Source organism: Sarcophilus harrisii, chromosome 4 (assembly GCF_902635505.1).
Source record: "Sarcophilus harrisii chromosome 4, mSarHar1.11, whole genome shotgun sequence".
Classification (NCBI taxonomy): Eukaryota; Metazoa; Chordata; class Mammalia; order Dasyuromorphia; family Dasyuridae; genus Sarcophilus; species Sarcophilus harrisii.
In genome coordinates, this window is record NC_045429.1 from 278,582,562 (window position 1) to 278,654,650 (window position 72,089).

At 38.6% G+C, this 72,089-nt stretch overlaps 1 protein-coding gene across 2 annotated transcripts; it reads right to left on the reverse strand.

Moving 5' to 3' along the window:
* Positions 1 to 24,195: 24,195 nt before the first annotated feature.
* Positions 24,196 to 29,859, reverse strand: PIM1 (Pim-1 proto-oncogene, serine/threonine kinase). Of its 2 annotated transcripts, none has more exons than XM_031964947.1 (6): positions 29,368 to 29,859; positions 29,134 to 29,240; positions 28,870 to 28,920; positions 28,385 to 28,751; positions 26,163 to 26,339; positions 24,196 to 25,243 (listed from the first exon to the last, which is right to left on the reverse strand). In XM_031964947.1, exons 1-6 carry the CDS (start codon positions 29,594 to 29,596, stop codon positions 25,086 to 25,088), a joined length of 1,089 nt encoding a protein of 362 aa, XP_031820807.1. In that variant the 5' UTR covers positions 29,597 to 29,859; the 3' UTR covers positions 24,196 to 25,085. The 2 variants fall into 2 exon arrangements, with proteins under 2 accessions (XP_031820807.1, XP_031820808.1); XM_031964948.1 differs by having other exon boundaries at positions 29,515 to 29,858.
* Between the last annotated feature and the right edge of the window lie 42,230 nt (positions 29,860 to 72,089).

The window sequence follows — 72,089 nt, forward strand, 5'->3', positions numbered from 1 at the left end:
AATAAAGAGAGGAAAATGTCAGAAATAATTCAGTTATGAGCATGGATACTGTAGGCAATATTTATGGTATTTATTACCATAAATTATGGTACTTATTATAAGATTAAATGAGATAATACATAGATGGCACCTGGGGTCCCTCATATACTCCTCCATACACATACAAACTATATCCCCCCAAATTTAAACTCAAAACCATAACTTCTAGCTGACCTGAGGACACAGGCAATGGTAAGAGAAGCAGTAACTAAGCATTAATCTTACCTTAAAGGCAGGGTGATACACACCATACCCCCCCACACACACACCATTTAGGAGAAGAGTAGACACTGGGGAGTCACGTGTAAGTGGCCCACATGTCGGGAGCATAGGCTTGGAAAAGCAACTCACACCTCTGATATTGAAGGTCACTGAAGTTTTCTACTGCTATTTATTGGTCTGCTGGTGGTTGCTGTATATTGTCCTTCACTACCATCTTCTGTCTTGCATCACTTTGGGGCTATCTAAAAGGCATCTAGATGGTACAGTATAGATAGTGCTGTTCCTGGAGTCAAAAAGAGTCATCTTTGTGAGTTCAAATCCAGCCTGAGACAATAATTCTGAGACCTTGGCCAAGTCACTTCATTCCATTTGCCTCAGTTTCCTCATCTGTCAAATAAACTGGAGAAGCAAATGCAAACCCCTCCAGTATCCTCAAATGTAGTCAAGAAAGATTTTGACACCACTGCGATGATTCAGCAACACTAGTTATTTCAATACCAATCTGCTAGGGTAGTATAACTACTACGAACATTTATACAGCACTTACTGTGTGCCAGATACTAACCGAGGAAGCCTTTTCCTGATAAGGACAAGTTAATTGCTCCTTGTTCATAGCTGCCATACCCTTCTGACAAAAGCCACAGAACACAACCCCAAATTAAATTGTTTCGTCTTTTCCTTTTATCTGGAACTGATATGATCCTTTTTCACTGACAACTATCTAACTTAAGGTTAACCCCCTTCCCCAACATCCTCTCTAGCTTGCCATGAAAATGACTTTGAGCCCATACAGTTCAATCAGTTAATAAACATTCAGAATCTATTATGATCCAGACACTGTGCTAAGTACAGGGAGTGCAAAGAAAGGCGAAATACAGTCGATGCTCTCAAGAAGCTCATACCTTCAATGTATGACAGTACAGTTTACCTCAGGATTTATCATTAATTGGTTCCAGAAGGCTCAGTGAGTGCAAAAACAGTGAGTACTAAATGAATTCTGCCCATGAGGAGAACATCTCCAACCCAAAGTCTATTCCTCTCCATCCAATTCCCCCAAAGGGCTTCTAGCTGTGGAGAAACAAGCCCACCTAGCCTAGCCGAGCTCCTCCCTTCTTGACCCCATTCACTTTTTGAGAGGAACTTCAGCCTTTATATTCTTCCCCCAGCCCCATTCCACACAAGCTTCCTGGGCAGGAGGACGGGAGGGGTGCTAGATGTGGAAGCAGAGGCTCTGGTCCCACCCTCTGCTGCCCAGCGCTCAGGACTGCCAGGAGTCCGGGTCTGCCTCTACTCCCACCATCACCACTGCTTCTGCCCCTGACGCTTCTCCTGCTGAGCCCACCGGCAGCTGCTGCTATTTGGGGGGCTGCCCCCCGACCTGCCACCAGAGGCACACAGCCTCAGCATCCACATTCTAACCTGACAGCCCTCCACCAGCTGCCTTTTCTGAGGAGGGGCTGCCCATGGCCAACCTCGCCAAGTTCAATAAGTGCTGAACTAGCTGACTAGTAGTCTTGACTAGTACTTGACTAGTAGTACTTGACTAGTAGTCAAGTGCTGAAGCATATTTTTTTTCTCATTGAAATGCATCTAATATTGAATTTGACATGTTTCAATGCAGGCAAGGGCAGAGGTACCATTATATAGAGTAGCTCTAAAGCAGTTATAGAGTGAGGGAAAGAGGAGGCAAGGATCCCAGCATGGAAGCATGATAGAGTCCAGAGGAGCGCAGCCAGGTGCAAAGCCAAGTAGAGAAATGGAAGAGTGGGAATGAGTGAGTCTTGACAACTGAGGGAGCCTTTGGAAAGGCACCTCTTCCTCAGGCAAAGGAGGAGGAAAAGAGGTTGGGAGGAAGACTCTTGAAAGGTTTTGAAGTGAGAAGGATGAAGGGTAGAGAGAATTCCTCTTCAGAGCAGCCACCTTCCTTTCCAAAGAATGATATAGGTTGACAGGGACATCAACTGAGACCATGGCAAGTGTCCAGAAAATGCTAGTCATTCAGGAACATTTACTAAAGCGATATAATTGTACAACTCTCTCTGTGTCGCTCTGTTTCTCTCTGTTTCTGTCTCTCTGTCTCTGTCTGTCTCTGTCTCTTTCTCTGTCTCTCTCTGTCTCTTTGTCTCTCTCTGTCTCTTTCTCTCTGTCTTTCTCTCTCTCTCTCTCTCTCTCTCTCTCTCTCTCTCTCTCTCTGTCTCTGTCTCTGTCTCTCTCTCTCTCTGTATATATATATATATATATATATATATATATATATATATATATATATTTATACACACACACACTTTTACTGGAAGAATTGTTCAGGATAGACTAACAAAATTTTCCTTCCTTAGTTGGCTCCTATTTAGAAATGGAAAGAAAGAGGGAGAAAATGGAATGGGATTAAATCAGTGGAAAGTTGTCCTTCTGCCCTGTTATATGTCCTTACTCAACCATTCCTAATTATAGCAAAAGTTTGCTCCCAGTGACATTGATTGTGCTTCCAAACAATGCCCCTGTAGATAAGTGGACCCAGCTCCTTGTGGCTGAGCCAGATGAAGGGGAAGCTTCAAAGGAGTTAGAGGTAACCATCCATTCCAACATCCTCATTCAACAATTGAAGAAGTGGAGGGCAGACAGGTAAGTGACTTGTCAATGGCACTTCAGTAGTGTCAGCAATAGGATCTGACTCCAAAGTCAGGTATCTTTCCACTATTCTCACACTCATTATCAATTTTAGCCATTGCTAAGAACAATAAGCAAAAAACAAAACCAAAAACAAAACATGGAGTTTGTATCCACTAGTTTTTGAATAGGCAATGGAATAAGAGGTAAAGTCATTAGAGTACCAGGTTTGGAATCAGAAAGATACATCTTCCTGATTTCAATCTGGCCTCAGACACTCACCAGCTGTATAACTATGGGCAAGTTATTTCTTCTGTTTCCCTCATCTGTAATATGAATGGGAGAAGGAAGTGGCAGACCAACCTAGTATTTTTACCAAGAAAACCTAAAATAGAATCACAAAGAGTCAGACACCATTAAAATGAAGGAACAGAAACAAAATGGAATATCACTAAAGGTTTTTGAACAAAGAAATGAGTAGGATGGGCTACAAAGATAGATGAGACATAAGTCATACTCATAATGGGCTAGAGAACTAATAGAGAAGTAGCTGCTGATCTTCCTGGTCTTCTTTCTAAATCTTCCCCTTTCAGTCTGTTCTTAAGACCCTACTAACTGAGTACTCTATTCATGCTTGGCTCTCACCGAATCATTCTTTTATTCAAAAACCTTCAGTGATACCCCATTGCCTACCCCCTAAAAATCTCCTAAAGCTGACATATAAGGTCCTCCACAATCTGATTCCAAAGTATCTGCCCACTTCCATTCACATATTCTATGTTCCATTCAAACTAATACTGTTCATCCTATTCTCATTTTGTTCTATCCTTGTATCCTTTGTATCTAGCCTTTATTCACTCCTTCCCTTACTCTGGAATGTTATACTACTCCAACAATGTCAACCTAGCAAGTTTCTCCTTGACTTCAACTCTGATGCTCTTTTTTCTTTCTTTGAGAAGGATCCTTTTTTAAAATAGTATTTTATTTTTCCAAATACATATACTTTTCAACATACATTTTTATAAAACTTTGTGTTCTATTTTTCTCTCTTCTTTTACCTTTCCCCTTAAATATATGCAATCCTTTTAAACATATTTCCATATTTGTCATGTTATATAAGAAAAATCAGACTAAAAAGAAAAAAAAGAAAAGAAAAACCACGAGAAGGAAAAAAAAAGAAACAAAAAGGTGAAAATACTCCATATTTCTCTCTCTGGATGTGATTGGCATTTTCCATCCCAAGTCTATTGGAATTACCTTGGATCACCTCATTGTTGAAAAGAGCCAAGTCCATCACAGTTGATAATCTTGTTACTGTGTACTATGTTCTCCTGGTTCTGCTCTTAACAAGTCAGAAAACTCCCCTAACATCCAGCTTTCTCTTGTGCCAGTGATGTTTCTTCCTTAATTATTTGTTTCAGAGTTCTTTGCCAGGACCTCTTCTTTATGTTAATCTCTCTGGAGGTAATCCCCAACTTGCCTTCATACATTGGGTTGAATGCTCATTTGGTAGTTGTTATTCTCAAATTCAAAGGATTACTATATAGTTACAATTCTAGAGTCAGGAAGACTCACCTTCCTGAATTCAAATCTGTCCCCAGACACTTATTAACTGTGTGGCCCTGACCAAGTCACGTAACTCTGTTTCAGTTTCTTCATCTGTTGAATGAGTTGAAGAAGGAAATAACAAACCATTCCAGTGACTTTGCCAAGAAAACCCCAAATAGGGTCACAAGGAGTCAGACATGATTGAAAATACCCAGTTCTACACAGAAAGCGGCAGAATCAGGTCTTTTTGCTTCAAATCCAACATTGCCTCCTCATCCAGGATCTGAAACATTTATGATATTAACCCCATAGTGGTTTATCCTGGAAATTCTACTCTGTCTTTTCAAAGGTCATTGGGAGGCAGAGGATGAGGAAATTGAAGTTTAGAAAATCATTTTCCCAAGGTCACACAGATAGGAAGTAGAAATCTTACCAGGTTTCTTAGCTATTGTTTTAAGGTCCTACCATAAATGTTTAATTAGGAAAGAGAAGGAATTGGAGGGAGGTGCACTTTTCTTAATGGACACAAGGTGGCAGTCCAAGAATGGGATTTTTCTCCATCTTCATTTTTCCTCCCTCCCTTTTTATAGGGACCATTTCATCTTAAAGAGTTGGAGGTTTGGGAGGGTGAAAGAATAATAAAAAGGGATAATAGACACAAAAGAGGCAGAGGACATGCAAGAAAAGCATTCAGTGAGAAAATAATCTTTGATAATTTCTGATTTCAAATTTCAAAAACTTCGTAACAAATATGCATTACAAAATAAAATTCTTTCATTGGCTGTGTCTGAAAACGTGTCTTTTTCTGCATTTTTGAGTCCATCACTACTTTGTCAGAGATGGATCCTCCATCAGTCCCCCTTAGAACTGTGGTTGGTCACCATACTGATTAAAGTTCTCATCTTTCAAAGTTTTTTTTTTAATTATTGTATATATATATATTTCCTATTTTGTTCAGTTTACTCTGCTTCAATGCATAGAGGTCTTCCCAAATTTCTTAGAAATTGTCTTAGTCATTTCCTTTATTGAAATATTGTTCTATTATATTCATAAAGCATCATCTATTTAGATATTCTCTACAGGTACACACCCCTTACTTTAGAGGGGGTTTTTTTGTTTTCTGTTTTTTTTTTTTTAATACTTTTGTTACCAAAAAAAAAAAAAAAAAATCAAACCAGAAACAAACCAAACCAAACCAAACCAACACCCCTTAATTATTTAGCACCTGACAGGCGGGAGATTCTGTTTATGTGGTCAAACAATGACTCTTTGGGTTCACGTGTTCTGCAAAAAGACTATTTTTTTCGTGAAACAACTAAAATTGAAACTAAGTGCTATTATCAGTGATACAAATCTAAAATCAGGATTAAAAAGGGACTTTTGGAGAGTTCACAGACTGAACTTTTCCATTGTTAGTAAGAAAAAATTCAGCTGGACTAAATACATATAGGAATTTCTAATAATGTGTTCCTTTGATGAAAACTCTTGAATAGTGAAAATGCTAAAATGTCATAGGGTGGGGTACAAAAATGTTATTCAATTGTTTCAGCTGTGTCTTATGCCATTTGGGGTTTTCTTGGCAGAGTTACTGGAGTGGTTTCCATATCTTCTGATCATTTTACAGGTGAGAAAACTGAAACAAACAATGACTTGCCCAAGATCACATAGATAGTGAGTATCTGTGACCAAATTTGAACTGGTGAGATGACTCTTTCACATCTAGATCCAGCATTCTATCCACTCCTCCACTTAGCTGCTCATGGTATAGAGACCTACATATGAATGTAGGCTGTAAGGCATTTTGAGGGTTTGGGTCTTGAGCTCCACAGATCCAATCTCAATTTATTTAAATAACAATGTTTTGTTGTTTTGATTTCATTAAGTGTGGAGTACCTCTGTGTTTGGAAACTTTCTCCAAGAATGCAGAGGGGCAACTCCTCAGTCAACTTAAGATCTTAAATTGTTACCTGGGGGCAATAAGGAGATAAGGGACTTACTAATGGGTACTAATCTCAAAAGAAGCAATCTTATGGTACAGAATAGAGAATGCTGGGTCTGAGTCAGGAATACCTGAGATTTTTTAAAAAATTAATTTGTTTATTTTTAATACACATTGTTTTATGGATCATGTTGGGAGAGAAAGATCAGAACAAAAGGGAAAAACCATTGGAGAGGGGAAAAAAAACAGAAAGAAGTGAATAGAGCATGTGCTGATTTATATTCAATCTTCATACTTCTTTTTCTGGATGCAGATGGTATTTTCTCTCCAAAGTCTATTGGGTTTGCCTTGGAGAATACCTGAATTAAAAAAAACTTACTTGTTCAGAGTTACTATGTGACTCTGGACAAATCATAACCTCTTTGTGCCTCAGTTTCTCCAACAATGAACTGGGAATAATAATAGCATCAATCTTGCAGGCCTGTTATGAAGGTCAAATGAGATTTTTTTTTGTTTGGGGTTTGTTTTTTTTTAAGTCTATTTTATTTATTTATTTATTTTCCCCAGTTATATTCAAAACCAAAAAAAATTTACATTTGTTTTCAAATGAGATATTTGTACAAAAATACAGATGCTATGTGAGTACTTATTTCCTTTCCTCTGCTAAACTTAATAGTATGTATTAAAAATAAAATTTGAATTTGGGCTTTCCTGATTCCCTCTATTTGAAATCACCTCCTCTCTTTAATTCTTCAGAAATTGTAGCATAAAATTGATCTGCTGAACATATACACCTCATACGAAGAGTATCAATGGTTAGAAGTTGGGCCTTTGTTTCAGAAAAACATCTGAAGTCATGAAAAGCACTTACACAATTTCTCAAAGATAAATTAATTTTCTTTGCTTCTCTTCAAATTTGATTCCAGTATGCAAAAGACCATAATTTAGACACAAATTTAGATCCAGGAGGAACTTTTACTTTGCAATCCAATCCTTTATTTTTTTAATTGAGAAAACTGAGGCTTTTAAGTGATTTTCTAGGATCACATAGATAGTAAATGGCAGAGAAAACATTTGAATCCAAGCCAAATATAACATTGTTTCCACCATGCCATATTGTTAATTAAGTTCAAGGGAGAAATTACACTTTTTTGGGGGGGGGTCGGCAATTAAGGTTAAGTGATTTGTGATGATCACATATCTAGTTAAGTGTCTGAAGACAGAATTGGATTCAGGTCCTCCTGATTTCAAGGCTAGTACTCTATCCACTGCACCACCTATTTGCCCCTCATTATCTCATTTTAACCGCATGACAATTCTAAGACATTTTCTGAGAAGGAACTAGATTCAGGAAAGCTTGTAGGATCTAGAATTGTCAGGGACCTTGAGATAATAATAGTGAAACCTCATTTTACAGAGGCCTTACAGAGTCAATGACTTGCTAAAGGTCCCCTAGGTAGTGACAGAGACAAAATTTGAACCAAGTTCTCTGATTCCAAATCCAATACTCTCGTCTCTGTTTCCTGGATCTGGTGACACGCCTCCAGTAATGAGCAACAATATGGACTCAGTCTAGGTCTTCACATGTTAAGAAAAATGTGATTCATCTCATATTACAACATATCATACCACACTAACTCTTGCTGGTTGGAGTTAAGGATCAAGGAGATTCTGAAGTCCTTGGACACCTTCCTTACATATGGGCTGTGGAATAATAGGCAAGGAGCTAATTTCTGTGATCCTTAGTTTCCTAGATACAGGTAGGATTTTATAGCTTCTAAGATCCCTTCCAGGTCTAAATGTATGATCGTATGACTTTATGAACCCTCTGGACAGGACAGGCCAGTCAGATAGCCAACAGTCACTTATGGAGTTGGACTCCAGAGTAGGCTCACCTCCATCTCCCACCTCCTACCTCCCACACCTCTGGAAAAAAAAAAATCTTCATCTATCCCATGGTGATTGTTATTTCATGTTATGGGCTAAACTATTCCTCTGTTGTAGGTTAGACAATGAGCTCTCTCTCTCTCTCTCTCTCTCTCTCTCTCTGTCTCTTTCTGTTTTTTGTCTCTGTCTCTACTTTCTATCTTTCTGTCACTCTGTCTCTCTCCTTCCCTTCCTTCTCCTTTTCTGTCTGCCTCTCTATCTCTGTCTCTGTTCCCTTTTCCGTCTCCTTTTCCCTGTCTATGTATATGTGCTTCTCTCCCTTCCTTTCTCTTTCTTTCTGCCTCTATCTCCCTCTGTCTATCTCTGTTTCTCCTCTTTCTTTCTCTGTCTCTCTCCTTCCTTCCTTCTTTTCTGTTTGTATGTATCTGTTTCTCTTCCTCCTCTTCTCTTCTTTGTCTCTTTCTCTCTGTCTGCCTCTGCCTATTTCATTGGAAAGGGCTTCAGTAGTTAGAAGGCTGATCTTTGGATCTTGACCCTTCATTTCAAGTTGGGTTTCTATAGTTGATCCTTATTAATTTGTTTGATATGAGTTTTGAGAGCTTCAACACACACACACACACACACACACACACACACACACACACCAGACAACCCTATAATGACTACTCAAGAAACATCTTTCCCCTTCCTCAACACTTATAGTACTTACAGTCTATGACATGCCTGCTAACCCTTAGGATTATATAGACTTAAGAGTTGGAAGGAACTTCTTATCATGTTAGAATTCTTACGAGGTGCTAAGTGAGTGGAATTGATAGAGATAATGGTTTTTTAGCAAGATGCTTAACAGTTCTCTAGATGTACTTAGTAATTATTACAGTTCTACAAGATTCACACCTTTAAGAAAGCATATATAAGGAGGAGCCCACAAAGACACAAGCCCACTCTCGGAGGCAGAGTCAGATTCATTCCATTTTTCAACTTTGTGCTGGCTGGAGACTCAGAGGGAGCTAAAGGCAGAAGCTGGCAGAGGCAAAGGACTAGCGGCAGAAACCAAGGAGAGAGATAGGCCTCTAAGAAAGCTAACTGGACCCAAGGAAGGAGACAAGACTTAAAAGGAACAATAAAGGATTTGGATTTTAACTCCTGGCTGCATTTGAGGTGATTATTACACTGAACTGAAACTGAGGCTGCCTTCAGAAGCCCCCCAAGAAACCTGCTCCCAGAGAACATTACATTTTAGAGAAGAACATTATATTGTCATATTCATAGAATTATAGATTTAGATCTAGTGCGTACTTCAGAAGTCATCTAATCTACTTCATTCCATAGCTAAAGAATGTGATTAGAGAATGATTTGTCCAAAAACACCAAGTCAGCAATATGCAGAATCAGATTTTTAATTCAGGCTTTCTGGCTCCAAATCCATCTTAGAGGTCAGTTGATTATTTTCATCTTGACATTTTAATGATATTCTTTTAAAAACACTATATGCATATGTATTTATAGAGATATATCTATATACATGATTACATATACATATAGATTCAATTAATAGGCATTTATTTTATCTTCTCTGTCATTGGGGGAAAATACAAACAAAATCCTTTTAAACAAATATTCATTGTCAAGCAAAACAAATTCTCACATTGGCTTTGTTTAAAATGTATATCTCATTCTGTATATTTAGTGCAGAAGAAGTATAAGATTCTTCCTTAAAGATCCTCTAGAACCATGATTACTTTGATCAGTGTTCTTAAGTCTTTCAAAGTTTTCATTTTTATTTTTTATAGTGTTATTAAGGGAGAAATTATTTTCTTGGTTCTACTTATTTCACTCTATATATCAATTTATAAAAAATATTCCTAGGTTTCTCTAAAATTGTTCCTTTCCTCACTTCTTATGACACAGTTGTATTCCATTGCATTCAAAAACTATAATTTGTTCAGCCATTCCCCAACTAATGGGTCACCCCTTTAGTTTCCATTTATTTACTATCATGAAAAGAATTCTGCCCTTTTACTCATCCTGTCTGTATAAATTTTATCTCCCCAAAGACTCTGAGCTTCTTGATAATAAAGACTGTCATGTTCTCTTTTATCCCTTCATAGGACTTTCCATAGTGTTGGACACACAACAGGTAATAATTAAATAGCTGTTGGACTGAAAAAGGAAATGCAAAATTCAAGTATAAATTGTTATTATCATCTATCATTTTAGATTATTTCTAATTTCTGCACCCTACATTAGTATGAGTAATTGAGAGGTAAGTATATATTAAATCCTACTTTGTAATTGACTTTTATGATAAAACCCAAGATGCTTTTTCCTGGTGGAAAACAAAATAAAAACTCTGGGTAACACCTAAGGATAAAAAAAGCTTTGAAAATCAGATTTTTTTAAAAAATGAATTTTAATGGATTATTAATTATTATGCTAAAAATAGACCACAAAATTCAATTACAAATTACTTAGAATTACATTTGCACTTGACACAATGGTTTAAAAGCCTAAAGAAAAAAAAACAGTAGTGCTTATCTGAAGAAACCACATTGGGATGAGAAGTAACTTAGCTTCTAACAAAGTTCTTACCCAGGAACCCTCATCAGGATTCAAAATGAACAAGCATTTGTTAAACGTGGTGCTGTAGAGAGGAGGTAGAAACCAGACAACCTGGTTTCAAATCCTGACTTAAATGCTACCTGCTCTGGCACAGACCATCTCCTTTTCTTCCTCCATAAAATATAGGGGTTGAATTAGATTCTTCAAGAGTTGTTTCCTTTTTTTTTTTTTTTATGCTTTTTAAAAATTATGCTAAATATGTATTATATTCATAGAATTCTACTAGATACCATGGAGATACTAAAAGAATTAAAAAAAAAAAAAAGGTGGTGCTCTGGCTAAAAAGCAAAAGGAATCAAGATAGGAAAGCCTGGGTTCAAATCTCACCTTTTAAACCAGCTGTATGATCTGAAGCCAGTCATTTAATCTCTAAGGGCCTCAGACCACTCCTTAGGAATCTTCCACTGAACCACAGATAATTTTAAGCTGCTTCAGCAGCGATAGCTCCCAATACTAGGAAGTCTCTACCTTGGCAAATAATACATTTCTTGTATTCATGGAGTCTATACTATTTTATGCTATAGTACATTACACTGTATTAAATACCGTAATATAATATTAAAATATTATTGTATTGACAATACAACATAATATAGTGGCTAAAGGACTTGGTCTCAGAATCAGGAAGATATTTGTTCATACACATACTAGCTATTCCTAGTTAAGATCACTTAAGTAGAAGCAATTCTCTAAGATCATAAGTTTCAGAGAAGGGGTTAACTTCATTAATAGAAGAAGTCATAGAACTCTCCATACAGATGAAATCATGAGACTATTAAAAAAAAAAAGGTGTAGTGGGTATGCTCTGGCCCCACTTTCTTAGAGCCAGACCACTATAGCAATTTCTCTAGAAACTTTTCTAATAGCATGAGCTTGAGGCTCCATCAGTTGTGTTCCCCTGTGGGCGAAATTAGTGATTAGCAACCTAGTTCCATTTAACAATTTAATTTTGGATTAGCTTTTACAAAATGATTTTACTTCAAAGATGTATCAAAAATAAACATGCAAATATTTTCTCCTCTTCCAATTCCTTGGGAACATGTTCTTGCTTATTCTCTGAAGGTAATGTACTTGAAATTTAGCTCAGTTCCTCCATAATATTGGTCCCATCAAGTTCACAACCAAAGGGATGGATCCTTCCATTGAGTCTCCATTGAGTCAAAATGGTCACTCCAAAATACTCTTTGCTCCTCAAAGAATAAGCACTATGTTGGCCATAAAACATGATCTAGATCCTGACTCCCCAAGTCTTGTGGCTTGTTCTCTCAAGATTGGAGTCCCATCCAAAATTTCCTCAAATTAAATGAGGCAAAAAAACAATAGCTGGAAGTGACAGATCCTTTTGAATGTCTCTGAAGTCAGTCAAAAAGCCTCTATTCAAAACATGGTTAGCACACCATAATCAGTTATGTAATGCCCATACATATTTCACTATCACTCCAAGGTACTTCCCCTTACAAAATCCTTACTAGTTATGTGACCCTGAATAATTTATCTTTTTTTATTTTACTTTTTCTCACTTGTAAAAAAGATAAGAATAGCATCTACCTCATAGGGTAGTTATGAGGATCAAATAAGATCATGTATGTAATATTTTGCTAGCCTTAAAATAACATAGAAATGCCAACTATTAGTATGATTATATAATATATAATATGGGATGACATGATACAATATGGTGATATATGTTACATACCATACAATGATCTACAAATGCTCAAGAATGACAAAGAAGGAAGTGATCATGGAAAGTGTTGTGGTTATTTTTGTTATTTTTTTTTGACATGGTGAATCTTGAATTGATTACTAAAGGACATGGCTTGGTAGAAAGCTACTTCAGGTAGACAAGAAGAACAAATAGTGGTAGTAAAGGTGAAGTACTGGAGGGATATAGTAAAGGGACTGATCTATCTGGAGAAGAATTGCAAAGTGATGGTTACCAGAAGCCTGGATGTCCCAGACCACACTGTATGCACACCTGTGACCCTAAGATGCAAATGGACAATTAAGATGATGCTGATCCATGGAGGGCGTCCAAAGTTAATTTATAGAAGTTGGAATTAAAGGTATATCAGATGATGGAAAGTCATGTGTGTTTTTGAATAGAGGTGTGATGGTGAAAATGATGCTTGAAAATACCTCCTGACTGAATGGGCTTGGGCTCAAGGTGCAGAGAGAGATCTACATTTCTGGATATGGCAAATATGTTGGCTTGTTCTGCGTGATTCCGCTTATTGTTTTTCATTATTTTTTTTTAGAAGGGAAAAAGGAGCTAGTGATAGTATTTCTCCCCTTCCCCCAAAAAAGAAAGTAAAAAAGAGAGTAATTTAAGAATTTAAAAAAAAAAAAAGATATTGAAGGGGGCAGCTAAGTGTCGAAGTGGATAGAGCACCAGCCCTGAAGTCAGGAGGACCCGAGTTCAAATGTGGTCTCAGACACTTAACACTTTCTAGCTGTGTGACCCTGGGCAAGTCACTTAACCCCAATTGCCTGAGGAGGGGAGAAAAAAAAGAATAGAGTTATGCTACATCTTTAAAAAAGATACTGAAAAAAAAACCAAAAGTAAGTTTGGAAGAAAACAGAAAAAAGTAGAATGATTTTGAAAGTAGCATGTTGAATTTATTATATATTTTTCAAAAACACCTATTACTGTACATGGTAGGTGCTCCTTACTCCAGGCCCCATCCACTGCACCACCTATCTGCCCTCCTCCCAATTTAAAGGATTTTTTAATTGATTAAAGGGCTGTTGTGTAGAAAAAGGATTAGGCTTGACCTCAGAGGAAGAAAATTGAAAGCAACAGGTGAAAGCTGGAGAGGTGGAGTGGGAATCCATAGAAGAAAAAACTTTCTATATTGGGCTGTGAACCCAGCAACAATGTGTGATGATCAAGTTGTCTTAGTTCTTCTCAGCAGTACAATGATGTAAGGCAACTCCAAAAGACTCATGATGGAAAATGTTATGAAAGAACAGTGGATCTGAAAGCTTATCTAAGCATACTATTTTCACTTTTTTAGAGATTGTTTTTTCTTTCTCATAGTTTTTCTCTTTCGTTCTGATTCTTCTTTCACAGCATGACTAATGTGGAAATGATTGTACATGTATAACCCATATCAGATTGCTTGCTGTCTTGAGGAGGGGAGAAAGGAGAGAGAGAAAAAAAATTGCAACTTAAAATCTTATTAAAGTGAATTTTTACATGTAATTGAAATAAATACTATTAAGTGTGGAGGGAAATACTGTTGTCTGTGAATATTGAAAACTATCTTTAATGTTTAATTGGAAAAAATAAAATACTCTTAATTGGGAGGGAAGAAAAAGAAAAAAAAAACTAATTAGGGCAGATCAAAAAAAGAATGGGTTCCCCAGAAAGCAATGACTTGTTTATTGTGGAAGAGGTTTTTTTTGTTTGTTTGTTTGTTTTTTGGTCAAGGCAATGGAGCTAAGTGACTTGCCCAGGTCACATAGCTAGTGTCAAGAGTCTGAGGTTAATTCAAATGCAGGTCCTCCTGACTCCAGGACTGATGGTCTATTCAACATCAACCTGCCCTGGTCACTGGAGGTCTTACGGAAAGGATGGAGGAGTACCTGACAGGGAAGTTATAAAGGGGACTCCTTCTCAGATATCAATTATATTAAAGCTGAAATTCTCTAATTCAAGATGGAAGCAATTCATGGCTCTGGAGGAGAGAATAAAGATGTTGTACTGGATGAAGATGAAGTTTACAATGCTTCAAAAATGAAAAGAAAGCGGAAAGGGGATAGCAACACAATAAATAGAAAGCCAGCATGATCTGCATTTGGTCCCTCTTCTAACACAGATTGACTGACTAATCCTAGGCACATCATTAAAATACTCCTTGCTCCAGACAACTCTCTCAATTGCAGAGAAGGTGATGAACCTGCAATGGTTGGAAGAGTTTCCTCCCCTGGGAGTTCCCTATGTCAATGAAATCTCAGATCTAGTTCCTACTCTACCCTTTAGAATGGAAATTAATAAGGATCCCATGTAAATACAGAGACAAATAGAATGTTTCTTCTTGGGGAGACCAAATGAAATGTTTTCTCCTTATTTGTCTTCCAAAACTTACCAGCCCCTTTCTCTCAACCCAAGAATTGATGTCGAAGGTTTACAAAGTCACAATTCACAAGGTCCTCCTTATTAACTTATTAAGCTTATTAACAGTGTATCAAAGATCCAAGATTAACAGTAGATCTCATGTACATATATGAGTATATCCTTTTCTTTCTCAATGAGTGGGCAGAGGATAGAGGAAGGGAGAGAATTTGGAACTTACAATTTAAAAAAAAATAAATGTTAAGGGGCAGCTATGTGATTGCAGTGGATAGAGTGCCAGCCTGGAGTCAGCTGGACCTGAGCTCAAGTCCTGCCTGGGACACTTGATACTCACTAGTTATGTAACCTTGAGCAAGTAATTTAATCCTGATTGTCTCACATATTTAAAAAAAAATCGTGTGTGTGTGTGTGTGTGTGTGTGTGTGTAAGTAAGTAAATTGGTGTGAATGTAAATTGTGCTTAGGTAAGAGAAGCTACTCTAAACTCTAAAGTTACCTTAGGGAGAACCATATAGAAATCAAAATATATACATTCCCAGAGATGGTGGTAAGTAATAGAGGGGAACATGGTTCCTTGTGAGATCCTTATGAATTAGGGAAACTAAGAAAAGAGATTTCTCTACATCCAGAAAGAAAACTGTGGGGACTGAATGTGAATCACAATATAATATTTGCACTTTTTTTGGTGTTTGCTTTTTTTTTTTTTCATTTTTTCCCTTTTTGATCTGATTATTCCTGTTCAGCATGATAAATATGAAAATAGGTGCAGAAGAACTGCACATGTTTAATATAAAAAAAAAAAAAGATTTCCCTTAAGGTCTATCCTCTACTCTTCCTTCCCTCCTCAATCTGTGGACACACACATGCCCCACATCCACTCTTTTTCTTAGTTGTAACCAATTCATTTGGAGCTATTAGTGCCAGGATAATTTCTTCAGGGATACAGAAAGGAATTTTCTAAGCTTCCAGTCATGAATAACTGTTATAATGAGAGCGTTAGGATTCAAACCAGGCTTTTGATTATATATATATATATATATATATATATATATATATATATATAGTTAACAGTTTCTGGAATCAAACTTTTTATTTCAACTGATATTTCTTGGAGACCCACTTATTTAGGAAACCCCTAAGTTTCCAAACTTAGCTCCCATTAATCATCTGAGTCCCCCATTCCAGCAAGAATTAGTTATTTAACTTGTGGTTCTTCAGTCTTCTTCAATTACATAACAAGTCTTGTTCCTTTCTTGAGCGAGTCAAACTTTTTCTTTCAACTGATACTTTTTGAAGAATGACTTGTAGATCTGTCTGAGCCCCCCATTTCAGAAAGAATTAGTTATTTAATTTGTAGTTCTTCAGTCTTCTTCAGTTGTCTCCAACTCTTCATGGCCCTGCTTGGGGTCTTCTTGGCAGAGATACTGGAGTGGTTTGCCATTTCCTTCTCTAGCTCACTTGACAGATGAGAAAACTGAGGCAAACATAAGTGATTTATCCAGAGTCACACAACTAGTAAGTATCTGAGATTAAATTTGAACTCAAGGTGAGTTGCCACTTTATTTAATTACCCATTTATTCACCCAACAGGTTTTTTGTTTTCTTTTCTGTTCTGTCTCTTTTGAAAAAGGATTTTGATGTGATAAACTTGGCTTTTCTCAACAGTGCAGGGATTCAAGAAAATTCCAATAGACTTGTGATGGAAAGAGCTGTCCACATCCACAGAGAGAACTATGGATACTGAATGTGGATGAGAACATAGTATTTTCACCTTTTAATTTGTTTTCTTTTTCATGCTTTTTTCCCCCTTTTGGTCTGATTTTTCTTGTAAAACATGGCAAATATGGAAATATATTTAAAAGAATTGCACATATTTCATCCATCTTAGATTACTTGTCTTGGGGAGGGAGAAAGTAAGGAAGAGAAAGAGAAAAATTTGGAACAAAGTCTTTCAAAAATGAATGTTGAAAACTACCTTTACATATATTTGGGGAAATATTGAAAAATTTTAAAAAAGGATGTTAACAAACTGGATTACATGCAATGGGGAATGATCAGATTGCTAAGGGCATTCCAGACACTGCCATTTGAGGATTAGTTGACTTTATAATAGTTTCCTTATAGTCTTCACCATGCTTTATGATTTCTTCCTACTTTACCTTTGTTCCCTGTCTGCTCCTATCCTACCTTTTCCACAAAACTTCCCCTGGCCACTCTATCCCACTGTAGTCTTTCCTTTCTCTGCATCTAGGAATATTTATTGTCCTTACTTCTCTCACTAAGAAAGAGAGGAGGCAAGCAAATGATTAGAAGACACAGCATAGGCTGGAAAAAGAGCACTCAGAAATGCTCAGAAGACCTCAATTTTAGACTTGGCTTTGCCACTTATTAGAGAGGGGGACGCTGGGAAAATTACTTCATCTCTCTTAGCCTCAGTTTCTTCATTCATAAACTGATGGTTTAAAAAAAAAAAAACTAGAGTTGTTGTAAGGATCAGGTGAGAGAATGTAGTACTTTACAAACGTAAAAAATGGTCAGCAAGTCAAACATTTATTAAGCACCAATATTCCAAGCACTGTGCAAATCTCTGAGCATACAAAAAAAGGCAAGCAGCCCCTGCTCTCAAGGAGCTGGCAGTTTGATCTGTGTGTATGTGTGTGGGAACTAGATGCTAACAATTATGTACAAACAAGTCATTCACAGGATAAACTGGAGGTATTCAACAGAGGTGGGGTGCTAGAATTAAGAGGGATCAGTTACAGCTTCTCATAAAAGATGGGATTTTTATCTATACTTGAAGAAAGCCAGGGAAAACTGGAGATGGAGATAAGGAGGGGAGGATGCCTTGAAAGGAGGAAAAGTCAGTGAAAATACCTGGACATAAAGATGAAACTTCTTATTCAGGAAACAGCAAAGATCACTGGATTCAGAATCGAATTACCAACTTTTTTTTTGGAGGCATTTGGGGTAAGTGACTTGTCAGGGTCACACAGCTAGTAAGTGTTTGAGGTTGGATTTGAATTCAGGTCCTCCTGACTTCAGGACTCTAGGTAATGCACAACCTTAGCTGCCCTTTATCAGTATTTATAAAAGGGAGGTGGGGGGGGGGGGCGCAGCTACATGGTGCAGTGGTTAGAGTTCCAGCCCTAAAGTCAGGAGGACCCGAGTTCAAATTTGCCCTCAGACACTTAACACTTCCTAGCTATGTGATCCTGGGCATATATATATATATATATATGGTATATATATATATATATACATCTTATATTTACCTAGTTATTTGCATGTCTCCTCCTTTAAGATGGATAGTCCTTGAGAAAGTCTTTTGCCTTTTTCTGTATCCCCATAGTGCCTTCAGATACACAGTAGGTGTTTAATAAATGCTTGTTGACATCTCAGAGGGTTGCTGTGAGAATCAAGTGACCTAATGTATATAAAAAGCAATATGCCATACTGGGTACAGATCAGCAGGATGAGTTTAGAAAAGCCTGGAGAGACTGACATGAACTGATGCTAAGTGAAATGAGCAGAACTACAAGAACACTGTACACAGTAAAAACAAGATCATATGAGGAGCAACTATGATGGATGTGGTTCTTTTTAACAATGAGGTGATTCCAGTCTATCACAATAGACTTGTGATGGCGACTGCCATCTACATCCAGAGAAAGATCTGTGGGAACTGAATGTGGATGACAATATGGTATTTTCATCTTTTTGTTGTTCACTTGCCTTTTTTTCTTATTTTTTTCCTTTTTGATCTGATTTTTCTTGTGCAGCATTTGAAATGTGGAACCATGTATAAAAGAACTGCACTTGTTTAACCTATTGGATTACTTGCTGTCTAGAGGAGAAGGGTAGGGCAAAAAGAGGTAGAAAAATTTGAATACAAGATTTTGCAAAGGTGAATGTTGAAAACTATCTTTGCATGTATTTTGAAAATAAAAAGCTATTATTTGAAAAATAATTTTAAAATTAGGGAAAAAAGACAACTACCTTAGTTTCTTCTGTAATAAGAGGGGGTTGGACTTGAGGGTCTCAAAATTTGGGCAGCTAGGTGATACAGTGGATAGCAGTGCCAGATCAGGAGTTAGGAAGACTACCTTCCTGAATTCAAATCTGGCCTCACTTACAGTAACCCTGAACGTGTCATTTCATCCTGTTTGCCTCAGTTTCCTCAACTATACAATGAGCTGGAGAAAGAAATGGCAAACCAATGCAATATCTCTGCCAAGAAAACCCCAAATAGAATCACAAAAAGCCAGACTCGATTGAAAAATTACTGAACTAAAGCTCTCTTGCAGCTCTAAATCTATGCTTCTATGAGCCCAGGAGCCTGTTTCTTTGTCTATAAAATTAGGATAATCTTCCCTGAGTCCCTTCCTTATAGAGTTGCTGTGGGACTTAACTAAATAAATTAAGCATAAATTAAACAATACATTAAATAAAGCATTTTACTAAAATGAAAACATTATATAGATGTAAGCCATTCTTTAGTACTCATAAACTGATCGAGGGCTTCTTAGGAAGCTGGGATGGGTGAGGAAACAGAAACTCTGGCTAGGGTCAGCTGAGAGGCTGAAGACCCAGGGACAGGTAGGTATTGCCTGTACTAGCCCACACATGGTGCTTTAGCTCTCCCCCAATTCTCTGGTCTTTCTGCCTTTTTCTTTGTTTTGCCATTTGCAGAATCCTGCATTCCAGAGAGGGCTCTGGCCAGTGGTGTTCACTCTTAGAGAAATAAAATCTCTCCCTCTTTCCTTTTCTAGATTGCCCTTCCTTCTCTTTCCCTGCAGAAATGAGGTTTGAGGAACCCGGCCCAAGCCTTGCTCTGGGAGTCCTAGGTAACTGACTGGGAGGAGAACCCCTCCTCCCGGCCCAGGGGACTCTGCTCAGCTTTAGTTCCTTGCATTCATTTCCTTTAGGGCTCAGAGGAGCTAGGGGGCCAGTGCAGCCTTTGCTTTTACAAGTTTCAGCAGGAAATGAATTGGGGAGATGAGGCCCTATCTGCTCTAACACTCTGGTCTCGATAGGTCCTTTGTGGTGGGGCTTTCCAAGAACTAGAGGAGCAGTTGAAATAGATGAGCAACATTTACAAGAAATGCTCCCCCTCTCTCCCCGCCCCCTTCCTCTCCCTCGGTCCCTCCTTCACCCTTTGGGGAACCAAGTTAAGCCGGAATCTAACAAGATAAATGACTCCAAGGAAATGCAACCTGTCTTCATTTATCCCACCCGCCCGCTAGGACAGTTACCCCTGCCACGACTTCCTATATTGAGCTAGAGCTGGAAGGAAATTCTGGAAGCTATGTAGAAAAACCTTTTTGTTTTACGGAAGAAAAAAATAAAACCCAGAAAAGCTGAATTACTCAAGTTTGTTGGTCAGTGACATGTGACTCTTTGTGATATTTTACAGATGAGGAATGAAGTGACTTGTCCAGAGTCACATAGCTATAAGTACCTGAGGCTGGATTTGAAGTCAGAAAGACACATTTTGCTTATTCGAGGTACGGTGCTCTACCCACTGTACCACATAGCCAACCCTCCCCAAGGGGACACAGATCCACCCAGAAAACATTTGAAGAGGCAGAAATTAACTTCAGAGACTCTGACTCCACGACTAGGGGTCTCTACATCAAGCCAGGGTCCTCAAGAGAACATTGAATCTAAACTTCTCATTTTATAATTAAGAAAATAGTAGGGGCATCTAGATGATGCACTGGCCCTGGAGCCAGAGAATCTGAATTCAATTCCAGACTTAGACACTTAACCCTAACTGCCTCATGAAAGGAAAAAAAAACCCAAAACACAAAGAAATAGAGAAGGAAAAAAGAAAGAAAACAAATAGAAGTCATTTAAAATTCAGATCAAGAATAAATAATTTAGGGACAGCTGGAGTTAAGATCTGAGTTTAAATCTAACCTTAGTTTAGTTACTAGCTATGTAACACTGGGCAAGTCACTTAATCCCATTGCCTCAAAAAACAAATAAACAAAATTAAATATGTAGTTTAAGATCAGAGTTCAAATCTAACCTTAGCCACTAATTAGCTGTGTGACAATGGGCAAGTGATTTAATCCCATTGCCTCAAAAAAACAAAAAAAAAAAACCCAAAAAACCCCAAATGTTAAGTATGTTCTTTTTCATGGAATCTTTGCTGATTAACTCAACACTAAACAGGATTAAACAGGACCCTTTGTTACAGACTCTCCGTATTTGGGTAATGGTTTTCTACCATTAAATTACAAAAAGATTTTGGGGATCTGTTCATTTTTCTTTTAAAGCCCCAAGGGCTATTATCTCATGCATGATTTTAGGGGTTGCTTGTGGCTCAAAACTGTTTCAGCTGGTGGCTAACCCAAAGATGAGAAACTCTTCTACTTACCTAAACTGGTCCTTGAAAAGTAAGTGCAATCTATTACAGGGATCTAACAAAAGCCTAAAGCAAATTAGTACTCTGTGTTGTGGAATACTAGAACCCTCTCCTTCACTGATCTTAATCATGGGCTGTAGTGATATTTGCAAAGGGTTCAAGAATCCACAGGCCAAAGCATAGATAAGCAAACGAGCCATCTCTAGATTGTCTTACACACACAGGTACATATACTGTTCTGCTTATATGATCCTGGGCAAATTATTTAAGCTATTCATTCTGCCTGTAGTAGCTTGCTTGTTTGCATATTGTCTTCTCCATTAGATTGTGAGCTCCTTGAGAGCAGAAATTGTCTCATTTGTTTCTTTGTATCCCCTATCATTTAGCAATGTCTGACACATGGAAGGTGCTTAATAAATGCTTATTCACTGCCTGAATTAACCTCTTAGTGCCCTGGGAGTTTAAGACTTTTAAGTGAAAAAGCATCTTTGGTAATAGGATTTTTTCATCAAGAGCTCCATGCACTGATGACATCACAGATCTAGTAAAAAATAACAAAAAAGTTGAAGCTAACGTGATTAACAAAATATAAATCAATTTAAAAGTATTACTGAATTTAGTCAACTTTTGTACTGTATTTTTTTTAACTCCACAAATATTAATATAGTACGGCTGACACTAGGTGGTGCAGTATTTAGAGCACCAAGGCCTGAGTCTGGAAGATTTGAGTTCAAATTTAGCCTACAGCAAAGCAACCAGTTGATTAACATTTATTAAGTGTCAGGTACTGTTTTTGGAGATTGACGAAAATGAGATTGTTCCTGTTTACATTCTGCTCAGGACACAAGGTACCTGTTCAGAGAAGCGAATAAAGGATAGAAACAAAATAAAAACAGTAATTAGGAGGGAATGAATAAAACAATTGGGGGAATCAGGAAAGGCCTCTAGAAAAAGGTGGCAGTTGAGCTGAGCCTAGAAGTTAAGAGCTAGTTCTGATATGGGGCTGTTGTTCATCCTTTGTTTACAGATCAGGAAAGGGATAGGCTTTGCATTAGGCATGAAACTGGGAAGCAAGAGCTGGTAGGTGGGTCAGTTTGGCTAGAATATAGTGGACTGAAGGGGAGTCACGGTTAAATTGTATGGAACTAGAATTAGGTGCCATATTGTTGAGCTTTAAATGCTAAGCCATCTTGTATTTTTTTCTAAAAGTAACGGAGAACGCCAGTATTAGATCTTTGCTTTCAGACTATCAACATGGCCACTGAATGAGGTGGCTAGTGCCTCAATGACTAGATCTTTGGACTTGAAAATGGATCAGGTGGACATCAAAGGTAGAAACTTGCCCTGTAAAGACAGCCATCACCCCAGAATTACTAGCCTTCCCAGCATGCACCCTCCACTGAATCCACTACACTACATGGCTGCCTACCCCACTGTTACGCATTGAAAAGACAAGCAGGTCAAATGGATTTTTTTAAAAGCCTTGAGGTGAATGAGTGCCCCCAAATACCTCCCACCTGAAGGTGTGAATCTATTCCATCACCTAGAACAGAGAACATGTCCCTCTGGGAGACAGGAAAAAGGGAGAACTTCTGAAAACCGACCCCTTTGAGAAGCTCCAAGACTCCTGAACCCAAAGGACCAAGAAACTAGGGAAGAAGTGGTACAGAATCCCAAATTAATTCTTCCTCTCCCAAAACCACATTAAGGAGCAGAGTTGCTGGACAGTAACCCAAGGTTTCAGATCAACAAAATCTATAATAAAAAAGGGGGAGATATGAATCTCAGGACATGCTGGGCTGGATCCCTAAGCAACCTAACAAGAGGGTGTCTAGAACAAGGGGTAAGTTAGGGAACATCCTAAATCCTTTTTAAGATCTCTGATCTGACAATACACACAATGTGTGGTTTAAATGAGCTCATGAATTTTGTCAAACTCCCATCTAACCTACCAGGAGTGATAAACCACTCTGGATTAAGTTTTTACTCTCTGGAAACAATCCCCAAAGGGGTAGAGAGTAGAGCATAGCTGCCATTGCGCCTTCTCATCACCTTCAGTCCCACTGTCTTCCCTTTGCCCAGCTGCCAAGATCCTACTGCGTTTCAAAATAAATGTTTAAATTAAGTTTGCTCATCTGTGTGTAGAAACATCCTTCAGTCCTAGGAACTAGTCCAGCATCACTCAATGAACTGTTTGGGTACAGAATGGTTCAATGGTGAGAGCCACAGGTTAAGACAAAAGGATTTTTATTTAAAAACAGCATGTATAAAAAAAAAAAATAAGATCTTCTTTAATCCCCCTGTACAGTATTACACTTGATAAAACCAGCAGGCTACGTGCTGTTTTCAAACAGCCCCAGAATCTGGAAGGCGAGCACGCGCACACACACCACATACACCACCATCCAGAAGGGTTATATACACAAAGCAAAATGCCCCTCCCCCATTACCCATGGAAACTAGACACATGTGTGCAGGTGAGGGGAACAAAGGCAGTCCGTCCAGAAGCTGCAGACAGCTGTCTGGCCCAGGTCCTGCGACTCCATGCAGCGCCGAGGCACAGACAGAGCAAGGACTGGCGGCCCCCCCCTTCCCGTCCCCCACACATACACACCAATCCCCACCCCGAGAAGGTCCCCAAGTTGGAGGAGAGAAAAGGAGGAAAAGAAAACCAGGACGGGCAGCTGTGGAAAGCTGGGGGGGAGGGGGGAAGGTAGGGAGAGAAAAGGGGGTGACAAGCTGGGAACCAAATAAATAAATAAATAAATACATAACATTGACCTCCAGGTTAGGATGCGTTTTTTTTTTTAAACAAAGAGGGAGAAAGAGAGAGAGAGGGGAAAAAAAAGAAATAACTTAAAAAGGCAAAAATTCAACAAAAAAATTCCAAACAACTACAATCTTTTTTACACTAATGTGCCAAATGTACACACACATTTACAGTTTTTTCTTTTCCTGCTGAGTTGCATTGTCTGTGCGTTTTTTTTTTTTTTTTTTCTCTTGAGGTCTTGGCTTTGAAACATTTAAGTTAACAACCAAGGAGGAAGACCAGTTCTAAAGTTTTCCTACAGGAGGCAGAAATTGGGCAGGTGAGGTGGCTCAGTGTTTGGCCCACAGCTTCTTCCATGGCACCTTTCTTACGGATTGAGAAGGGAGGGGGGGAATTTGGGGAGGTGAAAAAGAGAGAAGAGGGAACCCAACCCAAGCAGATTTTTTTTTGGAGAAGCAGCAGGTAGAGGGCAAATTCCAGTATTTCTCCCAGCATAGCCGGAGTCACCACAGAAGGCACTCTGAAGAGTTGGAAGGGGCGACAGTGACGAAATACAATGTTATTCAATTCAGTCCTATCCTATTTTCCCCTCCTTTCCAACCCTTCCCCCCACCCCCACCCTTTTTTTCCTCCAACCCTCCCAGCATTCAGTAGAACTCTATAGGTTAGGAAATCAGTCTCAGCCCAGGGCTGAAGCCTCCAGGTTTCTGTAGTGTTGGGAAACACTAGTAACCTGAGGAAAGTGGTAAGGGGAAAATCCTTAGAAGTTGAGGCCCAGGCCACCTGGGACGGAGTTGTTTCTCCTAGTTAGGAGGCAGCCTCCAGGGAGCTTGGGTCTGGAATGAGCTATGAATTGTTGTTCCTGTAACAAGCAAGGCCCTGCTTGATTCCAAGAGTCATTGGTACTTGGGAAGTGGGAGAAGGGAGGAAGCTTCCCCTGCCTCTCTGCCCCTTGAACATCAGTGAGGAGGTGGAGGGGTGGGGAGGAGCCTGAAGAGAGGCTATTATTTGCTGGACTCTGGCATCAGGCTGTGTAGGTGGATCTCTGCCGTCTCCTGGGGCATGAGCACATCTTGCATCCATGGATGGCTCTGGATCTCTTCAAAGGATGGTCGATCTGATGGTCTCAGAGCCAAGCACCACTTAATGAGATGCTGACATTCTGCATAAGGCAAAGGAGACAGGTGGTGATTAATAGGAGGAGTGACAACTTGGCTTAGCAATGCAGTCTGCCCAGCTTTGTTATAAGAGGACAGGTATAAAAAGCCAAATCTGGGTGTGGTGACCCCTTCAGCTCTACTGAGGCTCCCCTTACTGGAAGATCAACCCTGTTTGTTCTTTACTTAAAAGGTATTAATTAATACCTGCATCCTTCAGATAGATGCCTTAGTGGGGGAAGGGGGAAAGAAGCATCTTTCCTTAATCATTTCCAAATTTTTATTGGTATTGTTAATCAAAAGATCATGTAGCCCACAATTCCACTCCCACCAGAAACAGAAAGAACTTAAGATAAAATGAAATTAGTCATTCATGGCAGAAATATTACTATATTATAAACAGTTAATAATTTCAAAAGACCAACTGGACCACTTTTAAAGAATCTATAACTGCCTTTAAGTTCCTTTATTCCAGCACTGTATCAAGAATAAAAAATATTAGGCCTATATTTAAATATAAGAACTTAAAACTTTCAAGTAATCTAGGGTGTTGCTTGTTTTTTTTTAATAAGATGACTCACTCGTGCTAATGAACAAACCACATGGTTTTAGTTACAAAAGAAAGCAAAATAGACTAGTTTTTTCCTGGGTCCAGGTATGAAGTATGAATCACCAGTCTAGTGCTACACCATCCCTGAGGTCGTAGGCCTGTTTTCAATCATCTATACATGGAGTTAGACAATATACACAGGCAGGATGCAGGTGCTGATTTGTCTAGAGAGCCATTTATACTAGATTCCCCCAGTTTAAAAGGCAACAAATTTTTTTTAATACCCATCCACAGATAAGATATATATCTATGTGTTTGTATATGTGTATATATTGTCTAAACAAAGTTGGATTTTCCCCTTATTTTTCAGTTACCTGAAGAGATTCTTTGCCTGAAGAACACCTGGCCCCGGATTATTTCCTCATCATGTTCAAAGGGAATATCGCCACAGACCATATCATACAACAAGATCCCCAGGGACCACACTGCTGCAGACCTGCCATGGTATCGGTGGTAACGGATCCACTCTGGTGGGCTGTACACCCGGGTGCCTACAAAGACACCATGGAAAATCAGTAGGGGGAAAAATGCTATTCAAAGAGAAATAAGAATGGTACACATAGTTGCTCTAACCCAAACATTTCATACCAGATACTGTGGGTGCTAAGTGTTTGTTAAGGATTAATAAGAGTAGGTGGTTCATGGTATTTCCCGGATGTCTAACAATAAACTGAAGTTCTTTAAAAATTTGCTGAATTTGGAACTTACTTTTTTTTTTTTTAAATAAATACTACAAATAATTAAAAAAAAAAACACTAAGACTTTTTTAAAGTTCCTTTCCTCTCTGGCACCACATCAAGAACTGAAAACATGTATTTAAACATAAGAATTTAAACTTTCAAATAATTTAGGATGTTATATTATTTCATATTTCAATATTTTTTTTAAAAAAATCTTGTATTGAAGGAGAAATAAAACCTTTTTGTAGACAGGGAAACTGAGGCTCAGAAAGGTTACATAATTTGACCAGAGAATTGGTAAATTCCGGGCCTAAATTCCTCTTGGGGTAAAACTAGATTTGGGCTAGATATCTCTAAAGCCCCTCTTTCCAATCTAAGTGGCAAGATTTCCACTCCTGGAAGGGGAGACCACCCATAAAAATCGTGGTAAGGAAATCAGACCTATTTACAACCCAACTATTCCTAAAACTAAATGCAAACGTTGCCAAGACTCGACTCTCACCCAAATTGGTACACTTCCATGACATCAGAAATTGGGTTCCTATGCCCTTGTAAATGCTTTTATGCCCAGAGCATGTGCTTAAGCTAAGCCCACGCCCTCTTCTGTTACCTCCTCCTCCTCTCCTCCCCAGGCAGGAAGAGTAGGCTGAGGTCAGAGCTGTAGGGCCGGTTTCTAGGCCACGTGATTCCTGTTTACAAACTTTGGATAGTAAAAAAAAAAAAAAAAGAAAAAAGAAAAAAAAAAGCACACCCCAGCTTCTTGCTCACCAGGGGGCAGCAGAGGCTTGGAAAGGTGGGAGGGTCCTGCCAGCCATTAACTGTGAAATACAAAAAATGCAGCCCAGGCCCAGCATCTTCCAAGGGCAAATAAACACAAACCGCAAGACCGAGTCACAGGTTTTGAAAGTCAGCAGTTTGTTAGCTTAAGCCTCTCAGATCATTACCCACCCTCCTATTCTTTGATGTCAAGTGTGTAGGGAAGCTCCCACATTCTTCCCTGCTGCAGAAAGGACCAGCCCCAAAACCCCTCCCCTTACCCTAATGCCTCTATTTGGCACGGAGAGGGGAGAGTTGTAAGATCAAGTGAGAAGGGGTGGAGGCGGGGGTAAGAATGAACTCATTTTAAAATCTACAGATCTTATTTCACAACATTCATCCCTGGACCGAAAAACAAAAACAAACTGCCGCCTTTACCAGCAAAATGAATAATTTAGTGAAATGACAAGAGAACAGTTTCTCCTTCCAGATTGACTCTACTAAATCAAAAGGAAAAATAAAGGGAGACCACCCACAAGAAACTACCAATAAGTTCCTCTTTTCGAATGCTCTTCTCTTTCCCTAGGCACTCGTCCTTAACACCCCTCAATGTTTGGGAAACTGGGTCAGGATTTTAAAATCTGGGCTATGACAAGTCAGGTTTGGTTGAACTCTGTCTCTTATCCACAGAAAAGAGACTTGAGACCCAGTGGACTGGAAAGGTTAGGGGAGGAACATCACTACTGAGATTCTTGCTGGAAACATTACAGGTTCAACAGAGGTAAAACTCACTCCTTTCTGATAGCTTGCAAAGCCCTTACGGCTAAATTGGTTGGTCTTCCATTAAGCACACAGGAGAACTACAAAGGTTTGGATATCTTTTTTTTTCACCCTACCCCCTAGAGCAGCTCCTTAAGCAGCCACAGCCCGATTTCTTTCAACTAGGCAAGATGACCTTTGGAAAAAGGTCGAGGAGAAAAGCCGCAAAGAAGGCCCCTCTGAATGGGGACAGTTCCAGGTCAGAAGAATGCTGCTGTATTTAGCCAGCACCTGCTTTTTTCCCCCCAGTGTCCCTAAGAGACCAAGGGGTTTCCACTCACCATCAAAGTCAGTGTAGACTGTGTCCTTAAGCAATGCCCCGGATCCGAAGTCAATCAGCTTGAGCTCCCCTCGGTTCAGGTCGATGAGAATATTTTCATCCTTGATGTCTCGGTGCAACACCCCGCAACTGTGGCAATGTCTGACAGCCTCCAGCACCTGCCAAAAGAAGCTTCGGGCCAGCTCCTCCTGCAGGGCTCCCCTTTCCGTAATAAAGTCAAAGAGATCCTGGACTGGATCCGGACGCTCTAGCACCAGGATGAAGCTGTCGGGCCTCTCGAACCAGTCCAGAAGTCGGATGACCCCAGGAAACCCCGAGCTCACTTTCTTCAAAAGGAGGATTTCCATGGGCACTCGGTTACCATTGGGCTGCGGGAAGATTCACGAGTTAGGAGAGGTGGGGCGGGAACTAGGGGAAGCACACGGATAGAGACGCGCTCGTTTGCCCCCCACCAAAACAAAAATATACCGGGTCCCAGGCACTTACCAACTCCCCCCAGTCTGAGATCCTATCTCGGTCCACGTGCTTGATAGCCACCTGCAAAGCCCCCAAAGAGAAGGGACCTTAGGTTACCGCCAAACCCACTCCCCCAGACCTTCCCTCGCCAAAGAGTTCTCTCCACGTCTCCCGCAACCCCCACCGCGCCGCCCCCGCCCCGAGCCAAGGGTTTCGGGGAAACCCAGGACTAGGCAGGGTTTGGGGGGCAAGAGTTAAGGAGAGGGCTCCCCGGCGTTTTCAGAACCCACTTACCGGTGCGCCATCTGCTATCCGGGTGCCCGAGTAGACAGACCCAAAGCCACCGCTGCCGAGCAGCGGGCCCACCTGGTACTGCTTCTCCAGGGGCTCTTTTTCTTTCCCTTCGGAGGAAGAAGCACCGTCAGAGACTATTTGAAGCTGCTCCCTACCCACCCACCCATCCATCCATCCGTCAGCCCGTTCGTCCATCAATCCTTCCATCTCTCTATCCATCAGTCTCTATATCACCTTTTCTCTCCCAATCCTTCCTCTCCCTAAGTGTCCTTCTCCTCGCCGGTTCTGCCGGCGTGCATGCTCCGCTTTCTACCGTCTTCCCTTCCCCGTCGGTTCGGTCCAGTCCGGGTCCCCGCCCTCCACGCCGGGGAGGGTCCTCACCGGGAGGCAGCTTGGCCGAATGCAGCTCCACGCAGGGCCCGGAGCACAGGTGAGCCAGAGAGTTGATCTTGGACAGGAGCATCCCCGGGTACAGGGGTGACAAGACGATGGACTGGACGCTACCGGGGCTGGGCGGAGGGTGGGGAAGCTGGCGGGGATTGGGGTGGGGGCGCTGCCGGGGCGGTTGCTTGGCGGGATCAGTGTGCCGCAGCAGAGCCCGCGGCGCTGCGGTGCAGAGCTCGTCGCTGCAGAAGGCTACCCGTTCCTGCTGCTGCAGCTGCTCCTGCGGCGGCGGCTGCTGCTCCTGCTGCTGCGGCTCCTCCTGCGGCTGTTCGGGCTGCTGCTGCTGCTGCTGCTGCCGCCGCCGCCGCCGCTGCTGCTGCCGCCGCCGCCGCCGCTGCTGCTGCCGCCGCCGCCGCCACTGCTGCTGCTGCCGCTGCTGCTGCCGCCGCCGTCGCCTCAGCCTGTGTAGTCGCCGCCGCGGTTCCCGATGTTTCTTAGACTTCTTCCGCCGTCGCCGCCGCCGCCGCCGCCACCGCCGCTTCTGCCGCCGCCGCCGCCGCCGCCGCAGACGCCCGGCTCGCCCGGCAGCCAGGAGTAAAGGGGGCGTAGCGCGCGGAAGGGGGGGGGGCGCGCTGGCAGGCGGGCGAGCGGGCGGGGCTTCTCCGGGAGGCTGGGCGGGGTGGGCGGGGGCGGGGCGCCCGGCTGCCGAGTCGGTGGTGGGAAGAAAAGGGGGGTGGGGAAAGCAGCTGGGAAGGAGAATTCCCCACCGCACCGCCGGCACGACCAAACCCCGCCCCCGCAAGGCTGCCCCCAGCCAACCAGAGCCCAGCGGATCTGCATAAAGCAAATGCCCCGCCCCCAAGGGCCCCCTCCCCCCTACCGTCAGAATGGCAGCTACGCCGCCTCGACGTGGCGGGAAGGAAAAGGCGCCAAAATGGAGGGGGAGGGGCGAGAGAAGTGCGGGCTCAGAGAGGAGGAGGCGGGAGCAGGGTGCAGGGCCACGGGGAGGAAGGATGGGGAGGGGCTTATCAATTCAAACCCAAACAATAACAAAAGCCATCAAAGGAAGCCCGAGGTCTGCCCACCTCTCTCAGTCTCAGTCTCTCTCTCTCTCTGCTTCCTTCCCTACCTCCCCTTTTCTCTGTCCCTTCCCTCCCCTTCTCCCCCTTTCCCTCTCTGCCTTCTCCCTCTTTCCCTCTCTTCCTTCTCCCTCTTTCTCCGGCTCTTTTCCATCTTTGCCTCCTTCTCTTTATGCAATAGAGCCTTGGGGTCAGACTTTTACAATGGACCAAGTTCGGTGCCGATTACATCTACCAGTCGGGATGGCAGTGGATGGAGAATGGGAGAACAGGGGGGCTGGGTGTAAATCGAGCAGGGTGGTCGGGGGAGTGTCGTGCGCGTGTGCGTGTGACCTCCTTGCCTGCTCTGGCTGGTTTCAGTGGACGAGGGGTTTGCTCCACATGATCCTGTATTTGAAGGGCAAGCGCCCGGTGGTGCGGGTGAGGGGGCGGAGGGTGACATTGCAGGGCTGCAGGGCCGTGAGTCATGAAAGGAGTGAGGATGTCTCATAGGTCTTTGGAACAAAAGTGGGTTTAGAACTCCCTAAACCAAGGAGAAAAGGTTATTTATCCATCAGAATGATTTCAGCTTTTCAGAAAAGGTGACATTTAAATACTTTTTACCATTAAGAAGAACAACGATGACCAAGATACCCGTCATCCCCGCTTCCATTCTAAACGCCGTTCACACGGGGTTCTGTGCGGGGCGTGGTGGGAGTGGGATATCGCGCTTATCCGAAATAGAGTCCTAGCCTTGGGGATTTGAATCTTCTGATTTCATTCACATTTTTCACCTCCCTCCCCCACCCTGGCCACACCCAGCTTTGTTGCTACTACAGAGCTCATCTCTAGCCTTCTCCCGCACTACCTTCCAGATTGTTTGCAAACTGCTAACAAAGTGCAAAACGAGCGTTTGAATTTTCACTTTCTTTTGATTTTTCCTCCTTCATATAAGAGGATGTTTTACCATGAAATGGACTGAGTTAAGATTACCGGTCGAGCGCCAGTGAAAAATTAGCACTTCAATTAGGGCTCCACGAGTCCGAAACTGAATTCAGTAAGCGTGCCTCCGCCCGAAACCCTCCCACAAACTGCTACTGTAGAAGGAATCGTCCCTGACTCACCTTTCTCCCTTTATTCCTTCTCCCCACCCGCATGCAGTCAGTTTTCTAACCTTGTCGTTTCTATCTGCACACTATCCCTCAGTTTCCTCCATTATCCTTACATAGAACTACCCTTTGCTTCTTGGCAGTGCCACTGTAAGGGCCATCTAATTCGATCCTCTACTTCCAGACTTGTCTTTCTCCATTCCATCCTTCACACTGCTGTCTTAGTAAGGTACTTAGCTTGACCAAGTTTCCCCATAACTTTCTTCCAAAGTCTTCCGTAGCTCCCTGCTGCCTCCAAGATAAAATACAAATTTCTCCGTCTGGCAGGGATTAGAGATTGGCTTAAGAGTCCTCCAAAATCCGGCTCCCACCTACGTTTCTGGATTTATTTCATATTATTCCCTTTATAACCTCATGTGAGTATGATCTGCATCTCCATCTGCAACTCCTGTGCTTGGAATGCACTTCTCTCCCTGACTCTTTCTAGAATCCCAGGTTTCCTTCAAAAATTCAGTCCCTGTTCCCAAATTAATTCACCCCTTTCGAAGTTTCTTTGTACGTTTATATATGGGCGCAAGTGCCGGATCCCTTCTGTATAATGTAAGCTTCTTCAGGATAGGAACTGTTTTGTTTTTGTATGCCCCAAATGTGATTAAATTTTCACTTTTTCTTGAGTTCCTCTTTCATGTACATTGCACATAGTATATACTTAAAAAATTATTATGACTAATATGAAAATTTGTTTTAAATGATTATACATGGATAACCTATACCAGATTGTTTGCTGTCTTGGGGAAGGGGGAGGTAAGGAGGAAAAAACTGTAAACTCAAAAATCTTACAAAAACGAATTTTGAAAACTATCTTTACATGTAACTGGAAAAACAAAATACTGTTGAATTTTTTTTTTTAATTGTTGTTGAGAATACAACTGCTTATTTTAAATTCTCCATGCTTAGGTTGCTGTTACTTGAAAAGAAAAATAGAGAAGTGTATTCTGGATGATGTATATGGTTTTATACACCCACTGTCAACTATAACATTTATATATTTTGCTAAAAAACTTAGCTCTTTGCTTTAGAAAGAACTAGTGTTATTTGTATAGCACATATTTGTTAGTCAATTTCCTTTCATTTTCTTTGTGTGCTGTGGCTTAATTAATTAATAACTCATATTTGTATAGTTTCCTCAAAATAATTCTTTGATTTAAGTACAACAAATATTATCCAACTAAACTCTGAGAGCTTCTAATTTGCCTATTGTCACCCAAATAGTTATTGTGTGAAATAGGATTTTAAAATTTGGGTCTTTTGAGTACCAATCTGTCCCTTTATCCATTACACTGGTGCTGACATCTAATGCTTGATAACTAGACAGTGAGACATAGTTTGCCCCAACATTCATTGCTTTTGTACATATTATTAAAATGGATGATGAATGCTCTAAAAAAAACTAACCTAAACTCTTTAACCACCTCATTTCTGAGGAACCTTGACCTCTGGGACTATCATTCCAAACTAAACTGAACTAAAATCCTATTATATCCCCGAAGGTGCTTTACATTTTTCAACTTCATCTCTTCTTCTAACCAAATACTGTTATGGTTAAGTTGTGTCTGACTTTATAACCCCTGGGCCATAGGTTTTCTTGGCAAGATACTGGAGTGATTTGCTATTTCCTTTTCCTGTGGATTAAGGCAAACAAAGGTTAAGTGTCTTTTCCGGGAGCATACAGCTAATAAGTATCCAAGGCTGAATTTGAACTTGAGTCCTCCTGATTCCAGTCCCACTCTATCCAAAGATCCAACTATTTACCTGGACCAAATGCTACCCATCCTTAAAAAAGAATGGGTAAGCTCTGAGAGCTCCTCCACAGATTTTTATCCCAATGGGATTGCCATTAACTCTCTTACTGTCTATTTCAGAGCTACTTAAACTTTTCCCACTTGGAACCCCTTTTTTCCCCCAAGACATTTTTATGATTCTGGATATATAGGGATACAAAATATGTATACAAATCAAACATTTACTGATAATAAATCATACTTTTGTGACTAATACATTTAGTTTCAAGACCTCATATGGGGTTGCATACCCAGAGTTTAAGAAAGGTGAGGTCTATTTTATGTATTTGGCAATAAAATCAGCAGTAGCTGATGCCTTCTGGCATGCCTTGTACTGTTTCGGTATTTACTTTTTATTTTTATCTTTTGTCCACCTAATCTCCAGCATAACTGTCTCAGAAGCAGTATAATTTTGATGTTAAGTACACTGGTCTTCCAAAGACAAAGACTTGATTTCTCAATGTGTATTTTGCTAGTTGTGAGAGAATAAACCAATCACTAAGTCTCTTAGTCTCCGTTTTCTTATCTGGAAAGTGGAGATGATAATACTTTTGTATTACCTACCTCAAAGGATGATTGTAAGGAAAATGCTTTGTAAACTATAAAGATTATATAAACATGAGCCATTTGTATTTGAGCAAGAGTAGGTAGATTTTATTGCTACTTTATATTTTCAATAGTATATAACCACAATGCCTTGCAGTCAGGAGGCCCTTAATAAATATTTCTTGATTGAAAGGTCTAGAAGCACTGAGGTTTAGGACCTCTTCCAGTGTTAAAGCCAACCTGCATCAAAGGCAGATCTTGAACCATCCCGATCCTTTATCAGCGTGTCTCACTAAAGCTGCCTCTTTTCACTGAAAGGAGAAATGTGACGTTTTTCAGGATGACTTTTAAGAGAAATCTTGTGATCAATATTAAACTCTGATCACTGCTGAGTGAATTATGCAGATCCTAAAGTCGTAGTAAGCCCTTTTGCATTTGAGTCTTTCAGCAGAGAAATAGGTGTGAATTTGTTCTTTTGATAATTTACCAGCTTCATGATGAATTATTCTCAAACTCCATTCAACTTCCCCAATATCAAAAATAAAGATATCTTCCAAAGACAATTTCTCTAATGATAAAAAAAAATGGCAACTGCTTAGGTGATTTTGTAGTCCATTAAGCTCCACTGAAGCTGGAGGAAGATGGTAATACTAATTGTTTTAGCAAAAGAAGAATCTTAGTGCTAATAAAAGATGGTGGATTTCAAGAAAAGGAAGTATGCTTATTAATCGGACTTTGTAAAAGCAAGATCCTTTCTCAGATCATGTGTTCTAATTTTTGATTCAGAAAACAGGGTCAACCTGGAGCACTTCTTTCAGAGGAGGATAGTGAAGAGTAATAATAGGCATCTATCTCTGACATTCGAATAACTTTATACATCCATTATCTCACTTGGCTTTCCCAGTGGTTGTTATCCTCATTTTTCAGATAAGGAAACTGAGGCTAAATAACTTACCCAGAGTCACTCAGCTAATACATAACCAGGGCTATGGGGTGAACCTAGCCCTAATTGTAAGTACAGCACTAAAGTAATTTGTAATAACCTGGGTTTTTTTTTTTTGAGGAAGAGTAAAGAGGTATTAGGAAATCAAAGGAGAATCACACCTATAAGATGTTAGGAATCAACATACTAAAAATCAGGAAAGAATTTATTAGTTTTCTCTTTTAGATCAAATATAGAATTTATTTCAAGCATATAAATTCCTTTTGGACAATGTCTGCTTCCACAAGCATGATGGGAAAAGCAAAAGGATTGTTTTTTCCCCCCTACCTATTAGAGTATATTTGTTGCTACAACTACGAATATGTTTTTTTCATTACCAATTCTTTTTTTTCCCCTTTAATGAAGCATGACCAACTTGTTTTTAATTATTATTATTATTATTATTTTTACACATTATCTTATGTAGGAAGCATAGTGGATTGAATGCCAGACCGTGTCTGGAAACCTGTATCAAAAGTTGCCTCTGGCACTGCTTGACTGTTGGTGAGTTTCTGATCCTCAATTTCTTCATCTGTAAAACTGAGATGATATAGTGAGTACAAGGAATAATGTTGTAAAAAAAATTACCCAGGCATGGGCTCTGTCAATAAAAAGTTAAAATAAAAAAAAAAAATTTAAAAAAAATTTAGATGATATTATCTATATATTGGGTTGTTGTGAGACTCAAATGAAAAAATGAATGCAAAGAACTACCTACATGCATGCACATATGTAATTCACATAAGTAAAACGCTTTGCAAACGCTACAAAAAGGGGTTAGATTAAAAAAAAGGTTGCACTATGAATAAAGACTATTTATTGTACAGAACACAGAGAAGACAAGGTTGCAGAGCATTACTCCTGGTTAAGAGAGAAAAAATTGAAAGGAGTGATTTAAAAAGCAAAAACCCACAGGAAACCCGGACTTTTGAAAACATCTTATTGGAAACCCAGGAAAAACATGTGCCACAGATCAAAAAGACCAAGTGTGTGAACAAAAACGCTGCATGTCTAACTGACAAAGAAAAAGAGGCTATCATAGAGGAAAAACCATCTTTTTTAAAATGGAAAAAAAAAAAAATTACCCACGTGGGAACAGGAAAAGCCATAAAGTGTATCCAGGTGTAAGAGAGCCAAAAAGATTGGCATAGAGCATCTTTTAAACCACTACAAAGTCAGTTTTTAAAGAGGGGTAAAAAGCACTTATTGTCTGTTCGTCTTACTTGGTGCTAATTTTTTTTTCTTGTATCTTTCTCCTCTGTTCAGCAAGATTATAAATTCTGTTGGAGGACTGATGTTCATTTATTTCAGTAATATTTGTCAGTCTAGTCATATTTATATATCATAAATGACTTGTAAGACCCTTAGTTACAGATGAGTTGCTAATTTATATTAGCAAAGGGAGTTTCTCTATACTGATGAAATTACAGGTCTCTAAACATATGATTAAGATCTAGGTGAAGAATGCAGTTGATAAGTGCTTGTGAGTTCAGAAAAAAGAAAGGAATGTGACCACTAAAGTGGTCAAGGAAAGGTTAAAATCAGATTATTTTAGAGCTGCATAGGATCCCCTTTGCATGCATTTGGATAATCTCTCTGTCTCCTCCTTCTCAGTCTCCTTTGCTGGAGATGTGCATCTTTTAGGGGTACTTGAACCTGCTCCAGAGAGAAAGTGAAAGTCAGCAAACTCTATAAATCTGTGTTTCCTTTATTGTTTTGGTAATTGTCTAGACTTAAGAAAGTGATGGAGAAAATATTAATAATGCAGTTTAAATTTAATATTCTTTTTTTTTTTTTTTTTTTTTTTACTTTGAGAGCTGGCTACTAAATGTTTACCAGGATGTGAGTCACATCTATCCCTTTTTTCCCATTCACAAGGCCAACACCCTAGTTCAGACTTTCATTACATTGATAAACTCTTTCAATATGCTCTGAATTTGTTTCTCTGTCTTGTCTTTCCACGATTCAATCCATTCTTCATACAACTACCTAATACTAAAGAAAGATTTGTCTATGTTACTCCCTTCTCAGTAAAGTACAATGACTTCCTATCATCTCTAAAATAAAAATATAAACTCCTCTGTGCCATTTGGAGTCCTTTATTAACCGGCTTCAACTTATCCTTGAAAATTTATTTTGCATTATTCCCTTTCATGAGTTTTGAATCTTGCCAAAATGCCCTTTCTTGGAGGCAACATTCCTTCTCTTATCTGCTGACACAGCCTTTGCATAGGACTGACCACCCTGGCTGGAATAGATTCCCTTTTTACTTTTGCCCCTTAGAATCTCCAGTTTTCTTTAAAACTTAGTCTCTTCCATTATACTGTAGACTCCTTGAGAGCAGGGAATGTTTGTTTTCTATTTCACATAGAAAGGTCCTTAATAAATACTTGATGATGACCTGACTCAAGGCCTACTTCCTCCTGGAGACCTTTTCTTATCCCTCCATTTATCTATACCTCTTCACAAATTAACTTGATATTTATTTAGTATATACTTATCCAAAAATTCAGACAGCTAGGTGGTATAATGAATAGAGTATTGGGCCTGGAGTCAGGAAAACCTGAATTCAAGTTGGGAATGTGGATCACGGAATAGTATTTTCCTCTTTTTTGTTGTTTGCTTGTCTTTATTTTTCCTTTCCCAATTTTTTCCTTTTTGATCTAATTTTTCTTGTGCAGCATCATGATAAATGTGGAAATGTGTTCAGAAGAACTGCATATATTTAGCCTATATTGGATTACTTGCTGCCTAGGGGAAGGAGATGGGGAGAAGGGAGGGAGAAAAATTTGAAACACAAGATTTTGCAAAGGTGAATGTTGAAAACTATCTTTGCATGTATTTTGAAAATAAAAAGCAATTATTAAAAATAAGAAAATACAATTGTGGTCTCAGATACTATGTGTGTGACCCTGGGCAAATCACTTCATCCTGTTTGCCTCAGCTTCTTTATCTGTAAAATGAGCAGAAGAAAATGGCAAACTATTCCAGCAGTATTTTTGCCAGGAAAGCCCCAGATTGGGTCACGAAGAGTCAGACACAGCTAAAAAGCCTGAAGAACTACTTCCTCACTCCAGGTTTAGTATTTTATGCTTATCTCCCTATATAATTGCTTACTAATTGATTAATTGATCTTAACAACCCTCTAAGGCAGAAGTTCTTAACCTGGATCTGTGAATTTTTATATATTTTATAGCCATATTTCAAAATTATTTTCTTTGTAATCCTATATATTTATTCTATGCATTTAAAAGAGTTATTCTGAGAGGCTGGAGAGACTTACATGAACTGATGCTAAGTGAAATGAGCAGAACCATGAGATACATGGCAACAAGACTATATGATGATCAATTCTGATGGACATGGCTCTCTTCAATAATGAGATGATTCAAACAAGTTCCAGTTGTTCAGTGATGAAGAAAGCCATGTATACCCAAAGAGAGAACTGAGGGAACTGAGTGTGGAACACAACATAGCATTTTCACTCTTTCTTTTAATGGTTGCTTGCATTTTGTTTTCTTTCTCGGGTTTTTTTTTCCCCTTCTTGATCCGGTTTTTCTTGTGCAGCAAGATAACTGTATAAATATGTATGTATATATATATATTGGATTTAACATATATTTTAACATATTTGACATGTATTAGACTACCTGCCTAGGTAGTCTAGGGGATAGGGGATAGGGGAAAGGAGGGAAAAATTTGGAACAGAAAGTTTTGTAAGGGTCAATGTTGAAGAATTATATATGCATATGTTTTGTAAATAAAAAGCTTTAATAAAATTTTTTAAAAATAAAATAAATTAAAAGCATTTTTCTGAGAAGATAATCTATAGGTTTCACCAAACTGATAAAAGAGTCCATGGCACAAAAATAGGTAAGAATCCTTGAATTATGGCTACCACTATCACTCTCCAACCCATTTATTTTATAGAGAAGGAAATTGTAGAGCAGTTTCCTCTGACACCATCACCAACCTCACTGGTTCAGGCCCATATCATCTCACTCATAGATTGCTTGTTGGTCTCTCTGCTTCAAATCTCTTCCTTCTCCAGTTCGTCTTCCATGCAGCTGTCAAATGAATCTTTAAAACACAGATCTGACTCTGTCACCATCACCCCTCCCCAATTCAGTAAACTTTAGTGGCTCTCTATTACCTTCAGGACAATTATAAATTCCTATAATTGGATTTTAAAGTTCTTTTTAACCTGATCTCTTCCTATGTTTTCAGTTTTCTTACACCTTCTTCCTTCACTCTGCAATTCAGTGTCACTGACCTCTCCTTGCTGTTCCATGAACAAGACACTCCATATGATGATAATAATAATAGTTAACATATATAGAGAATTTAATATGTGCCAAGTATTATGCTAAGTACTTTACAAATATTACCTTATTTGATCTTTATAACAAAGGGCAAAGTAAGTGCTATTATTATATCCATTGTACAGATGAGAAAAATAAGGCAGAAAAAGGTTAAGAAATTTAGCAGTTTATACAGCTGGTAAGTATTTGGATACTTTATGCTTATCTCCCTATATAATTGCTTATTAATTGATTAATTGATCTTAATGACCCTCTAAGGGGGTCTTAACCTGGATCTGTGAATTTTTTATATAACTTAAGCTCAGCTCTTCCCAACCCCAGATTTGGTAGTTTTATCAGGATTTTTCTGCTCATCCTTCCAACTCCTCTTTTTCAAAGGCTTTCTTCCACATCTGACACATTCCCTCTCCTCTCTGTCTCCAAATTTCTCTAGTTTCTTTCAAATCCAGTTAGCTGTTTGTACAATGGCTATCCAATGTTGAACCTACGTTTAGGGAAACCTGAATTCAAAACCAGTCTCAGATATTTTCTAGCTAACTGAGCAAGTCTCTAACCCTCAGTTTCCTTATCTGCAAAATGAGCCTGATAATATGGCCTACCTCACAGGACTGTTGTGAGAATCAAAGGAGATAACATTTCTAAGGTGCAATGTCGACCTTAAAGCACTATATATATGCCCTTCTCCTCCTCTTTCTTCTCTTCATTCTTCTTCCTTCTCTTTCTCCTTCTCCTTTTTCTTCTATTTCTCCTTTTCCTTTTCCTCCTCCTACTTCTCCTTCTTTTCCTTCTCCTCTTCCTTTTCCTCCTTTTTCTTCTCTTTTTTCTCTTCCTTTCCTTCTTTTTCTCCTCTTCTCTTTTTCTTTCTTCTTCTCTCTCTTTCTCCTAGCTAGTTCACAAATTAACTTTTGACTATCTTTAGGATACTAATTTAATTTAAAATGCAAGTCAAAAAATACTCAGTTGCTTACTGTGTATTATTTAGGTACTGGACCTTTAGAGGAGAACTGCCTCACAGCCTTGGATTAAGTGAGGTGAAGTGAGGTAGGGTGGGTTGGGTGGGGTGGAATGAAGTGGGATAGGATATAGTAGGGCAGGAGAGGGGAGATAATAACCAATACCTGATTTCCATATCTGTCTTAAGGTTTGCAAAGTGTTTTTATAAACATCTCATTTATCCTTATAGCTACTCTGGAAGACAGATGCTATTGTTATCCCCATTTTACATTATGCAGACAAAAGTTATGTGACTTATAGAGGTTCACATGACTAGTAAGTATATGATACCATATATGAACTCAGGTCTTTCTGATTCTAGGTCCTATATTCTATCACCGCTGATGATAAGGGGAGAGCCAGAACTTGACTAACCCATGAAGCAATTTGTTTGCAAACTACTAACAAATCCTGCCCCTGCCTCTACCTTCTCCATTCCCAGGACTCTGTATTTCACTATGACAGAGGTTCATATTTTTCTTCTCATACCACTAATCCAGATGTTTAGTAGCCTTCTATTATTTTGTGCATGTGTCTTGTTACCCTAGCCAGGGTGGGAGTTCCAGGTCTCTTATCTGTTAAATAAGAGAATCTAGTAGAAGCAGATTATTACTGTCCCTATTCCCACCATCCTTCATCCTCACTTCCTCCTCCATCTCAAAAAGAAAAATGCAGGGTTCATTTGCCATCTTGCCACCTTTACATAAAATTAGAGAAGGGACAATATTCCTTTCTAGTCCCTCACTCTCAGTGGCTCCTTTCTTGGGTGAAAAAGTGACCAACAGGTCCAGGGACATCTAGAGGGGAAGGTACTAGAGGGCTAAGGAGAAAGGAAGAAGGGAAAGACTTAAGGGAAGGGTGGTGGGGAGAGATTTCCTAGAAAGGGGAAGGGATAAGAAGCAGGGAGGAGAGAAAATGATTTATCTTATCACTTTCTTTTCTAATTTTCCTTCATAAGGGACTTGGAAGACGCTGTCTGATTTCTGAAATTCCCAAGGGAAAATGCCTTCTCCCAGATGAACTGATTTCATTTCTCACATCCTACTGATGTCCCTTGGGTACGTCATGGGGTGACCTGCTTTCCCCCCTTCTCAGGCTCTTGGGAAAACTCCTACCTTTCTAACCTAAGCTATGATAACTATTCAATCACTTAGCTCAATATAGTTCATAGCCTTTTGTCCTTCATTCCTGGTGCTCTGTCCTTTTCTAGGGACCAACTGAAAGGAAAAATAATCATGGTCCAAAAGTCTTGCATGAAAAGGAAATAGCACAGACTTTGCTTTAATTTTTATTGAGGAAGTTATTAAGGAAATTCATATGCCCAAATTATTTTTGAGTCAGATAAGTTGGGGATATTAGATCAGAGTTGTTATAGTACACAGGATATTCTAGACTGAATTGACAAACTGAGCATAAATAATACCAGTAATACCAGAAGCAGATGGCAGATTGGATAAAGAACTGGCCTCCAACCCAGGAAGGCCAGGGTTCAAGTGTTATCTCTGACTCATTGGTTGTGTGACCCTAAGTAATCCTCTTTGTATAGATCTGAAATAAAATCATAAGACACCTCTTAAAAGGCATTATATAACATTCATTCTAGAATTTTCATGGAACTGAAGTTTGAGATTGTACATATATAACCAACATCAAATTGCTTACTATCTTGGAACTCAAAATGAAAAAAAAAGTTTAAATTTCTTATTACATGTAATTGGAAAAAAATTAAACACCATTAAAAAAATAAATGGAAGGTTGAAAGTGTGAAAATTTTGCTTGGAATATGGATTTGATGTTGCCTTTAAAAATCCACCTTGTATTAAAAGATAAGATTGTGAGCCTCTCTCTCATCCATAAGAATTAGAGGATGGTGTGGTATGAGCAGAAAAGCATTAGATCTGCAGTACTCCTGGCTCTGTCACTTAACTCTGTACTTGCTCAAGTCACTCCCCCATTTTGGGTATTAGTTTCCTTATATGTAAAATGTTGGGATTGGGCAGTTTGGAGTCTAGGCTCCTTGAATTCTGATATTCTATAATTCTGTGACTCCAGAAATGATCCTTACAACTAGAAGACCCATTTCCCTCTTTAACAAGTTAGTTGAATCTGTAGTAAAGAATCTCTGGACACAGATACAAGTGTAACCTATGGGGATAAAGGCAACATAGTTTCTGAAAGGAGAAATAATGCTTCTCTAATCTTTTAGAGCTCTCCAAGGTGTATGTAACAAGCACAAAGAAGAGGGAAATCCAGTGGACATTTATTTACACTTTGAAAAATATTTTTCACTAGATTGTATGATGGAGCCAAAAAGATTTTGTATGAAAGGAGACTAAATTCAGGAAGTAAAGGGTAAATGTTTACCCATACACGACAGCCTTTTCTGGATGGAAAAGTGTTAATAATCAGGTGTCTCAGAGATAGTTACAGATCTTGTTTAATATGTGACATTAAGAGAGAGACTAGAGACCTCCCTTTAGCTATAGACATGGGGAGCTGACCACCAACATGTGCTTCTGACTTCCAGAGCTTGGGACCCTAGAGACTACCAAGTTCTTCTCGTTCCTATCCCTTCTAAGGGGAGTCCAACCCTAGCAATCTTTGCCATTAGGGTTGCAAGTGCTGTAAGTCAAGGAACATGTTTAGGGCTAGCTTCCTAAATGTCTTTGATTTCAAGGAGATTTTCTATCCATAATTCAAAAGTCTGAACTTGATTTTCTTGAACTTTTCCAAAATCTGAGATCATGTTACCATCACACTTCCAATCCAAAACATTTATTAAGTACCTCCTATATTCCAGTCTGGGTAGAGAGGTGACACTGCAATGGATAGAGTACTGGGCCTGAGTTTGAATTTGCTCTCAAACACTTACTTCCTATGTGGCCCTGGGCAAGTCACTTCATCCTGTTTGCCTCAATTTATTCATTTCTAAAATGATCCGGAAAAGAAAATGGCAAACCATCTTGTATCTTTACCAAGAAAACCTAAATTAGGTTATGAAGAGTCAGGAATGACTAAACAACTAAACAACAAAAAAATGGTAACTATGAGATAATAAAGTCACAAAACTTGCTTGGTCTTAGTCAATTTACTTCTCTCCAGGTCTGTTTCCTCTTCTGTAAAAAGAGCATTAAATAGGACCAGATAATCTCTAAGGAAACGTCAAATTTCTGAGAATCTGTAGCAGAAGCAAGTGGCAGAACCAAAACTAGAACTGTTTTCTGGCTACTGGTCCTATGTTCTTTCTTCTAACATTATGCTACTTCCCTTCAATAGCACCTAGATGTGAATATAAGGTCCACTGTCATCTACAACCATTTATGAGAACCTGATGATGACTGCCAACATTCAAACACTTAAGTGTTTCATTAAACAATTTACCAATTTACCTCCATAAAAAAGTGATGTATAGTAAGTAAATTTGTATGTCCATCAGATGAAACATCCTCTTAAGAGATGGCTTTTGCCATCTTTGCCATTTCTCTGTAGCTTTTGCTACTACTGCTCAGCCCCTCCTGGCTATTATCTTCTATGACATTGCTCTTTTGTTGCTCAGTCATGTCTGACTCTTTGTGACTCTATGGCACAGTAGGCCCTTCTGTCTTCTCCCCTTTCCTGAAGCTTATCCAAATTCATGTCTATTGTTTCTATGATAGTATCTATCCATTCTGCCATCTCCTTGGTCTTTTCCAAGTGCCATCTTCTCATTATGTGGCCAAAGTAAGCTTCAGCTTTAGTATTTGACCTTCTAGTGAGTAGTCTTAGTTAATTTCTTTAAATATTAACTGACATGATCTCTCTGCTATCCAAGGGAGAGTCCCATAAATCAAAAGCATTGATTCTGCAGTGCTCAGCTTTCTTTATGATCCAGCTTTCACAGCCATACATTGTTACCTGGAAAAACCAGCTCTCTGACTAGATGGACCTTTGTTAGCAAGGTGATAGCGCTGCTTTTCAGTATACTGTCCAGATTTGCCATAACTTTCTTTCTAAGGAGCAAGTGTTTTTAATTTCATGGTTGCTGTCACCACTGCAGTGATCTTTGAGTCGAAGAATATACAACCAGATGCTGCTTCCATTTCTTATCCCTCTATTTGCCAGGAATAAGGTTAATAGAGATGATAGAATTTGATGTTTCTCTTACCAGATGGTATAGTGGATAGAGTATTGATCCTAGAGTCTTGAGATCAAATCCATCTTTAGATCCTTACTAGCCGTATGATCTTGAACTGATTCACTTAAGTTCTATTTGTCTCAGTTTCCCCAATTCTAAAATGTGGATAATAATAATACCTACCTCCCAGCATTGTTATGAGAATCAAATGAGATAATAATATTTGTAAAGTATCTGGCATTTAGTAGGCATTATATAAATGCTAGCTATTATTACTTTAAAAATTTTTTTCTATCTGATTGCTCTTAGTCTATTTTGTTGGATTTTTTTCCCTTCAGTGTAGATTCTATCCTGAACCTTTTCTTCTTCTCTTCTGGAGACAGATTGATCCTAAGAAAGAGTGGTGGTTTTGAAATCAGGAGACTTAGGTTTAAAGCCTTACTCTGTTACTTACAACTTGTGTTTCTTTTAAGAAGTGATTTAATCACACTGGATCTCATTTTCATTATTTTCAAAATGAAGTTACACTAACTTATTAACTTGTAAGGCTTCTTTTAATTCCAAATTTATGCTCCTATGATCTTCATTTCACTCCTTGGGGATTTCAATCACTTCTCATGGATTTAATTATCATGTCTTTAGCCTTCAAATCTATACATCCCCCATGATCTTTCTCATGACCTCCATGTCTTGGCAGATATGTCCATACAGATGTTTCACTGGCATCTCAAACTCAGTGAATCTAAAATTAGAAATCACCTTTCCCCCTTAAGCTGTTCCTTCTCCAGATTTCCCAATACCTGTTGAGGGCATTGCCATTGTCCCCATTACCACGGGTCCCAATTTCAGTCTTGATTCTTCCTTTTCTCTAACTTCTGAAATCTAATAAGTTTCCAAGTCCTATGAATTTTATCTCTATGGTAATTCTTATAATAGTGTCCTTGTTGGTTTTTTAAACTTCCAAAATTTTATTCTTTAAATTTAAAAGCACTTATCTTCTTTCCTTCCTAACTCCTCTATGCCTCCACCAACCTTAAAAAGAAAATCTTTGTTTAAAAAATGCAGAGTCAAGCCAAATAAAATTGGTTATATGTCTTGAGTCCCTTACAGCTCTGTCAGGAGATAGGGTAATATGCTTCATATTGAGTCCTCTATTAATCATGGTTATTCATTGATCATAGTTGCCTGTCTTTACAATGTTGTTATTGTATAAATTGTTCTGTTGGACCTGTTTACTTCATGTTTCATTAGTTCATAGAAGTCCCCCCAAGTTTCTTTGAAACCACCTCTTTCATTGTTTTTCATAGCACAGTAGTATTCCCTTACATTCATGGATTTGTTTAGCCATTTCCTAATTGATGGGCTATCCCTTAGTTCTTGATTGTTTGCTACTGCAAAAAGAACTGCCATAAATATTTTTGTACGGATATAATGTAAATGTAATTGTAATATCATTATATATTTTCCTATTTCTCTGATCTCTTTGGAGGTTAATTATTTTCCCTTTCAGTCCTTCATCTCTTTTCTAAACTATTGACAAACTAGGTTTCCAGTTTTTCTCCTTGCTTCCTATTTCTTCAGTCTATTCTTCTACAAGTATTATCTGGTAAAGGTACAAGTATAACCAGCCATGTCATTTCCTGGGCCAAAAATATTTAGCAACTCTCTATGATAAAACAGAAATTCCTTAGCCTGGCATTAAAAACTTTTTGTAATCTGATACTCAACCACCTTTCCAGATGTTTTTTATTAATCCCCTTCATGACCTCTAAATTCTAGCCAAAGTAGAAAACTAGTTTCACCGTAAATGTTCCTCAGTATTCTATTTCTCCTCCTATGCTTGGGATACATGCCCTCCTCAACCTCCAACTCTTGGAAGCACTGCCTGCCTTCTAGTTTCAATTCAGGTAACATTCCCTGTACAAAACCCTTTCTCATTCCCTAGACTTCATTTGTCACAATTCTGCTCCTGTTAAATTCACCCTGTATTTACTAATATACTAAAATCATGTGATATTCCCCTAGTTAAAAAGTAAATTCCTTGAAGGCAGATTCCATTCAGGTTTATTTGTTGTTTTTTTTTCCTTCCATATTCCCAGTTGATTGTACATAGTAGGTCCTCAATAAGTTTGTTTGTTCAATTGAATTAATAAAGCAATGGCTTCTAGTAATTGAGGTGTGAGGATAAACATCACAATATGATACAGGAGAGTATGGTATGCCCATAATTGATGAAATAATTGAAAACCGATTATCACTTGGTTTGGTTGTGAAATGATTTATCTGGTTCAAATTCAGATTACTGATAGAATATTAAGGAAGCTAGCTTGATTTTATAGTCAGGATAATTTTGCTGTTCACTAGCCATCTGGAATCAAATCAGTGGAAGAGAATACTGGGATCCAGGATGATCTTTTCTACCATGCAGAGGGAAGGGGTGGGGCCTGGAAGACCTCTAGTTTAATCATAATTGTGAAGTAAATCAGGAATTTATTTTCTACATGTCTTTTTCCAACTTCTGTGCTTTCCTCCTGCTTTTTAAAGATCCTCTTTCAGTTACCGAAAACTCTCAAGATACAAGCCTCATGGCTGCTCCTCCCCCTAACACTGCCTAAACTCCCATAATTCTGGTTGTACCTATTTCTTGGATCCTAATATCAGCACTAACTTGTATTATGATCTCCCTTCCCATAATTTTGATTTTTGCTGGTTAATATGACAAGCTAATTTGGATTTAGGCACTTTACTAGTGATAATGATATAATGATTTTTTCCTCTTGAATAACATTTACATTTTTAACGGAGCCATAAACAATGGGAGAATTTTGCCCACTTGGTTGGGCCTGCCAGGGAGGTATTTGGGGGCAGAGGGTGATTGCATCCCTCAAATTTACAGCTGTCTGCTCCATCTGAGGAGCACTAAGGAAAATGCAAGTTTTATTTCTCTTATCAAGACCTGGCCGGAATTGTGGAGTCAGGGCAGGGCCCTGTTGCAATTATTGTGTGAAGGAAGGATGGTTCATTTTGTTTTTGTATCCTTAGCACTTAGAACTGGCATACAGCCAGTATTTAATAAACGATTATGGGTAGATAGATAAATTATTTGATTGATTGAGTCATCTACTAGGTCCAAAGTCCTTCTCCAACAGCATTCTCCAACTAGGAAAGGTTTCATAGGCCCTTAGGACTGGGAAAAACTTTATCTAACTCCAACATTTTATAAATATAGCAAGGGCTCAGTGTCAAAGTGACTTGCTGTCAGTCACATAGGTTTATAAGGAGAAATCCAGGAATAGAACCTTTGTTTTTTTAATTCATAGTCCAGGACCTTTTCTGCTCCTGGTTTTGGACTTAGAATAGAAGTCTAGGGTTCAAAACCTGCCTCTGTCATTTAGTACTTATGTAATCTTGGGCATGGTTGGGTAGGTGGCACAGTGAATGGGGTGATGAGCCTGGAGGCACGAAGACTTGAGTTTTCTCTGGCATCTAGTGTCAGATGCTTATTAGTTGTGTGACCCTGGTCAAGTCACATAACTCTTTGTCTCAGTTTCCTCATCTGTAAAATAAGCTGGAGAAAGAAATAGCAAAGCACTTTTATCTTTGCTAAGAACTACCCCTCTCCCCCATGACTAGAAATGACTTAACAATTTGCTTCATATGTCACATAAAGACATTTGGACTGATGGCCTCCAAAGGCCCTTCCAGCTCTAAATCTGTGATCTTACTAAGTATAGAATGCCAGCATAAATGCCACTATAGAAGAACTGGTATAAATACAGTTTAAAAAGATTTAAATTTAAATCCCAATTGTTCTCTTTTAATCTTGTACTAAAAGGTAGATAAGAGCTAGTAGCAAACTCTACAGAATGATTAACAATTTCTTTGAAAAAGAGTGGTCCTAAAAGCACAAAAGGAAGAACTGATGTGCTTGTTAAACACTGGGCTAAATGTTGGAAATATAACTATAAAAGCAAGAATAATTCTTTCCATTCCAATGGGGGAAATAATATACCATAGGGGAGTGGTGACTAAAGAAGTTGGGGATTTGAACAATTACAAAAGAATGATGATATAGTTAAAATAAGTAGACTGACACACTTCTAGGAACCAAGTTGATCTGATCATGGGTGAGGAGGATCATGGGTGAGAATATTCCTGCTGGGGCAAGGCAGGTTGCAAGACTGTGAAGAAGATGGCTAGTAGTAAGGAGAGTCTGTACCCTAAACTTTTTCAATTTGGTAGGACCAACAGAATTTTAGAATAACAGAATGTCGGAGGCCATCTAGAGCAATGTGAATTCCTTGTGGTAGGAGCTAGCATCAGCAGCAGTTGGTGGCAACCATACTGACTCTTGAAACAAGCTGGAAGCTGTAGTAGCATGTTGAAAGATAGCATCCGTGGCCAGGAATCAGGATAAAGTCAGGCAACCCCAGAGCAAAAGGAGTGCAAACCCCAGAGAGGAAGTTATTAACAAAGTAGCACAAACTCTGAGCTCACTGGATTCCAGCCTCCATTTGCTTGGCTGGGATTTCCCCCAGTAATGTTATGAGTTTGTCTTCAGAGGAACAAATTCCAGAGAAGAAGGAAGGAAATGTTGCTATTCCCTAGCTAAATGGACTCTGATGTGAAACTCTTTTTTGTCCTTTTCACACCTTTATGTAAGAAATATGATCGGTGTTAAATGCTTATTGGGAACCTATCCCTTGTAAAGAGGGACAGAATATACTTAGGAGAGTTAGACATGACTCTTAAGTCAAATGATCCCAAGGACTGAGTATCATTCCTAAGAGGGAACAAACAAGAACGTTGTTGATTGTTAAATTTTTTGAAAGAAGTCCTCAAATTTGAACCTAATTTATCTGTTAGAGGAAAGAGGCCAGAATCCCCAGCTGACATACAAGTCACATTATGCTTTTATTAATGAGGATGATTTTGAGTCAGTTCTTAAAGAAGCACTGGAATAGATACTATGACTCAACCCACACTCTCAGTCTCAGTTTCTCCAGTTCAAAAGTGTGTGATTTTCAGGCTTACTGTATGTGAGAAGAGATGAGGGCAGTTTTGAAATTTATCACTTCTGGAACACATCTTGTGTTTATCTGCATCTGAACGTTCCTCCAAATTAACCTGAAATGATCCCTCCCCCAGCTCTTCCCCCCTTCTCTGTTTAATGAAATCCTACAAAGCCCAGAAAGTGCCACCTCTCCCTTAAAGATCAGCCATCCAGCTGGAAGAAAGCTCTCCTTTCAAGACATATATCATTCATAAGATATTTATTGTGGCTATCCATATTTTTTTCTTTCCCTACTCTTCCAATTAGACTGTAGCTCCTAGGGGGAGGAACTATATCTTAGAAATAGAAGGTGCTAGGCAAATATTTTGCTATTGCTTTATTAATTCGAATAAACAAATTAATTACTTTGTGCAATCACCTCGATGAACGATAAACAGAAATCCAAATCAAACAACAAAAAATCATAATGGTCTCTGCCTTCAGGGAATTTACTTTTTAATTGGAGGGACACCACATGTACTGCTCATATTAGTGAATTTAAAACAGACAAAACTGACAAACTGAGTGTAGGGAATGAGAAAGGGATTTGCATAGGGGCTGCCACTTGAATTGAATCTGTAAGGTAGAGCTTCCAAGAGTTGAAAATGAGAAGAACATGTATCCCAGGCATGGGAGGACAAAGTAGATGGTAGGTAAATACCTATAGAGATAAGGAAAAAGAAAGGAAGTTGGAAAGGAGAGGCTACCAATATGATTCTTTTTTCTTTCCCAATTTAGTTTCTGGGTGTTTAATAAACAATATTGATGAATTTGAAGCATCATGAGCAAAGAATCTAAGTGAATCAAAGAATCTTGTGATTAGGGACATAGCATTTAATGCTGGATTAAAAAAATACCCTTAGAAAAAATATAGAGATGATGTTGGCATCACTTTAGAGATGAGAAAACTGAGCTATAAGAAATGATGAGCAGGATAGTTTCAGTAAAACCTGGAAGATTTATATGAACGGATACAAAGTGAAATGAGCAAATCAGTAGAACATTGTACCCAGAATAGCAACATTGTGCAATGTTACATGAAACTATGAATACACTTTGCTATTTCCAATAATACAATGATCCAAAACAGTTCCAAACGACTCATGATGAAAAATACTATATACATTCAGAGAAAAATAAAATTGATACAGTCTGAATGCAGATTGAAAGCATACTATTTTTCACTTTCTATATTTTTTCATGGTTATTTTTCCCTTTGGATCTGGGTCCTCTTTCACAACATGACTAATATGGTAATATGTTTTGCATGATTGAACATGTTTTACCCCATATCAAATTGCTTATTGTCTTGGGGAAGGGAGGGAAGGAAGGGAAAGAGAAAATTTGGAACTCAAAAAAATTTTTAAATGATTGCTAATAATTGTTTTTTATATTTTTTTGAGGGAGGGGAAATAAATATTATTTAAAAACAGAGAAATGAAAAAATTAAGACCAAAGATATACAGGCAGAATGTTAAGAGGACAGGATTGGGATCACAGAATTTTAGGATTACAAGGGAGGGTTATAGAGAATCCCCTCTATAATATCCCTTCTGTTGGAGTGGGCAACTCAGTGTCTCAGTGAGTATATTGCTTAACCTAGAGTCAGATAAATTTGAATTCAAATCCTGCCTCAGACATTTATTAGCTGAAATTCTAGTCATATCACTGAAACTCTTTTAACCTCAGTTTCCTCATTTATAAAATAGAGATGATGATAATAATAGCACCTATCTATCAGGGTCATTATGAGGATTACATGAGATAATATTTGTAAGGAACTTTTGCTGATCTTAAAGTACCAAATAAATGTTAGTTATCATTTTTATGATACTTAACTCAGAGCCACAAGCCAGTTGTAACTTAAAAACCTCTCAATACCCTCAGTCAAAATCTCTAAAACTATAAATTGCAGGGATTTTCCTTAGGAAGAAGTCCCTTTTCCAGTGAATTCACAAGTCTGGTCCATAAAACCTCCCTTTTTAGATTCTTTAATTAAGGTGACTATTAGATTGTAAGCTTTTTGAAAGTAAGAACTCTGTCTTATCCGTCTTTGAATTTCTAGGTATTATTTAGCACAGCATGTTGCCCATAGTAAATACTTATAGTAAATAAAATGTTCCTTGATTTGAATTAAATTGAAGCCTATTTACTGTATGTTAGTACTCTGCTAGGGCTTTGGAAATATAAATTAAGTGTATGTTTAGAGATCTAGTGAACCCAGAAGGGGCCTTACATAAGAAAACATATAAGAGTTTTTGAAATCAGAATGGGCCTTAAGAGATCACCAAGTCTATTTCTCTGATTTTACAAGTGAAGAAATTTAGGCCAGGAAAAACTATAGGGGGTGACTGCTAACAGTGTCAGAACTAGGACTTGGAGGAATCCTGATCCCCAGTTCAGCGTTCTCTTTACATTCTACTTGGGTTCTTGACTCCCTAGAATTTCCAGTCTAATTGGGAAGATGACAGACATGTATACTTTTAAAAAATCACTAATTCTATTATTGATTTTTTTCATGGACTGAATTGTACTTTATTGATATCGATATGAATTGTATCCACCCTCCCATCCAACCAACCATCCATCTATCTTTTGTTGATAAATCAACAAAGGGAGGAGGACTGCTACTTTATACCTTTCTTAGGCATTCATAGCATATAGTTCAGAAGCATACTTCTTTTGCCTCATAACTCATCCTGAGGGTGGGGACCCAGATTTCCTTGGAAAGTGCACTAAATGTCAGAAAGAGCTCATCCTACAACTTAATTGGCTGTTTTAGCCACGGAAGGAGGGGATAGGGAAAAGATCCCTCCCTCTTCAACTCTTTAGGGATTCCCCAGTGTTGGTTTGCTGTAACACTGCCCTAATAGGGTTGGAACTTCAGGATCGTTAGACAGCAGCAGCATCAATAACATGAGCCAGACCTGTTCTAGGGAACTGTGAAGTCAGTTTTCCTTGGCTTTCTTTGCCTGTGGTGTTTTTTATTTCTTGTTTTTTTTTTTTTTTAAATCCTTGCTTCATCAGCCACACTGATCTCTGAACTTTTCCCTTTTCTAGTAAAAGTGCAAATTCCAGATGGAGTTCTTGACCAACAACATCTTTCTACAGAAGTTGCTGTCTTAGATGCTTTGCTGAGTTCCAGAGATAAGATAAATAATTTACGGGATGTAGGTTTCTGATTACTCACTCACTCTATTAGCATTTAGAGCAAAGAGCTTAAGCCTCTGGGGAGTTTGATTAGTTCAGATGTAGTCCATCTGTTTTTGTTTTTTTGTGTGGGTTTTTTTTTTTTTTGGGGGGGGGGTAGGATGGGGGGGGAAGAGCCTGCCTGGAAAGACCAGGAAGCTCCCAGCATCCCACACATACTTTAGGAATGAATTGCCTAAATCATAAGGGTTTTACTGGAAATTCTGGGGAGCGCTGTTTTCTTGAATTATTTTTTTTTCAAATACACAGCTGTTAGGCCTTTTTTCCCCCTTTTTTTGCTGAGTGAAAACAAAACCCCAAGATTGATTTTCAAAGATTTTTTGCAGAATAAGATAGCTGAAAGAGCATTTTCAATCTTGTGCAACCTATTTATCCTGAATTCAGACTGCACACTGTAGAAGTAATTTCAGGAAATTTTATAGCCAGGATTAAGTATGTTTTCTTCCAAATCAAGGGACTGTGGGAGAAGGAACAAGGGGGAGATATCATCCTTCCATCCTATCATTTCTGCAAGTGCGTTAACGATATTAGTAACGATCAGTGTAACTAAAGACCTGCATCAGTAATCACTCTACTGCTTCTTTTCCCCAAGCAGATAAGTACCATTATTATTTCATACAGGGTCCTAAATGAATATCCGGACAGTAGAAGAAATCAGTGAAGGAATTAAGTCTTTGGGCAAAATGCATGGCAAAAAGGGCGTCCCAGATTGGGGAAAGAGAGTCATCGATGAAGAGAACATATGTGATCCAGTTTCTCAGGGGTGATAGAGATCCAATTTTATTGACCAATTCATTTTTATCACTTGTGAAAAAAAATGTGGAAGCTCATTCATGGGTGGTGACTGGACCTTATTTTGGCCATCCCTAAAGAACCTAAATTGCATTGTGTCCCATGCATGATTTATGTACAATTTATGAACTTTCCTATTGCTAAATAGGGCTTAAGTGAGCGACTCTTTTATATGCCGCAACTAATGCTTTGCTATCTGCTTAAATTCCCAAATCACAACAGTTTGTTCCTTTGACATTCAGTAGTTCCCTTTTTGACATTCAATGGAAAGTATATCTGTCTCCCAAATTCACTGAGTTATAAGTGGAAGTCCCTTTCTGGGAAATGCTACTTGTTTTGCTATGGAGGCGGGAAGAAAGGTGGGGAGAAAGGATAGAGTTTTCTTTAATATATACTACAGTATCCCTCCGCTTCACAGCTCCCTGCTTGGAGCAATTAAAATGTGTAAGATGTAAAAGTCCCACTTGCTACCTGTTTTGTGCTTATCTGGGAGATTAACCTACTTTTCTGGTTGGTTTTCCTCCCCATCCTACACCACTTGGAGTAAAAGCTGAGGTGGCTGACAGCCTCCTGACTCCATCAGCAATTGCTATCGCAGCTCATTGCCTCTCAGGGGCACACAGTGCAATTTACTGTCCACGTCTCCCGCTTTCCCTACACAGCAGGTATGAAGACCTGCCCTGAGCAAAAGAGACTAACCAAACGAATTCGAGAGGGGCGGAGGGGAGGGAAGAGGAGAGGAGAGTGGGTAGATGGCAGCGGAAGCACCTCAGAGATCACTGTAGTCCATCTTCTCCCCTCATCTTGCCTCTCCTCACCCCCCGATCCGGGCCGCCTAGAATTCCACTCCACCCCTGAAATCACCCCTCCTCCCCACTCCCCAGCATCTTTTCCAGAAGAGAAGGGACCTCAGCCACTGAGAGGCAGTCCCTTATGCCATGAGACAGGGTACCTCTCACATGTGTTTTTTGTTCACTGCTGTGTGAACTTGGAGGCAAGGCACTTCCCTGGACCTCAGTTTTCTTTTCGACAAAATTAGGGGGATCGGACCAGAACATCTAAAGAAGTCCCTTTTCTGGTTTCTGATTCTATGACTACGATTTACTGCCTATCTGCCCTCTCTATTCATATCTCTCTCTTCTGACAGACCAAACTGGGACAGTAAATCTCAAAAGAGACAGCATACATGTACAAAAGTACACATACAACTGGGATCCAGCCGCCAGCTCTTCCACTTCTGCTTGCCTTATGTTGCATTTTAGAGGGCTTCATAAGGTTTCGTATTGCCCTTGCAACATTTTTTTGGTTGGTTGGTTGGCTGAATGGACCACAACCTTCCTTGCAGACATCAAAGGATGTCTCCAGCGTAGCAAAAGCCCCATCCAGCCTTTAGTCTCTCCGACTGCATTCCAATCTAACCGGGGCTGCCTTGCATGATAATCAGGCCTAATTACCGCTTTATCCCTTGATTGTTGTGCTGGATATTCCAAACTGCAGAGTCCCTTTCTCAGCTTCACTCTTGCCTTTCCTTTTTCTGGTTTGAGTTTCTAAGATGCTTTCAACTTCTGAGTTTCAGCCACTTTAATTAGCAGATAGGTGAAAATGTAAGATGTTTGCCTCTTTAGCTTCAGTAATTTCAGTCCACAGGTAACAGGTCCCCTGAATGGCCCTGCAGGCTTCCTAGATCCATTACTAGGTCTATATTTATATCTATCTATATAGAATGTGTTTGTGTGTGGGTATGTGTGTATACACACACAAGCAAGGGCCATAAACACTTCCCCATCCCCATCTCTCACTCTCTTCTGACTGTGAAAAAAAAAAAATTTCCAAACTTATAAATACCATAAGAAGGGGAGGGGTATAAATCAGGTCTTCTTAAGGTCCTCCCTCCCCTCCCCCCCAGTTCATTTAACACTTAGCAGCTTGGTGCTTCTCTTTCTCTATCTGTCAAAGAATCTTTGAACTAGAAAGGCCTTGAAAAAGTAATCTAAAGCAGACTTGTCCCCTGGCATGATCACACCTAAAATATTGTTTTCTCTCTCTTTTTTTTTGATCAATAGTATTTTATTTTTCCAAATACACCTAAAGATAATTTTCAGCATTCATTTTTTTGTAAGACTTTGTGTTCCAAATTTTTCTCCATCCCTCCCTTACCTGCCCCCTCCCCAAGACATCAAGCAATCCGATGTAGATTAAACATAACACAATTTTCTAGACTGATGAGAATCTATCTTCAATGCTCATTGGGTTGGGGGACATGGGATGGGGAAATTCTTTTCAATTATAGCGCATTCAAGCTGGCAGGTATTAGAGATGATCTTTTATAGCCACCTATAATTGTCTACTCTGTATGATAAACCAAGTTGTACATCTGGTACATGGTTAGTGGCATGGAAAATTCTCACTCTAGCCCCTAAAACATCCGTAAGAATTATATATTCCATGTTATGGAATATTATTGTTCTATAAGAAACGACCAGCAGGATGATTTTAGAGAGGCCTGGAGAGACAGACTTACATGAACTGAAGTTAAATGAAGTGAGCAGAACCAGAAGATCATTGTACACAGTAACAACAAAATTATACGATGATCAATTCTGATGGGTGTGACTCTTTCCAACAATAAGATGATTGATGCTAGTTCCAATGATCTTGGGATGAAGAGAGCCATCTACACCCAGAGAGAGGACTCAGGGGACTGAGTGTGGATCACAACATAGTATTTTTATTTTTTGTTGTTGTTGTTTGCTTGCATTTTATTTTCTTTCTCATTTTTTCCCCTTTTTGATCTGATTTTTCTTGTCTAGCAAGATAATTGTATAAATATGTTTAACATATATTGGATTACTTGCCATCTAGGGGAAGGGGTGGGAGGAAGAGGAGGAAAAATTGGAACACAAGATTTTGCAAGGGTCAGTGTTGAAACATTATCCATGCAGATGTTTTGAAAATAAAAAATTTTAAGGCAAGAGGATCTGAGTTAAAATCAGGCTTGAGACACTTAATACTTCCTAGCTGTGTGACTCTGAACAAGTCACTTAACCCCAATTGCTTCAGAAAAAAAAGAAAATAAAAAGCTTTAATTAAAAAAAAAGAATTATATATTCCAACTCCCATATCTTATATGTAAAAGGCTATTATGGGGAAATGCCTTATCCTTACAAGAGCTAAAGTGACTAAGCCAGAATTGTAATACAGGTTCTACTATGTGACACATGCTAACTTCATCCCTTGGTGAATCCAAGGGAGACCAAACACTAGGTAGACCATTGCATTATCCAACTTATATTCATACCTTAGGTGCTTATTTATAAGTAACAAGAAGCCAAGTTGTAGGACTGGGTGTTCTGTTTGTTTATCTTGGGTTTTTTGATGCAGGAAATTTTCCTTTTAAAGAAATTCTTAACCAAATAACAGAGCAAGCCATTCACTTTTTGCTTTGTATAATGAGGGCCTTGAACTAGATCTCTAAGGTCCCTTCCAGCTCTGATATTCTGTGATTGTAATTAATTCCTGGCTGCACCCCGTTACCCTCCCTCCTACTCACTGGCCCCAGAAAACAGCATCTTTTTTTTTTTGCTTTAGCTGTGAAACAGTATTTATGGTGGAAAGAAATGATTCTGAGTGAGAACAATCCGTGATCTTTCCCAAATCACTGTGCTGCATTTATAATTTCTAAATCTAATGACAAGCTATTCAGAGAAGTGTTGAGGGTGGGAAGGAGAGAAAACCAAAGTCTCCTACTCACTGCAGGTAGAATTGAACTGAGGTCCAAATTCTTCTCTTGGATATGGAACCATAGGAAAGTTAATCCTGGGTGTCCTCCCTGTTCCCCAATATTTGTGGACCAAAGTTCTTTTTGTGTGTAATGTGAAGAGAAGCTGTGGCAAGAGAAAACTCTTTTGGGGGTAGAGAGGGAGAAGGCAGCTTCCTTGGAGTCTTGGGCCATTTCTAATCTGCTTTGTGAATGGAGTTCGAGGGGGAGGAGGGGTGCACATACTTGGAATTCCTTTATCTGGGTGGGCTCTTTCTCTCCAGACTTCCAGGATGTGGGAAATGGAAGATGAAAGAAACTGTATTTCCAGCCTATCAAGTTACAATGTATAAAACAGAGGGAATGAAGAGGGGAAAGAGGAGGGGGAGGGCAAGACAGCTCTGAGAGGGAGCAAGGAAACAGTTTGGGAACTGGCACCGAGGGAGAGAGAAAGAGAGAGAAAGAGAGAGAGAGGTTGCTGGGATGGCAGATCAGGTTTCACATAACATCAGAGCTGTGGAATTTCCTCTCTTCTGGGGGGCGGGAGGGGGGAGAGTGGGTAAGGGGAGGTCTGTAAAGATGGAGTTGGTTTTAAGGTTAGTCTGTGATGAATAATAGCCCAAAGGCAACTGATTAAAGGGTGTTACTAAGTGACTGCTGTTTACTAGCACACCCTCCTGGGGTGAGGGGAAAAAGGGGTGGAGAGGTAAGATATCTCTGGTTGATGAGTCGTTCCTAAAATTCTGACCTCCCAGAGGGAGCTGGGCCCTGCATGGATTTTATTTTGGTCTGACTCCTGGGGCATGCAAAGCATGCTTTTGGGTGAGCAGAAGTAAGGAGATGGAGGTAAGGGAGAACCACAAATATGGTTGAATATGAGTCCAACAGAATCGGGATTCTTCAGCCTATTGAATGGAACATATTTAAGGTCCTTTCCAGATACTTTCTAATACAATGGGAAGTGTATATATGTGTATATATATATATATATATATATATATATATATATATATAAAGAGAGAGACAGAGACAGAGGGAGAGAAAGAGACAGAGAGAGACAGAAAGACAGACACACTTCACTTTTTTGGGATTACCCCCCCTCCCCTTTTTTTTTTCTTAATTTGTGAGGCAGGTATTGCCCTGACTGCCCAGGGCAGCAAGTTTTTTTGGCTCACTGTAGGGCTTCTTGAAAGTCTGGCCAAATGTGGTTGATCTTTCTCAGAGAAAGATGGAAACAGTGGACAGAACAGCTATGTGAGGTTCAGCCTCCAAATGGAATACTCAATGTACCAGCGAGGCCTGGAAAGGATTATAAAAATGAGTCACGTCATGTTCAGTCAACAAGCATTTCTTAATTGCCTCTTATATACTGGCACTGTGCTAAGCACTAGAGATACAAAGAAAGGCAAAAACAGTCCCTGTCCTCCAGGAGCTCCCAGTCCAACTGGGAGGTGGGGGGAGGAGAAGAGAGAGCAAAGAAAACATGTCAACAACTGCCATATGTACAAATAAGACATAAAAGATAAATTGGAGATAATCTCTGAGAGAAGGATTATATTAAACAGGAATGGGAAAGATCTTGCTGAAGGTGAGATTTTAAGCTGAGACTAGAAGAGAGCTAGGGAAACCAAGGGAGTAAAGATGAAGAGAAAGGGCATTCCAGGAATTGGGAACAAAAGGTGAAAATGTCCAGAGTGAGGAGGAGATGGAGAATCTTCTGTGAAGAATAATGAGATCTGTCATTGGATGACAGATGAGGTAGAGAGGAAGGTATCATAAGACATGAAAGCCCCCCCCCCCTTTTTTTTTTTGAGCTACTCAGAATTAAGTGACTTACTCAGGGTCATGCAGTAAGTATTTAAGATCACATTCGAACTCAGATCCTCCTGACTCCAGTGCTAGTATTCTATCCACTTCATCACCTAGCTGCACCTATGAAAGGCTTTTAAAAACCAAACAGGATTTTATATTTGATCTTGGAGGTGATAGAGTAGGGGGGTATAATCTGGGAGATGAAGATATGGGTGATTTACTAGGGGTAAAGAAATGTAATTCATTCTCCATTAACCTGCAGAGGGTTGAAGGTCAATAAGTGGCTGTTAAATAGCTCTTGCAGGGGAATTAGAGGGCCTAGGCTCACCCACATGGCTATTTGCTCGATATTTGTGAATGTGAAGTCATTCAGCCTCACAGAGCTTCAGGTTCTTCTTTTGGACAAAATCAGGGAGTTAGTATTTAGTCCAATTCATTGCGCTCCACAAGAAAAATCATGAGTAAAAGGAAAAAACCCCACAAATAACAAAAAGTGAAAATACTCTTTTTTGATTTTTGGATTTGCCTTGAATTATCTCATTGTTGAAGAGAGTGAAATCCATCAATTAATTATCACATAATCTTGTTGCTGTGTACAATATTCTCTCCTGCTCACTTCACTCAGCATCAGTTCATGTTAAGTCTCTTAAGGCTTTTCTGAAATCAGCCTGTTCATCATTTCTTATAGAACAATAATATTCCATTCCATTCATGTACCACAACTTATTCAGTCATTCCCCAACAGACTTAATTTCCAGTTCCTTGCCACTACAAAAAGAGCTGCTATAAACATTTTTGCACATATGAGTCACAAAGAGTGACATTCTCTTTGTGTCTGTCTGTCTTGTCTCTGTCTTTCTGTGTCTGTGTCTGTCTCTATACATATCTATATATCTATATATGTACTTTCCATTAAATTAGAAATTACATATATGTGTTATATATACATATAAAATCTTAGATCTGGAAAGGATCTTAAACATGTTCCGGTTCAGCCACCTTATTTTAAAGAGAGGAAAACTGAGGCCAAATATAGACCAGTGGATAGAGCGCTGGCTTCAGACACTTGATATTTAAAAGTTGTGTGACCTTAGGCAAGTAACTCTAATGTCTCCCCCAGCCAAAAAGCTTAAGCACCTAGTCTATGCAAAGGTTTCTTTGAGAGAATTGTTATATAAGTTGTTTTTCATTTTCTTCATTCCCTACCTAGATCTTAGATTTAAGGTGAGAAGTGACCTCAGAGTTCATTTTGTTCAACCCCCAATTTTAAAGCTGAGAAACAAAACTCAGAAATCCTAATGCCTTAGTTCCAACCCCATTGCTTTTAAGTGCCAACTGTGCACTGAATTCTGTGAACCCTTCACTTTGGAAGAGGACAGGATGTCATGACATGCAAGTGAATTGAATTTAAGTAAGAAAGGGCTGTGCCAAATCAGCAAAGCCCTTTAAATTTTCAAAAGATTTATTGATTTCCTTTTTGGTCCCTCCCCATTTTAAATGTATAATCTCCTGGATGACAAAACTTGGTTTTGTTAAGTGACTTGACCATCATGAAATTAAAGTTAGTAAATATCAGATGGGCAAGATTTAAAATTAGGTTTCTTCTGACTATAGGACCACTCTTTTCACCCCATTTCTCTGTTTTATAATCTCTTCCTTGAAGAAAGTATTTCTAAACGGGTTTATTGTTGCCAGTTCCCCTACCTGTCAGCTACCTTGCATTCTGCTAGACAATGAAGCTTATAAAGATAGAAAATTAAAATTATGCCTACCCTCAAGGAGATAATATTCTATGAAGCAGAACAACATATATTATAATTCAGAAAATCCAAAGCTTATTCAAAATGAATGCAGTCAGTCAATAAACATTTATTAAGTACCTATTCTGTGCTTACCTACACAGCCAGACACTGTGCTAAGCATTAGAGGTACTAAGAAAGGCAGAGTAATTTCAGGTGGAGGGGGTCAGTATTAATAATGGGGGAAATTAAGAGCACCCTCTTATTGAAGATAGTCTGTGAAATGAAGCTTGAAAGGCTGTAAGGATTTCAGGAGATACAAGTGAAGGGGAAGAAGGCACTGAAGATAAGCTTATATAAAGATACTGAGGTGATTGCCATCTAGGGGAGGGGGTGGGGGGAAGGAGAAGAAAAATTGGAACAAAAGGTTTTGCAAGGGTCAATGCTGAAAAATTACCCATACATATAACTTGTAAATAAAAAGCTATAATAATAATTTTTGAAAAGGGAAAAAAAGATACTGAGGTGGACTAGGCAGGTCTAATTACAATGGAGAGTATCTGTGATGTTTAACAAACCTGGAAATATAGGTTGAATTTTGCTTGTAAAGAAGAAAACAAAGGCGTTTGTAGTTTTACCTAGAGGCAATAAGGAGCCATGGAAGTTTCTTGAGTGAAATGCACAGCTCAATGTTTTAGACATGTCTACATGGCAGTGGTATAGAAAAATGGGTTGAGCAAGGAAAAGTTGGAAGTTATTGCAAGAGCTTTGATAAGACGTGATAAAGAACCTGAATTAGGGTATCCAGGTGAGTGGAGAGAAGAATAAGGATATGAAAGATGTTCTTGTAATAGAATTAACAAGATTTGGCAACTTGATTAGGTATAAGGGGGTGAGAGAATGTAAAGGAATACTATCAGATTACAAACCTTAGTGACTGAAAGAATGAGTACTTAATAAAAATAGGAAGCGTCACAAGAGGGGAAAGATAGGAGGAAAGATAATTAGTTCTATTTTGGACGTGTTCAGTTTGAAATATCTATGGGGGCATCCAATTGGAAATGTCCAGTATGTTGATTTGGGATTGGAGCTAAAATGAGAGACTAGGACTGGATATCCAGTTCCAGGAATTATCTTTGTAGAGATGATTGAGCCTATGGGAGCTGAAGAGATCACCAAGAGAAAGAAAGTAAAGGAGGAGAACAGAAGTGGATCCAGGATTCTGCTACATCCACAATTAGAGGGCAGGATATGTATGATGATCCAGCAAAGGAGACTGAGAAGAATTCATCATGTAGAAAAAGGAAAAAGCAGTGGTGAAAACCAGGGGAGGAGAGACTGCCTGAAAGAAGAGCTTTATCATCATCACTATCAAATGCTATCCAATGGTCAAGAAAGATAAGAACTGAGAAATGATCCGACATGATTCCTGCTTTCCTTATTCCTGCTTATAATCTAGTAGGAGAACATGGAGACTGAGTTTCAATTCAATTACACAAATTTTGATTAAATGTCTACTGTTATTTCTCCTTCATGAAGAGATTAATGACATCACTAGGGTATGTCTTGACTTGTGTATGTGAAATAGATTTAAGTGAGGCAGGGTTGTGCAGATATCCATCTTGCTTTCTTCCTTCACAAAGTCATCAGCCTTTCTCTGTCATTCAAAATCATGGAAGTCTAGTGGCAAGAAAAGTCAGGACAACTGGCCATAACCTGGGCTACAATGGAAGATGGCATTTTTGATGTTTGATCAGGCTCTAAGTGTTCCATAGCATTTGCTCCAGGCACCTTCGTGGAACATTGGAACAAATTGTTCTCATCCATCCATTTTTCAGGAGGGAACTCTTCACATTCTTGAGATAGACATCCCCCAACTCACCAATGGGATTGAAGCCTATTGGTTACCCTCAATCTGGTTTAGGTCAGATGCTAGGACAGTTTTCCTGGGGTGTGGTTGTTGGGCTTTCTACAACTTCTTGGAATCACAGGTGAAGGTAGAGAGAGAGTGGAGACTGGGTTTCAATTCCATTCAATAGGTCTTGATTAAATACCTCTCACATGCAAGGTAGAGTGCTGGATACTTGAATGTTCATAGGAATTCAGTATCAAAGAATTACAGGTAGAAATCACAGGATTAAGGAAAATCGTTAAGTCCATTGTCTACCCAAACAAGAATCCCTTTGATAATATGGCTAATAGCTAATAAATGGTGATTAAAGCTCTCCAGTGAAAGGCAACCCACTAAATTCCAAGGCAGCCCATTCCACTTTAGTCTAATTGTTAAAGAAGTTTTTCCTTTTGTAAAGTATAAATAATTTCATGCTTCTACTCACACCAATTCCTGTTCTGGCCTCTGGGGTCAAGAAGTCTAAAGCTCTCTTCCACTTAATAATCCATCAAGTAAAGATAGCTATCCTCTTCCCCCAAGTCTTCTCTTCTCCAGGCTAAGCACTCCCTAGTTCCTTCAATATGTAGTATGCATGAACCAAAAATGTCAGAGTTGGAATGGAAAAGAAAGGACAGATTAAAGAGAAGCTATGAAAAAGAGAATTAAAAAAAAAATCTGACTGGATATTGGGGGAAAGTGAAAGTTAGAAGGAAGACTCAAGTTATAATTCCATATTTTCCATATTGGGAGAATGATCAACAGAATTTTTCTGGAGAAAGAGTTGATCGAAGGGTAAAGAGGTTAGATGCTCTCTGAGTCTTGGTTTTCCAAATCTGTAAAATGGGAATTATTATGCTATCTATATTAGCAGTATTCTATTGAGGAACAAATAAGGCATTTAAAATATTTTGTAGCCATAAAGAGTTAAATGTAAACTATTATTAAAAGTGGTAAGTTTAGTTTTAGGAATGTTTCATTTGAGATAGTTACATAGTCAAGTGGAGAAATCCAATAAGAATATCAGAGCTTCAAGACAAGTTCACGAAAAAATCTAGAATTAATGATTACCTAGAAGAATGATAGTTGAAGATAGGAGAGGTTAAAGTTTTTTTTCCATATCACCTAAGTTCAATAGACTTGGGAAGGCTCTCTTGATCTAATCAAGAGAAGTCTAAAGGCCTTTTGTATACTTTAGAAAACAGTTGTCTCTATGGTGGTTTCAGGGATGAAGTCAGTAGGACATAGGGAAAAGAAGCCCACCTTGGCCCGAACAACTCTGATTTCCAGGGAGCATTAGTGGTTTCTGGGCAGAATTCAGACTAGAGAATCAGACTACTTCTTAATTTGGGGTCTATGAACATATTTTAAAAAGATAATCATTGTAATCTTATGTACATTATTTCATGTTTAAAAACACTATTCTGACAAGGAATCCCTAGGCTTTACTAGGCTGACAAAAGGATCTACAACACAAAAAAAATTAAGAATCCTTGGACTGAGTGATCTCTATGCTATTTATCCTTTATATATGTTATGATATCCTATGAGATATCCCTATCCAATGTGAGCTACTGCAATAGTATGAAAATGTTTTGAGGATAAATTAATTAATGTCTTTAGAGAGGAGAATGAAAAAAAAAAAAAAAAAACTAAATGGAGACCTGAGCTAAGTAGAATGCTTTGGAAATAAATCAGGTTCCAGCTCTCAAAATTTAGGGTTCTTTGGATGATTGGCCTGGAGCCTAATATAAGTGAAACATAGTCCAAGAGACCAGCTGCTTAGCTGAATGAGGAGAAAGAGGGAAGGACCTCAGCACACAGGCTTCCCTTCCTCTGACCTTTAACCCTAACTGATGAATTGTGAGCAAGTGTGACATCAGGGAAACATTTTCTTCTTTGTGAGTTCTGTCCTTCTATTTAAAAATCTCCCAGTCATAGTCAGGACCCCAGGAGGGCACAAGCACACTTGTGTGACTGGTGAGCAGGTGACCTGTACTTGCTATGAAGCTTACAGAACTGAGTGCTAGCAGTGGAATTCCAGGCCTCTGAGGGGATGACCATTTAAGGTGCTCCAGGATCTCCTCGAGCCTTATTTATCCTTGCTGTGCCATCACTAACAATGCTAGCCAGAGAACTCCCTACAGGGAAAGGAGCTATGGGACTATCTGATCCAGTAATACCCTTCCTCCCCACCCCAACCCCCAGGGATTGTGTGATATGAGGACACTACGTTTTGTTTTGGTTTTTTTGCAGATACATCTTTGACTTCTCTGCTTGTAACATTTTCTGTTTTCATTCTCCTGTTCCTAGTGAATAAGAAAAATAATTTGGAAACTGTGAAATCAAAACAGAAACCTAAATATTTTTATTTTTGAAGGAGTTGGAAAGAAAAAAATTAAGTTCTAGTTATCTTAACAGAGAATGCAAGAACTGGTCCATTGGTGTCAAACTCAACTAGAAACAGATCCTGGGAGGTGATTTATACACACACACAGATATATATATATATATATATATATATATAGAGAGAGAGAGAGAGACTATATATACATATATGTAGACTTCAAAAGCCACAAATTAACATCATTGATGTTGTAATATATTTTTATTTATTTTTTAAAACATTGTTCAATTACTGTTTAATTCCCGGTGGAGTTTTGCTTCACCTCCTGAATGACTACCTCATTCATCAGAGGAGAAAATCAAGGTCTAGAGAAAGGAAATAAATTACTTTGCTTAAAAAGTCACACTGTTAGGTCTAGTGACAAGTTCATGTCTACTGATTCCCATCTGATACTGATTTGATAGACTCTTTCCACTATTGAATTGTGTAGATTTAGTGCTAGAAGAATCTTTAGATGCCATCTTAACCCTCTTATGTTACAGAAAAACTGAAACATAGGGAGGTGAAATGACTTTTTCAAAGTCACATAGGTAAAAAGTGGCAGAGCCAAGATTTGAACTCAGTTCCTCTAATTTCCTGAGAACTGTTCTGATCATCCCAGCTGTTAGTGCATTGGTTTAATATGAAGGGGAGTTTGTTAATAACAAAACAGGAATTCTAGAAGGCACAATGGAAAGATAGAGACAGTGGGTTGGGGACACTACAAGGATGGTCACTGACATGGATAGGAATAAGGTAGCAAGAAAGGTTAAGTTAGTTAGTGGGGAGCTTAGTAAATACTTGTTGATTGATTTCTGTAAAGTCTGGTACTTTGGTAATTTAGTTTTATATAGAGTTTTTAAAAATTATTTTTAAAATTTAATTTTTATTTTGTTTTCTCAATTACATGTAAAATTTTTAAACACTTAATTTTTAAAAAAGTCTTCAGTATTTACTTTTTTCTTTTCTTATTATTATAGCTTTTTATTTACAAAACATATACATGGATAATTTTTCAACATTGCCTCTTGTAAAACCTTCTGTTCCAACTTTTCCCCTCCTTCCCTCCTCTCCCCTAGATAGCAGGTAGTCCAATACATGTTAAATATGTTAAAGTATATGTTAAATTCAATATATGTATACATATTTATACGGTTATCTTGGTGTACAAAAAAAAAAACCTGAATCTAGAAAGAAAGAAAAAAACCTGAGAAGTAAAACAAAAATGCAAACAAACAACAGAAAGAATAGAAATGCTATGTTTTAGTCCAACTCATTTCCCATAGTTCTCTCTCTGGGTGTAGCTGACTCTTTTTATTATTGAACAACTGGAACTGGTTTAAATCATCTCATTGTTGAAGAGAGCCACATCCATTAGAATTGATCATTGTATAATTTTGTTGTAGCTGTGTATAATGATCTTCTGGTACTACTCATTTCACTTAGTATCAGTTCATGTAAATCTCTCCAGGCCTTTCTGAAATCACCCTGCGGATCATTTCTTACAGAACAACAATATTCCATAATATTCATATACCATAATTTATTCAGCCATTCTCCAACTGAAGGGCATCCACTCAGTTTCCAGTTTCTGGCCACTACAAAGAGGGCTGGCACAAACATTTCTGCACATGTGGATCCCTTTCCCTTCTTTAAGATCTCTTTGGGATATAAGCCCAGTAGTAACACTGCTGGATCAAAGGATATGCACAGTTTGATAACTTTTTGAGCATAGTTTCAAATTGTTCTCCAGAATGGTTGGATTCATTCACAATTCCACCAACAACGTATCAGTGTCCCAGTTTTCCCACATCCTCTCCAACATTCAGCATTATTGATTGTTTCCTGTCATCTTAGCCAATCTGACAGGTGTGTAGTGTTATCTCAGAGTTGTCTTAATTTGCATTTCTCTGATCAATAGTGATTTGGAGCACCTTTTCATATGACTAGAAATAGTTTCAATTTCTTCATCTGAAAATTGTCTGTTCATATTCTTTGACCATTTATCAATTGGAGAATTGGTTGATTTCTTATAAATTTGAGTCAATTCTCTATATAATTTAGAAATGAGGCCTTTATCAGAACCTTTGAATGTAAAAATGTTTTCCAAGTTTATTGCTTCCTTTCTAATCTTGTCTTCATTAGTTTTGTTTGTATAAAAACTTTTTAACTGAATATAATCAAAATTTTCTATTTTGTAATCAATAATGATCTCTAGTTCTTCTTTGGTTACAAATTCTTTCCTTCTCCCACAGGTGTGAGAGGTAAACTATCCTATATTCTTCTAATTTATTTATAATCTTATTCTTTATGTCTAGATCATGAACCCATTTTGACCTTATCTTGGTATACAGTGTTAAGTGTGAATCAATGCCTAGCTTCTGCCATACTAGTTTCCAATTTCCTCAGCAGTTTTTGCCAAACAGTGAATTTTTATCCCAAAAGTTGGGATCTTTGGGTTTATCAAACACTAGATTGCTATAGTTATTAACCTGTGAACCTAACCTATTCCACTGATCAACTAGTCTATTTCTTAGCCAGTACCAAATGATTTGATGACCGCTGCTTTATAATATAGTTTTAGATCTGGTACAGCTAGGTGTTGGAATCTTTACAAAGTGTTAAGACATTGGAGTTGATAAAGACAATAATTATCTAATTTGGCATGGTTCAATATGACTGATTTGACCTTAGAAAGAGATATTTTGGGCCAGAACTTGAAACAAGGTACTAAGTACAACTGATGGAAACAATGCTTGTGTTCACACCTTTAGACAGCTCATAAGTATCTAAGTACTCAATGGAGTTCACACGTTTGGGAGAGTTCAGGGTTTAGAAATAGATATCCAAATTCACACCTCCCTTAGGGCCAGAGAGCACTCTGGGAGATAACCCAGAATCCCTCTTCCTCCAGAAGGTGGAGTTAACCTTTGGGAGATCATATATATACAGGGAACTCTTAGAGCTTGGGGGAGTTTTTTCTTGGGAGAGTTACTTGGGAGCATCCCCAGGAGTCGGAGAGGAGCACTCTGGAAGAAAGCCCACAAGCCCTATCTTCGAGGCAAGAGAGATTCATTGTATCTTCTAACTTGGTGCTGGCTAGAGTCGGAAGGACAAACCTTTGGATTTGGAGACATTCGGGCAGAGCTCTTAGAACCAAGTGGAGAGATAGATCTCTGAGCTAACCGGGCTATATTGAAGGACACAATTAAAGATCTGAACTCTTTTATCATCTGGCTGTGTTTTGGAAAAAGAAACACCAACAGCTAGGCCACCTTCATTTGATTTTTTTTTCATTAGTTCCCTTGAAATTCTTGACCTTTTGTTCTTCCAGATGAATTTTGTTATTTTTTCTAGGTTAGTAAAATAGTTTCTTGAGAGTTTGATTGGTATGGCACTAAATAAATAGATTAGTTTATGTAGTATTGTCATCTTTATTATATTCACTTGACCTATCCAAAACCATTTAATATTTTTCCAATTGTTTAGATCTGACTTTATTTGTGTGGAAAGTGTTTTGTAGTTTTGTTCATATAATTCCTAACTTTCCCTTGGCAGATAGATTCCCAAATATTTTATATTACCGACTATTATTTTAAATGGAATTTCTCTTTGTATCTCTTGCTGTTGGATTTTGTTAGTGATGTATAAAAATGCTGATGATTTATGAGGATTTATTTTGTATTCTGCAACTTTGTTAAAATTGTGGACTATTTCTAATAACTTTTTAGTAGATTCTCTGGGATTCTCTAGGTATACACCATCATATCATCTACAAAGAGTGATAATTTGGTTTCTTCATTACTTATTCTAATTCCTTTAATCTCTTTTTCATCTCTTATTGCCAAAGCTAGCATTCCTAATACAATATTGAATAGTAATGGTGATAGTGGGCAACCTTGTTTCACTCCTGATCTTATTGGGAATGGTTCCAGTTTATCCCCATTACATATGCTACTTACTGACGGTTTTAGATAGATCCTACTGATTATTTTAAGGAAGGGTCCATTTATTCCTCTATTCTCAAGTGTTTTTAATAGGAATGGGAGTTGGATTTTATCAAATGCTTTTTCTGCATTTGTTGAGATGATTGTATGGTTTTTGTTAATTTGGTTATTAATATAGTCAATTATGCTAAGTTTTCCTAATATTGAACCAGTCCTGCATTCCTGGTATAAATCCTACTTGGTCATGGTGTATTATCCTGGGGATGATATTCTGTAATCTCTTTGCTAATATTTTATTTAAGATTTTTACATCAATATTCATTAGGGAGATTGGTCTATAATTTTCTTTCTCTTTTTTCGTCCCATCTGGCTTAGGTATCAGTACCATGTCTGTGTCAAGAAATTTGGTAGGAGTCTTTCATTCCCTATTTTTTCAAATAGTTTATATAGTATTGGACTTAATTGTTCTTTAAATGTTTTGTACAATTCACGTGTAAATCCATCTAGTCCTGGGTCAGTATTTATTTTTATAAGATTTTGATTTCCATTTTTAATAGAGAATTTTAAGACTGAGAAAAACATTCTCCTTACAGTACTTTTATGAGGCATGTCACACAAATTTTGTTTTCACCCTCATTTTATAGAGGGGGAGAAAGGAGACTGATATGCTTAGGGGTTATACATATAGTATGTGTCAGAAATGGGATGTTAACTTCAATGTCTTCTATTCCCAAATCCAGTGCTCTTCCCAGTACAACCCTGTGCTTCTGTTGGCCATTACTACAGGGTAAGGAGAGATAGACCATGAGGAAAAAGAGATAGAGTATGAGGACAATAAGTTCCATAAAGTAAAATAGAAACATGAAATAAAATATACCCATATATTATAATTATGTCAGTAAAGATGAAAAAATCCATATTAAATACTTTGTTACCATCTTGTTAAAGTTAATATACTCAAATCTTGATTCCATTTTCTTGTTGTTGTTGTTTTTCAGTCATGTGCAATTCTTAGTGACCTCATTGAGGATTTTCTAGGAACAAATACGGAAGTGATTTGCCATTTTCTTCTCTAGCTCATTTAACAGATGAGGAAAATGTGGCAAACAGGATAAAGTGACTGGCCCAGTCATCTTCCTGATTCTAGGCCTAGTATTGCTTTTTGTAACTGCTTCTTGTTTTCATTTCTAATCAGTAAAGAGCAGGAGTAACCAGACATAATAATTTGCAATCACTTTTTTTTGCACCATTTTTTTGAATGCTTTAAATTTTTTGTTTTAATTTATACCTTGTTGCCATTAAACTTATTTTTAAATATTCTTTTTTAATAAGACTTAAACATATAAAAATATCTTTTATTGTCAAATCCCAGCAAGAAAATTGTCATAATATATGAAATGGTGAACTTCTATTATATACATTGGGTTTTTTTAAGTGTGTATTAAATTTAATGATTGTAAGGAAACTGTTGTATTTGTGTCTTTGCCTGAACTTCCTTTTGTTCTTCTCTCTTTTTGGAAATATATGTATATGCATGTATCGTCTCTTCTCCTCTGTTTCCCAATAAAAGTCTTTCCTTTCCTTATAACAAATAGGTAAACTTAAGGAAAGCAAATTCACATTCACATCTTGGCCACTCCTGAGAATGTACAATTTTTCTTGCATCTCTTGTCTCTCACTTCTCTGCCAATCTTCTGAAATCAGGTAAGTGACTCAATGGAGAGAGCATTAAACCTGGAGTCAGGAAGACCTGAGTTCAAATTGGACCTCAGACATTTACTAGTTGTGTGACTCATTTAACCATCATTTGCCATAATCTCCTAGAAAAGGAAAATCCTGTTATGGTGTAAAGAAGAGTTGGACAAGATCCAACGACAACAGTGATTATAATTCTTGAGCCTTTCAAATTTCCTTAGCATTTTTTAAGTCATTGCAGAATTTGTTCTCCTGCTTTTCTGCTTACTTCTCTTCATGTCAGTTCATATGAGTATTTCTAGTTTCTTCAAACCTGTCACTTTCATAATTTTTCAAGACCTAATGACATTCAATTAAATTTTTATATCAGAATTTGTTTAGGTATCCTCCAGCTTTGCATATTAAAATGCTAGCTGGTTATGGAAGTTCAATTTTACCAATAATATAATTATATATATGCATATCTATTTTTGAAAGATAGATAATATTATAGAATTGTTGGAGGAGATAATGTGATAGAAATGTTGAAGAGAATGTGGAAAATTGGAACACTAATGCATTCTTGGTAAAGTCATTAACTTATCCAATCATTCTGGAGAGCAATTTTGAACTATGCCCAAAGGACATACTCTTTACTAGCAATACTGTCACTACTAAATCTATATCTCACAGAGATTTAAAGAGGAAAAAAAGGAAAAGGAGTTAATGTACCAAAATATTTATAGTAGCTCTTTTTGTGGTGACAAAGAATTAGAAATTGAAATGATCATCAATTGGGGATGGCTAAAAATGTTGTGATATATGATTGCAACAGAACACTATATTGCTATAAGAAATGATGAGCATAATGTTTTCAGAAAAATCTGAAAAGACTTATTGAACTGATGAAAAGTCAAGTGAACAGAATCAGGATAACATTGTACACACTAACAGCGATATTGTAAACATGATCCACTGAATGACATATCTATTCTCAGCAATAAAATGACCCAAGACAATATTGAAGGAGTTATAATAAAAAGTGATACCCACCTCCAGAGAAAGAATTAATGAAACCTGAATGCAGATCAAAGATTACTTTTTAAAAACTTTCTTTTTTTTTTTTTTTGTCTTTTCTTTTGCAACATAGGTAATATAAAAATATGTTTTGTGTGACTGAATATGTATAATCTATATCAAATTTCTTGGCTTCTCAAGGAGGAGGTGGGGAGAGAGGGCAGAAGAGAATTTAGAACTCAAAATTTTTTAAAAGGCAAATTTTAAAAATTATTATTACATGTAATCAGAAAAAGAATAAAATATAAAAGTTATAATAAAAACCAAAAAAA

Bases quoted from the DNA above. Each gene is read 5' to 3' on its own strand.
- PIM1 (XM_031964947.1), bottom strand. From the start codon at position 29,596: ATGCTCCTGTCCAAGATCAACTCTCTGGCTCACCTGTGCTCCGGGCCC. The intron at 28,921-29,133 runs GTAAGTGGGTTC...GGGGCTTTGCAG, and splicing joins GGATAGCAGATGGCGCACCG to GTGGCTATCAAGCACGTGGA. The intron at 25,244-26,162 runs GTAACTGAAAAA...TGCCTTATGCAG, and splicing joins CAGGCAAAGAATCTCTTCAG to AATGTCAGCATCTCATTAAG.